Source organism: Muntiacus reevesi, chromosome 20 (genome assembly GCF_963930625.1).
Source record: "Muntiacus reevesi chromosome 20, mMunRee1.1, whole genome shotgun sequence".
NCBI lineage: Eukaryota > Metazoa > Chordata > Mammalia > Artiodactyla > Cervidae > Muntiacus > Muntiacus reevesi.
In genome coordinates, this window is record NC_089268.1 from 2,589,698 (window position 1) to 2,646,316 (window position 56,619).

General features: G+C 47.6%; 1 long non-coding RNA gene across 3 annotated transcripts; it reads left to right on the forward strand.

Annotated features, from left to right (window-relative positions):
* The first annotated feature begins 4,720 nt into the window (after nucleotides 1–4,720).
* LOC136151776 (uncharacterized) lies at nucleotides 4,721–12,749 on the forward strand. Of its 3 annotated transcripts, none has more exons than XR_010660087.1 (4): nucleotides 4,721–4,903; nucleotides 6,856–6,972; nucleotides 7,778–9,729; nucleotides 11,811–12,749. It is a non-coding gene; the product is annotated as an uncharacterized lncRNA (long non-coding RNA). The 3 variants fall into 3 exon arrangements; XR_010660088.1 differs by having other exon boundaries at nucleotides 7,778–7,820; nucleotides 9,505–12,749; XR_010660086.1 differs by having other exon boundaries at nucleotides 7,778–12,749.
* Nucleotides 12,750–56,619: the final 43,870 nt, after the last annotated feature.

Genomic DNA, 56,619 nt, shown 5'->3' on the forward strand with positions numbered 1-56,619 from the left:
CAACCCAACCAAGATTTCTGCTATCCCAAGGATTCCCTTTTCTCTTTTGTGGCACTGGCTACTTCCCATCTGCAGCCTTAGGTAGCCAAGGATTTTCTATCCCCTACAGATTATATTTGTCTTTATTATTGTATTTCTGGAGTCCACATGCCAGCAATAGCAAACTCCTCTGTACAGGGCCAGTTAGAAGCACACAGTGTGTTCTGTATGTTCTATATGTTAGAAGCATACAGTGTGTTCTCCATTCTGTCTGACTTCTCAGTCTTTAAGATTATCCTTAATGACTATGTTGATTGCGTATTTTGTTGGTAATTCATTCCTTTTCTTTTTTTTTTAATTGTGGTAAATGATACAAAACTAAATGTTGCCATTTCTAACCATTCTTCTGTGTCCACTTCAGTGGCATTAATTATATTTCCATTGTGCAACCATCACCTCTATTTCCAAAGCTTTTCCATAACGCCAAATAAAAACTATGGCTTTTAAGTAGTGACTACCCACTCTTCTACCCCCTCAGCCTGGTAGCCTCTAATCTACTTTGTTTCTATGAGTTTGCCTATTCTAGACATTTCAGATGAGTTGCATCATACAATATTTGTCCTTTTGTGTCTGGCTTATTTCACTAAGCAGTCTTTTCAAAGTTCATGTTGTTGTATCTATCAGCATTTTTTTTTTGACTGAGTAATTTTCCATTGAATAGACATACTTTGTAAGAACATAGGTTTTCAGTTCTCTTGAGTGTATACCTAGAAGAGGAATTGTGGGATAATATGGAAATTCGAAATTTGACTTTTATGTGTACTTACAAGGCTGTTTTCTATAGGGCTGTACCATTTTACATTCCTACCTGCATTGGACAAGGGTTCCAGTTTCTCCCCATCCACTCCAACACTTGTTATTATAGCCATCTTAGTAGGTGTGGAAGGACTATTGGTTTTTCATAAGATACATAAGCATAGACTGTTGCTACAAACTTGGTAGGGGAATTAATGAGTGTAATTGTATATGTTCCAGGAGGATGGACTGAGGCAAGTTCTGGAGGAGATGAAAGCCTTAGACGAGCAAAACCTACCTGATGTGTAAGTTGGTAAGTTGATATTTTAAAACAGTTTGAGAAATATGACATTGATGTCAGATCATCTTAACATTAGTTTTTAGATATGACTCTTTTTTTGTATTTTTTTAATTCTCTGTGAACCTGGTCATACCCTAGCTGTACAGAAGTAGAAGGATTTGTGTTAATGATTGTTATATCTCTAGGGACGAAATAGTGCTTGGCACATGGTAGATGTTCAATAAGTACTTCTTGTTTGACTGGTGTGACTTGAAAGGAATTAGGGTGGATCCAAAAGAGATGATCCAGGAGCAAGTAACAGACCTGATGAGTAAAGTGCATTGTTTCCACTGCTTGTTTTCATCAGGTGAGGCCTTAGTGGGTTTAAAGGGAGACCAGGCAGTTTTGCAAATTCAGCAGGAGTAGCAGAGACTTGTGAAAGCTTGACAATTTGGCTGGGAACTCGTGCTGCAGAACACTACAGCTTGGTAGGCTAGAGGGTTCTGGAGTTGCAGACTGTCTAGAGCCAAGCATGGTAGTTGGCACAGTGGAGAATTTGAGCTGAATGACAGACTTCAGAGGACCTATGATTGGGTGAAGAATAAGGGACAAGACTACTGATTGCTGGAGGGAAAATGAGTTATTGAGAGCTCATCCTGGAGAGAAGTATGTCTGCAACTTGAGATTTCGTCCCTGGCCTTGTTCGGTAGTGTTTTCATCAGTAAGTTGGGCATAGAAATTGGTAGCATGGTGTGTGGAGTACACAGAACAGCAGGGACACTTTGCAGTGACTGTGTTACTGATGATGAGGAACTGATGTGCAAGAGGTCTGCGGTCAATGTAAGGGAAATGGAAAGTCCTGCACTCGGGTTCCCAAGTCCTTCATTTGTTCCTGCAACTCAGCAGTTATGAGCTGATAAAGGGCTCTGGTGTTTCAACTGTAAACAGCAGAATCAAGAGGTTTGCCCCCATGGCCCTCAACAGTGTCATGCAGAAGGCAGGTGTTAAATGCAGGTAAACTGGGTCAGAGTACCTGCTGTGAAGGAAAACACCACACTGGAAGAGAGAGTCATGTGCTGAAAATATTGGTAGGTTGTGAAATCTGGGAAATTCTTTCCAAGAAATAGACTCTTCAGCTGGAGCCTGAAGAAGCAGGTTTTAGCGAGGAAGTAACTGTGGGCAGCGAGCATTCTAGTTGGAGGAAACAGCATGTGCAAAGGCCCTGAGTCTTGAAAGAGGGTGGGATGCCCAGGGACCTGGGCCTTCCCAAAGGCCAGTATGGCTGGAACTTAGTGAGCGGCCTGAGAGCAACACCAGGGGAGATTTCTAAGCATGTGGGGCAGGTGGTGGCATGTTTGTGTTCTAAGGTCATCTAAGGACGACCCTGGCCCCATGTGGATAGGGGATAGTGGGATTGAGAGGGAGGATGGTGGTCATGCAGGTGACAGGAGAGGTGAGCCAGACAAGGGGAAAGGAGAACAGTTTACACACCTGTTTAGGAGGTGACTGAACAGGCCTTGGTACAGTAAGGGAATAATTTTCCTCTATTGGTACCATGGGGAAAATCATGATCTAAAATTCTGTGCCGTATTCTCCTAGTTTGATTCTGGGCAGGACACCACTATTACCAGTTTCTGGTTAAAATTCTTTGTCAGAGAAATATATTCCTGTTTAATTGCTCACATGGAAATGTGAATTTTTTAAGGCAGTTCTTGTGTACTGAATCAAGTACTTTGATGTTAAGTTGGGTGTATTTTATTTGTGCTATTCATTATAATCAAGAGCACATTGTAAGCAGTGGAGAATAAATCTAACATTTCTAGAATGGCAGAAGTGTCTAGAACAGATCTAGAAGACACGGTACATCTGTGTACATGGTACAGATCTAGAAGACACGGGACATATATTTTGCCTCTATTTTCAGGGCCTAGAGCAGGCACATATATTTTGTATGTATCTGTTCCCTTTTCACACTCTAAAGTAGATATTTATTAATTCTGTACATCTGGTTTTGTTTTATTTTCTTTTTTTTTTTTCTTTTCAATTGTGGTTAAGATACACACCAGATAGTTCAGTGGTAAAGAATCTGACCCAACGCAGGAGATGCATTCCCTGGGTCGGGAAAATCCCCTGGAGAAGGAACTGGTGACCCACCCCAGTTCTCTTTCCTGGAAAATTCCAAGGACAGAGTAGCCTGGCAGGATACAGTCCATGGGGTCAGAAAGAGTTGGACACGACTGAGTGACTGAGCACACATACAATTCAGTGTATTCTAAACATTCATAGTATCATTTAGCTATCACCACCACCACCTTCTCCAGAACTCTTCATTTTACAAAACTGAAACACCATACCCAGTAAACAATTGTACATCTGGTTGGAAAGGGTGATGCTTGTCTGCTATCTAAGGAGACACGTATTTTATAGGGTAAAACCAAAATTTTCTCCCTCTCTGTGTAAAGGACCCTAAAGTACAAACATGCCCAGAGTTGAAGATAAAGAACTATTTCTTGGATGAGTTGAGGAGCATTTGACTTTAGAGTTTTTGCTGACTTTATGGGAATGAGGATTTGAAAGTATTGATATCATAGAACGACGACTCCATAGGATGAGAGCATGATGTGAAGCCATAGTCTTATGCACTGTGATATTTGATCTCTTATCCCATCATGTAAAAGGGATTCTAAAAAGTGAGGCAAAGATTGTCTTTTGGAGACAATGGAAATTAATCAGTGTACAGAACCCAATGTGCCACATGGCTAAACAAGAGAATGGGAGTGTGATCCTAGGCAAATTAGTTAGGTATTTATTTAGTTTAAGTTTGTGCACACAGCTTGTAGGATCCTAGTTCCCTGACCAGGGATTGAACCTGTGCCCTCAGCAGTGAAAGTGCAGCGTCTTAAACACTGTACCACCAGGGAATTCCCTGACCCCTTCTATTTTATCCTATTAGCAAAAGTTCTGACGTGGAGGCAGGTAGGTTAACTACTAACACAAATGGCTAACAACCAGTATGAACACAGTTGTTAGCTGGCTTTGAAAATTTGACTTGTTCTCAGTAGACATTCTTTTCCTTAAATGTTTTACCAGGAATAACGCAAAGTCAAGAGGACGAGGTGATTTGGTCCCAGCCATCAAGTTTCCACACTGTTCTTTGCTAAGAATTCAGTGCTGCGCCGGAGCCTGCCTGTGAGCTTCTGTGTTTGCGGGGGTGGCGGGGAGCAGGGGCGGTTCCCGTCCCAGGGAGTGTCAGAAATTCTTGGCGATGTCTCTCTTCTATGAGCATTCTGAATTTTCTCTTTGTTTCCTTTTAAATGTTTTTTATCATGAAAAGTTGCAGTATTCTTAAACTAGGGAGTAATATTACAGCCCCCCGTGGAGTCATCATATAGGTCAAACAGTTCTTAACATTTTGTCGTAATTGCTTCGTCTTGTTTTATGTGCCTAGGCTAAACATTAGGCATTTTACCACTGAATGGTTTTGTGTGCATCTTTAAGAAATAAGGACCTCTGGGGCCTTTTCTCACTGTATAATTGACCTGTGACCACTGTAATTCTCCTGTCTGGAGCAGTGACCATCCCTTCACAGCATCCATCCAGTCTGCTCCTCTTTTCCCTGTTGTCTCAAAGGTGTCCCCTTGCAGTGGTTTGTTTGCCTCTGGAACCAAATCAAATCCACGTGTTACCTTCTGGTGGTTCAGTCCTAAGTCTCTCCTGATCAAGACAACTTCTGATCCAATGCGGTATTAATGTTCTAGGCATGACTGGCTGCTTCGGATTAGAGCCCTCAGGTGGGGTTATGCCAGGGTCTTGCCAAGTACTTTACGATTTCACATGTCTGCTGAAGAGGTAAGTTAGCACTCTTGTTCAAATCTGTAAAGTCGGAAACTGGCTGAGCTTCTGGCTCAGCTTCTATAATAGTATTTATAGTACTTGTCTTTTTGTTTGAACCTTTGATTTTCAGTAGTTTTTGGTCAGTTTGAGAATGGTAGTAGTAATTCTAAATGCTGTATGGAAAACTACTATTAACAAAATAAAGGGTCCTGTTATGTTGGTTGCTAGAGATCCATCAGTAGGGTGCAAAACTGGCATCATTATTTGGAAATTTTTCATAAAATATGTGTGTGTACATACTTTGCTTGGGGCTTCCCAGGTGACACTTGTGGTAAAGAACTTGCCTGCCAATGTAGGAGACGTAAGTGATGCGAGTTCGATCCCTGGGTTGGGAAGACCCCCTGGAGGAGGGCTTGGCAACCCACTCCAGTATTCTTGCCTGGAGAATCCCATGGACGAGGACCCTGGTAGGCTACAGTCCATACAGTCACAGAGAGTCGGACACGACTGAAGAGACTCAGCAGGCACACACATACTTTGCTTATCTTTGTGAATATGTGTGATGAATTCTTGATTTCTTCAGTCACTGAGGCATAATATTTAAGGACACAGGATTGAAGGCAAGCAGACTCGTGTGGAAATATTGGCTCTGCTTCTGTGAGATCCTAGGCAGGAGGCTCCATCTCTCCCTGTGCCTAAATTCCCTCATTTGCAAAGTGAAAGTCATAGCATCTGCTGCAGTGACTTCAGAGACTAACTCCCTAGTTAGACCAAACTTCATAGGTTAAGACTGCCCTCACTTCAGACACCAGCCATGGTTTGGGGGTCCCCAGGGCCACGCTCCCTTCTGACCACCTGGCTGCAAATTCAGAGGTTCCCACTCTCCCCTCAGGTTTGAGGCTTTTAGCCTCTTCACATCATTGCAGAGAGGAGAGGGGAGCCAGAAGTAGGGCTCCGTCACCTGTGATTCAGTCCGTCATAGTTTGATCCATCGATGCAGCCTGTGTCCTGACACTCCAGACTTGTGTGAGCTTCGCTGGTTGACACCACATCATGTGCATTGTTCCACGGCAGGGTGCCGGGAGGGTGGTGTGTCCTGATTCCTCGGGGAGAGGAAATCAAAGCTTCACATCTGGGACCCTCCCAGACCTCACCCTGGGTGTCTCTTCCTTTGGCTGGTTCTCATTTGTATTCCTTTCACTACAGTACAGCAGTGGACATCAGGGCAGTGCTTGCCTGGGTCCTGAGAGTCATTCTGGCAAAGTATCAAACCTGAGGGAGGGGTGTATGTGTGTATGTACGCATGTGCATGCTTTACTAGTGAAGGTTATGAAGATGTTTTTCTGTACAGTCTTCTCGGAGTTATCTTGTTTTATTTTTCACAAAGATATCCATGGTACTGGAATAGATTTTTGTGAATAATGTATGAGCCAAGTTGCATGTCTGTGGTTGGTGGGGAGAGGGGGGGCTTTCTTTTGTCTTAGTCTGTTTGTCCTTGTACCGATTTCATACTGTTTAAATGATTATAATTTTGTAGTACTTCTTAAGTAAGTTTTCCCATTTTGTTTTTCTTTCTCAAGTGTCTTGACTATTTCTGGCTTTTTGCATTTCCATGTAAATTTTAGCCTTATTTGTTAAGTTTGATATTTTAAACAATTGGAGTTTTGATTGAGAATGACTTGGATATGTAGATCAGTTAACAGTATTGTAATACTGAATTGTCCAGTCCTTGAAAGTGGTGTATCATTCTGCATTATTAGGAACCAATGTGCAGAATGATCAATACCTACTGTTCTAAGTTCCAGTGCTTGGTTCATGATACGCAATTGATAATATTTGTAGTTTGAATGAATGGTCATAGAAAAGATGCATGTGGGCATCTGTGCTGTTTTTGAAAGGCTTAGTGTACAGTTTCTGCAAGTTTATTTTCTTACAGCTTTGTCAAATGGCCATCTTTATGTTTCCAGGTGGACTGTTTCAATGGTTACAAAATGTCCCTTGCTACCTACATGAGGTCCTTGGCAGGAGACCAACGTTTGGACATCACACAGGATGTGAAACCTCCAAAAAGCCTATATATAGAAGTAAGTATACCTTTAAAAAAAATGGGTGTTTCTTTAATGTTTAGAGTGTGCTTACTTTTGTCCAAAGGAGGGGGTATATGAATATATGCTAGTGTATATAGGCATATAACTTGGAGACACCATAAGTTTGGTTTCTGACTCACAATAAAGTGAATATTCACTAAAACATGTCACACAAATCTTTTGGTTTCCCTGCGCATGTAAAACATGCTTACACTCATCTATTGAGTATGTCTTAGCATTATATACATATTTTATTGCTAAAAAATGCTGCTCTTTGACAATGCAGGGTTGACACAAATCTTTAGTTTGTAAAAAAAAAAAAAAATCAGTATTAGAGAAGCAGAATAACGCAAAGCACAAACAAGAGAGGAAACACAAACCCAAGCCAGAATGCTCGCCTGTAGTGGGAGTGGGATTGAACAGTTAGAAAGTTCTGGCTGTACCTGTTTTTAAAGTTTTAACTTTAGAACCATGTAAGTATTTTACACATTGTCAAAAGAAAATGAAATCAAAGTGAGAAACCAACCAGAAACTTTCCTTGGCATCTCCTTCAGTTTCCTTGCTGTCCATGCTGACCTATACATATATTCAGAGATTTGGCATTTTTCTTCCTCCCCATCAGAACTGGACAGTTCGAACTGCTAGAATGCCTCAGGAAAGAATGCTAAGCCTAACTACACAGAGAAGACACAGACAGAGCCTAGCGCTTACCTGTAGGTGCATGTACAGTTCCCAGCTACTGAATGGTTACTCCATAATAAAAAATAATGTAGATATTGTAAAACATCACTTTTCTTTTCAGGTGCAGTGTCTAACAGACTACAGAGAATTTGAAGTTGAAGATGGTACTTTAGTGCTATTAAAAAAAAAACATAGCCAGGGATTTACTGTCTTAGGATACTTTAAATTTTTAAGAGTGTCAAATGATGGAAATGTTGGAATCAGTAGTAAACTAAATACCACCTTGCGATGATCATTTGTGTCATAGACATTAAGTTTATCATAAAATATCCTTTTATTCTTTTTCTAAAAACTTGAAGCAGAAAAGGACGATACAGTTGACCCTTGAACATCATGTAGGGATAATGGGTGTAGTCAGACTGCCCGCTTCCCACAGGCTCTAGACACATGGGCTTCCATTGTGGCAGCATACAGACTTGGTAGTTGTGGTGTGTGGGCTCTGTGGCATGTGGATTCTAGAGTTTGTGGGCAGAAGCCTTCCTCTTGATGAGATTTTGTCTCTCAGGATCAATCTGTAAAACTGGGGTAACTTAAAAGCATCATCTACTGTAGTGCACATTATGGAGCTTCTAACATGTTATCTGAAATAAGTTTTCTATAAAATCTGTGTTATAGATCACCCACATCATGTGAAATATTAATAGGGAAACATTTTCCTACCATACAGTCCTTTATTCTTGACTCTATGGGGCATGTTTCTCATTGCCCAGATATGAGAACAAATGTCTTTAGTAGACATTGGAATAACTGTTCAGTGAACAACTCCATCATTTTTATTTTTTTCTTTTTGCATTTCATAGTTGTAAGACTTAAATATTCAGTTATGTTAGACATCAGCCCTTGGCCCACGGGTCTTCATGACTGGTTGGCAAGAGTTTCTTTGGTCATGGGTCCCACGCGAGGCCTTTGAGCTTGTAGAGAAATGTCATGCACACGGTGTTGCTGAAACAGCATCTGCTTCCTTGAGCACTTGCTGTACTCGCTCCTTCAGTTCCTTTCTAGAGTTCTCTACGCTGCACTTTCTAATGCACTGTTTTTCATTTTTACTCAGGTATCTATGTCTGTCTAGTCTTTGAGATTCCTTTGGTCACCTGTGAGCTTGAAAAGTCTTCCTGCCTCACTCCCTGCACCTCCCCGTACCAGAATTTAGTCAATGTGCCCTTGTTTGTTAAGCCTTGCTGTTTGGGAGGGAATGAGAACAGGAGATGCCATTCCAGCTCAGAATGAGAGCAGTGTGCTCTCGGGAGATCCGGAGGATGAGCCTTAGCCGGGCACCACTGTCCTGACACACAGCGTGTGGCCAGCGTTCTTGGGTTACAAAGACTTTTCATCCTTGAAAAATATGGGAGAAGCATTACACTGTTAGAGGAATGACTGTTCAGACATAGGTCCTCGAAGAGGTTTAGTGGAGAATACACTCCTTCCGCTTGCCTTCTTGGTGAACTGTTGCCACAGCCCTTGTGGTCCGTGGCCCAGATCACCTACCTGGCTTTCCTGTGTTTAAATCTTAAAATGCGAACACTGAGGAGAATACCTACTAGAATTCATATGTCTTTAGTTTAAATTTAACTTAAGCAAGGAATGCATTTGTGTATAAAATTCAGATTTTAGTAGAGCTCTAAGTGACATCAATTTCGGTTGATGAAAATAGCAAATATACTTAAGCTTACTTTAACTCCTTCACTGGTGCATTTTGAAATATTCATCATGTATTGCTGCTTTTTAATGACACAACGTGTAATTTAAAACACTTTTCATTCCTCTCTCTTCCTCCCCCTCTCCCCTGAGCACTTTTTACCTCGGTGGAAGTACGAGCAGCTGATTAGACAAGGCGTTCTGGAGCATGTGCTGTCATGACCCCTGGCCAGATGTCTGCTAAGACTCCCTCCCGATGTGAGACTGCGCCAACCAAGGTCACTTCTCCACCTCCCTCTCTACGTCTCCAAGGCCCACTGCTCTTTGGTTCTAAAATGGAAACTTTCTTTATGCAGGAATGCTTTGCAGAAGAGTATGGTTAGTTTGTTTTCTTTTTTTTCTTTTCATTTGGATGTTAATTTCTCTTTTTTTCATTTCTGAATATAATCCCATTGCCTTCCATGGTAAACATTTTTGTGAATCTGTGTTGTATGTTTGTACTTTGAAGTATTGGTTCTCAAAAGAGAGTTTGCACTCTGGCCATACAGAGAATCCACACACATCCACCCTACTGTCCACAGCTCTACAGCAGACTCCAAGGTCAGGGTTTTAGCAGATGCTGTGCTTAAAGAGAATGCTTCCCGGCGCGTAAACTGCCATTTCTCATTCTGTCCTCACAGCGTGCAGGAGGTTTGAGTTTCTATCGTACAGGATTCTCCCCTTTGTGTAGTAAGCTCTCTCTGTAATCACAACGTCCTACAATTCCCAAAATGCTACCCTGTGTTTCAGTTTCATGCCAGTGAACACTTGTTAGATGTTCGTCTCTTTCAAACACTGAGGGAGAGCTTCACCTGGTGTGAAGGGAGGCCTCGTGTCCCTCTGCCTCTTGGATTGTTGCTGGAAGTGTGCTGTGCAGGCCAGGGAGTGTGTTTCTGAAGTTTGTTTCCAAATCACTTGGGCAGGTGGAGCTGATGGTCTCTAAAGGACACAATGGATTTTGCCCATTTCCAGTGGTGGCTGGTCTGGCTCATGCCTGTGTGCAAGCTTGTGTCGCAGGATGTCCATTTTGGAAAAGGAAATTGAGATTGGGGCTAGGAAAGGAATTTTGTGAAATTTCGCCCCAAGAGTCACATTGACCAAAAAGTCACAGGAAGAGCTGATCACCCAAGTGGAGGGCAATTTCTACTGTCCATTGAAATGATAGGCATCAGAGAGGCACAAGGGGGTCCTCCCTGCTGGTCAATACCCTTTCTCCACCAGTCCCCTCCATGACCAGCCCAGTAATCTCAGAGACATTCAAGTTTAAAACCCAGGTAAACCCAGTAACTGGCACTGTCTGTACAATTTATTTCTTAGACGGGAATATTTGAGGCCAAAATTACACTCAAGTAGTCAAGCTACGGAGAGCCTCTACCTAGGGTGTGGATCTGCATAGTTCCACAACACACGTATTAAAACTTAGGTCAGCAGGCTGCCCTTGGCAGATTCTTTTCCAAGCCGTGCGGCTCACAGAATCTGGTCTGCAACCGGGGATTGAACCTGCACCCTGGGCATTGAAAGCACAGAGCCCTAACCATGTACCTCTAGGGAATTCCCTCATTTTTAAAAATTGTTCTTTCCATAGATTCATAGGCAGATCAGATTTTCATCTGAATCTCTGCCAGTAAACAATCAGGAAAATTTCTTTAGTGAATGGGGTGGATGATGTTTTAACTGTAGGCCAGTGGTCACTTCCCTTGCATTCTGCTCTTCCAAGCATGTGGAACGATGTACAGGGGAGCCCAGAGTCCATGTGAGTCAGCTGTGAGGAGGAACCTGCAGTAAAAGTCAATGCCCTGTTGCCAGCCCAGCATCATTCCTGTATATAAACTGTATGATATACTTTTCTGATTCATTCCCAAAATAAAATAATAAGTATAGTTCTTATTTGAAGTAAATGTATAGTGGTTGAAAAGTTAAAATTTTGTAGGTTTTATTGATTTATGTTGGTTGGTTCTATAGAGTTGTGTCTAGAATTTTAAAATATATATATTTTTTAATTTAAAGTAATGCACAATTAAAAAGATAAAAAAAAACATACAATGTAGAAAATCAAAGTAAGTTCCCATTTTACCTACTAAATGCCACCGTCCAGTGTGCCCATTGTTAACTGATTACGGATATAAAATGCAATCCAATTTCAGGTGTTTTTCCAATGGAATACTTTTCAGTTTTTTTCCTGATGTGAATGGAATCTTATTTTCTGTTACATTTTCTAACTGGTTTTGGCTGATAAATATTAAAAAGCAGTAAATGATGATGATTTGGCCACTTTCCTATATTAAATCATCTCTTTTTCACATTGATTTTGTCATCTGGAACTTTGGGGAAAATGTTGACTACTGCTGGTAATAGCTTATCCTTTTCCTCACTCAACCTGAATGACACTGTCTTCATCTCTCTGCCCCATACTTCTCCAGGAAAACTTCCAAGACTTGTGGCCTCCCTCAGTGCAGCCTGAAACTTCAAAATAAATTAAAAACTCTAGTAAAACAGTGGTAATTAACATGTTTTCCAAGTGTACCATTGGAACTTGAGTGATGATCATATATGGTTTCTCCCTTAACTCCCTAAAGTTATGGATTACATATATATATAACTGTTGTACTATCTTACAGTCCATTTGTAGCATTCTTTTGGCCATGGTGTGTTAACCATTCACTGAAGTGCAAGATTTGATTTGCTGTTATTTTATTGTGGAATTTTGCAACATTGAGTGATGCTGTTTTGTAGTGCTTAGCAAGAAGGGATGGATATGTATGTATTTGCATATGTGTCTCTGCTTTGTCAGTGTTTTCAGTCATCTGTTCCTATGAAACAGCCATCTGAACACAATGGCTTTAAACCACAGCATTTGATTGACTTTCCCAGCTCTGCAGGTTGACTGGGCTCTACTGGGAAGTTCTGCAGCTCTTGCTTAGGGTCCCTGTTGCAGGTGCATTCCTCTGGTGGCCTGACTGGGATGGCTTGGCCTCTGTTCTCCATGTGGGCCTCTTGCGAGGTTCTCTCCAGTGAGCTGGTTGGGCTTCTTACCTGGCAGCTTGGGACCCTGCAGGGTTAAGAGGGTGGATGTGGGTGCTGCTAATTTTCTGAACGACTAGGCCTGGTAGTGGACTAGCACCATTTTCTGCCTAAATTCAGTCAACGAATACATCCCCGGTTGCTCAGAGTCAGTGAAGAGGCCACGTGGACCACATAAAGGCAAAACAGCAAGAGGCCCCACAGTCAGATGGGGTGTCAGTGTTCTGAGTCAGTTTTTAGTGATGCAAGTTCCTTTATCTATTTTTCATAGACATGTACCTTTGAAAATGGCATTGATACCTATCTAACTATCTGAATATAAATCTTCTTTGGAGAGAGATACTTGACGATTCTTTCTTTTCTTTAGTTTGTAGTTAAACATTTCTACCTTTTCTTAAGTAAATTTCAGTTAGTCTTTTTTACTAAGCTTTTTAAAATCTATATTTTGAAATGTATTAAGGCAGTTTTTTTTTTTCATTTCACTACATATGATTATCCCAAATATGTGTCTGTCTTTCCTTTCTCGTCTTAGCCCTATAACTGGAAGAAGTATCTCTATTGATACTGTATTAATCCTCTAGGATGTAGAGAAGGGAGGTGCTAATTTCACGTGGTCTATTGCTTTTCACAATTGATGGTGTTTTAGGATGAGTTGAATTTATTCTATTTGTGACATTACAAAAACAATGTTTTCGTATAGAGCAAAATGTAGTAACAAAGAAGGCAGCCATCTGCAAGTCAAAGACAGAGACCTCAAGAAAAACAAACCTGCTAATAAGTTTGATCTCGGATTTCTAGCCTCCAGAATTGTAAGAAAATAAATTACTTTTGTTTCAGTCACCCAGTCTGTAATATTCTGTTTTGGCAACACCTGCAAACTAATAGAGGAGATTTAGTATCTTTTTTTGTTTTTTTAATATATTTACCTAATTGACAGACACTTGAAGAGATTCCATCCTTTTGCTGTTACAGACAAAGCTATATGTGTACCCTTGTAGATATATCATTTTACATATGCACAGCTTTGTGTGTAGGATAATTGTAGTTTTGATGGCTCTTGCTGAAATGTATAGGAATTATAATTTATACTACACCAGGAGTTACGAGAGTCACTCCCCCTAACCTTCTTTGCCAACAGTATGTTATTTCCAGTTGGGGCTGTTACAGAAAAGATGCCAGGAATGTCGATGTGTAAGTCTGTTCTGAGTGTGTATTTCCTTTTCTTTGGCCAAATAAAATTGAGTAAAATGGCTGGGTCTTAATGTAAGTGTGAGTTTAACTTTTGAAGAAACTTCCAAACTCCTCCAAGGTGCTTGTGCGCTTTGCATTCACACCAGCAGTGTATGAGTTCCAGTTTGCATCCACTCCAATACTTGGTATGGTTAGCCTTTTAAATTTTACCCATTCTAATGGGTGTGTAGTGCTATCTCACTGAGATTTTAATTTCTATTTTCCTAATGACTTATAAGAGATGGGAATACCCGGCCACCTGATCTACCTCCTGAGATATCTGTATGCAGGTCAGGAAGCAACACTTAGAACTGGACATGGGACAACAGACTGGTTCCAAGTTGGAAAAGGAGTATGTCAAGGCTGTATATTGCCACCCTGCTTTTTTAACCTATATGCAGAGTACATCATGAGAAATGCTGGGCTGGATGAAGCACAACCTGGAATCAAGATTGCTGGGATGAAATACTAAAATATAGAAATATTGGTATTCCTATCAATAACCTCAGATATGGAGATGACACCAGCCTCAAGGCAGAAAGTGAAGAAGAACAAAAGAGCCTCTTGATGAAAGTGCAAGAGGAGAGTGAAAAAGTTGGCTTAAAACTCAACATTCATAAAACTAAGATCATGGCATCCGGTCCCATCACTTCATGGCAAATAGACGGGGACGCAATGGAAACAGTGACGGTGATTTTCTGGGCTCCAAAATCACTGCAGATGTTGACTGAAGCCATGAAATTAAAAGATACTTGTTCCTTGGAAGAAAAGTTATGACCAACCTAGACAGCACATTGAAAAGCAGAGACATTGTTTTGCCAACAAAGGTCCATCTAGTCAAAGCTATGGTTTTTCAAGTAGTCATGTATGGGTGTGAGGGTTGGGGAATAAAGAGAGCTGAGGGCCGAAGAATTGATGCTTTTGAACTGTGATGTTGAAGAAGACTTGAGAGTCCCTTGGGCTGCAAGGAGATCCAACCAGTCCATCCTAAAGGAAATCAGCCCTGAATATTCATTGGAAGGACTGATGTTGAAGCTGAAACTCCAATACTTTAGCCACCTGATGCAAAGAACTGACTCATTTGAAAAGACCCTGATGCTGGGAAAGATTGAAGGCATCAGGAGAAGGGGACGACAGAGGATAACATGGTTGGATGGCATCACCGACTCAATAGACATGAGTTTGAAAAACCTCCAGGAGTTGGTGATGGACAGGGAAGCCTGGTGTGCTGCAGTCCATGGGAATGGAAAGAGTTGGACACAACTGAGCAACTGAACTGAACTGAACTGATGTTGATATTTTCATAAAATTTGAAGAACAGTGTAGATGCATAAAAATATATTAATAAAATTATGAAACAGAGACTTTGCTTATAGTGTAGAAAAACTTGATACAGTATTAATAGTTTGTCTTAGGGCTCTCCCTTAGCAGTGACTATCTAGTTAGCTTTCACTTTCTGCCAATCTCATGAACCACACTCTATAAAAATTAAGCTTTAGAGACAAATTAATGACCTAACTTTCTTTTCTGTGATTCTGTGTTTTGACTCACTTGTGTAGTTTATCTTCCAATGACTTTCTAACGTTTGGTTTTACTAAGTACAATTTCTTATATTTTTCCAACTCTGCTTTGTTAGAATCTTCCTGCAAGGTTTTCATCTTGGAGAGTTCAGATTCCAAGACTTTAATTCTGAGTTCCATCTGTTGAGATCCTGCTTTTATCTAAAGCAAATTGAAAAAGGTAACATTTTTAAAATAATTATAACCTGGAATATTATATTTGTTCCCTTTAGTGTTGAGTCAGTTTTTCAGAGAGAGATTTTAAAAGTGAAAAAGAAAATAGAAGTTTAAAATAATTATTGACAATGTCAAGTGAATTAAATCTGAATTATAAAATTAAAGTGAAATCATTATTATAGTAGTACTTATATACTGACAGTTCAAAGAATAAGGGGATCAACTTAAAATTTTAAAAATTGAACAAGACAACTTAATAATTCAAGAGGATGGTACTAGCTCTAAACCACAATGTTTTCTTTTATTCCTCATAGTCTTGTTTTATAACAATTGATCTTATAAGTAAAAGGATTCTCTTGTGAGAATCATTCTGATAGGTCAATTTAGTGTAAGTGTGATGAAAACTGAAACATCTATAGGGAGAACAAGTGTCCCCTTCTTTGAAATCTATAAAACAAACTGCTGTAAGGGAAATAGAGGAAACACATAAGCTGTTTACATCTGGAATGTAATCTGCAGTGAAAGTGAATTCAAGCACATGACAGATCAACGAATTAACCTGCAAAAATACTTTGGCTTCTTTTTATTTCTCTACTAGATCCTGTCTCCCTCTTTCCTCAGTCTCCTGTTTATACTGCTCAACTTGACTGTGTTCTATTATATTCTTTTTTCTATATGACTTTTGAGATTCATTACTTCTTGCTCCAACTTCTTTTTCTTCTCTCTAGTTTTTCACATTCCTTTTGCATTCCTTCATAGATAATAACTCCTATTGAACACTTGATTTTTCTGCATCCAGTGCAGACATTTTGAAAATGCAGTTTCCAGCTCTACTGGAATACCATCAGTCTTCAGGAATACAACAATACCAATTGCTAATGAAGACAGTAGACTGAGCACAGCCTAACTCAAACCCAGGATCAAATAAATATCTATATTGTAGAATGTAGGACCAGGAATTACTCAGAGAATCAAGAAAGATGTTCACACCACCAAGAGTCACAAAACATATTCTTCACTGTCATCTTTGTCACACAAGGTTTGTACTTGATTTTACACTCTTTTATTGTTCTACAATATTTTTCTATCTTTCCTCCATAAAATGACTTCAAGTCACCTCTTCGTAGACCGTCTCTTACTCCTTCCCCTCATCTTAATGTCCCAGGGTTTTAAAGAAGTTTGAGGGATGGATACTGTATTCAGTTATCTAGGGCTAAGTTAAGAAATGCCTCCCAAAACGAGACTGTAAGAATAAGACTCTAATTCATAAATCTTATAAATATGGATTCTAATCCCATAAGCCTTTTTCTGAACTACAAAGACTTTTTGCTAATTTGAATGGCATTCCCAGGAGAAATCCCATTTCCTAATAGATTACTGAGATAATCCATACATTTTTCTCAACAGCAACAACAACAAAACACGCCTCATTCTTATAATCCTTTGTTACTGTCCATTTATGCAAGACAAGAGCTGTGCATATGAATAAATATTCCCTGTTCAACCAATGTATACTTAGCCAAGATTCTCCCCCATGGAGGGGAGGGGGGAGACGACAGTTTAAAATTAGGGGCTAAACTGTTCCTCAGAGACTAGATAACAGGGGCTGAAGTGAAAAGGCTCAATGAGAGCTGGACAGTCAAGAAATCGCCATGAAGGAGAGACTCGGTGCCACGTCTCAAATAATGGAGGACTACCCAAGTGGACTTGGATTACTGTGATCTGTGATATTGAATGGTTTCCCTTGGAAATGAACAGAGATCACTCTGTCGTTTTTGAGATTACATCCAAGTACTGCATTTCGGGCTCTTTTGTTGACTATGATGGCTACTCCATTCCTTCTAAAGCATTCTTGCCCACAGTAGTAGATATAATAGTCGAAATTCACCCATTCTGGTCCATTTTAGTTCACTGATTTGTAAAATATCAATGTTCACGCTTGCCATCTCCTGTTTGACCACTTCTAGTTTGCCTTGGTTCATGGACCTGATATTCCAGGTTCCTATGCATTATTGCTCTTTACAGCGTTGGACTTTACTTCCACCACCAGTCACATCCACAACTGGGTGTTGTTTGTGCTTTGTCTCCATCTCTTCATTCTTTCTGGAGTTACTTCTCCACTCTTCTGCAGTAGCATATTGGGCACCTACCAACCCGGGGAGTTCATCTTTCAGTGTCCTATCTTTTTTCCTTTTTGTACTGTTCATGGCGTTCTCAAGGCAAGAATACTGAAATGGTTTGCCTTTCCCTTCTCCAGTGGACCACATTTTCTCCAAATGCTCCACCATGACCCGTCCATCTTAGGTGGCCCTACAAGGAGTGACTCAGTTTCATTGAGTTAGACAAGGCTATGGTCCATGCGATCAGATTGCTTAGTTTTCTGTGACTGTGGTTTTCAGTCTGTCTGCCCTCTGATGGAGAAGGATAGGAGGCTTATGGATGATTCATGATGGGAGAGACTGACTAAGGGAGAAACTGGTTCTTGTTCTGATGGGGGGGGTGCGGGGGAGGGCATGCTCAGTAAATGTTTAATCCAATTTTCTGTCAATAGGCGGGGCTGTGTTCCCTCTCTATTATTTGACCTGAGGCCAAATTATGGTAGAGGTAATGAAGATAATGGTGACCTCCTTCAGAAGATCCCATGGACACACTGCTACACTCAGCACCCCTACCGTGCAGGCCACCGCCGACCCATGACTCCGCTGGAGACTCCTGGACACTCACAGGCCTGTCTGGGTCAGTGTCTTGTGGGGTCACTGCTCCTTTCTCCTTGGTCCTGGTGTGCACAAGGTTCTGTTTGTGCCCTCCAAGAGTCTGTTTCCCCAAGCCTATGTAAATTCTGCAGGTTCTGTGGTGGGCTTAATGGCTACCTCCTCCAGGAGGCTTATGCCATACCCCGGTCTGCTGCACCCAGGGCCCCTGCCCCTGCGGCAGTCCACTGCTGACCCATACCCCCACAGGACACGCTCAGACACAGTTCTGTCTCGGTCCATGCGGGGGTCTCTGGGTCCTGGTGCGTACAAGGTATGTTTGAGCCCAATGAGAGTCTCTGGCAGGCATGGGGTTTGATTCTAAAGGTGATTTTGCCCCTCCTGCCCTCTTGTCGGGGCTTCTTCTTTGCCCTTGGACGCGGGGTGTCTCCTCACAGACGTTCCTGTTCCACAGAGCCATGTAGCGCAACCAGGAACGCTGAAGAGGCTGAAGCAGAACAGTTCTGTGAAGATCTGCAAGACCTTCTAGAACTAACACCCAGAAAGATGTCCTTTTCATTATAGGGGACTGGAATACAAAAGTAGGAAGTCAAGAAACACCTGGAGTAACAGGCAAATTTGGCCTTGGAGTACGGAATGAAGCAGGGCAAAGGCTAATAGAGTTTTGCCAAGAGAATGCACCGGTCATAGCAAACACCTTCTTCCAACAATTAAAGAGAAAACTCAACACATGGACATCACCAGATGGTCAACACCGAAATCAGATTGATTATATTCTTTGCAGCCAAAGATGGAGAAGCTCTATACAGTCAGCAAAAACAAGACCAGGAGCTGACTGTGGCTCAGATCATGAACTCCTTCTTGCCAAATTCAGACTTAAACTGAAGAAAGTAGGGAAAATCACTAGACCATACTGTTATGACCTAAATCAAATCCCTTATGACTATACAGTGGAAGTGAGAAATAGATTTAAGGGGCTAGGTCTGATAGCCTGAAGAACTATGGACAGAGGTTCATGACATTGTACAGGAGACAGGGATCAAGACCATCCCCGTGGAAAACAAATGCAAAAAGGCAAAATGGTTGTCTGAGGAGGCCTTACAAATAGCTGTGTAAAGAAGAGAAGCAAAAAGCAAAGGAGAAAAGGAAAGATATTCCCATTTGAATGTAGAGTTTCAAAGAATAGTCAGGAGAAATAAGAAAGCCTTCCTCAGTGATCAATGCAAAGAAATAGAGGAAAACAACAGAATGGGAAAGACTAGAGATCTCTTCAAGAAAATTAGAGATATCAAGGAAATATTTCAGGCAAAGATGGGTTCAATAAAGGACAGAAATGTTATGGACCTAACAGAAGCAGAAGATATTAAGAAGAGGTGGCAAGAAAACACAGAAGAACTGTAGAAAAAAGATCTTCACGACCCAGATAATCCCAATGGTGTGATCACTCACCTAGAGCCAGACATCCTGGATTGTGAAGTCAATTGGGCCTTAGAAAGCATCACCACGAACAAAGCTAGTGGATGTGATGGAATTCCAGTTGAGCTATTTCACATCCTGAAACATGGTGTTCTGAAAGTGCTGCACTCAATGCCAGCAAATTTGGAAAACTCAGCAGTGGCCACAGGACTGGAAAAGGTCAGTTTTCATTCCAATCCCTAAGAAAGGCAATCCCAAAGAATGCTCAAACTACGGCACAATTGCACTCATCTCACACACTAGTAAAATAATGCTCAAAATTCTCCAAGCCAGGCTTCAGAAATACGTGAACCGAGAACTTCCAGATGTTCAAGCTGGTTTTCGAAAAGGCAGAGGAACCAGAGATCAAATTGCCAATATCCGCTGTATCATTGAAAAAGCTAAAGCGTTTCAGAGAAAAAAAATCTATTTCTGCTTTATTGACAACGCCAAAGCCTGTGACTGTGTGGATCACAATAAACTGTGGAAAATTCTGAAGGAGATGGGAATACCAGACCACCTGACCTGCCTGTTGAGGAACCTGTATGCAGGTCAGAACGGAACAGTTAAAACTTGACATGGAACAACAGACTGGTTCCAAATAGGAATAGGAGTACATCAAGGCTGTATAGTGTCACCCTGCTTATTTAAATTATATGCAGAGTACGTCATAAGAAACGCTGGGCTGGAAGAAGCACAAGCTGGAATCAAGATTGCTGAGAGAAATATCAATAACCTCAGATATGCAGATGGCACCACCCTTATGGCAGAGAGTGAAGAGGAACTGAAAAGCCTCTTGATGAAAGTGAAAAAGGAGAGTTAAAACGTTGACTTAAAGCTTAACATTCAGAAAACTAAGATCATGGCATCTGGTCCCATCAACGCCTGGGAAATAGATAGGGAGACAGTAGAAACAGTGTCAGACTTTGTTTTTGGGGGCTCCAAAATCACTGTGGATGGTGACTGCAACCATGAAATGAAAAGACCCTTACTCCTTGGAAGGAAAATTATGGTCAACGTAGACAGCATATTTAAAAGCACAGACATTTCTTTACCAACAAAGGTCCATCTGGTCAAGGCTATGGTTTTTCCAGTGGTCATGTATGGATGTGAGAGTTGGACTGTGAAGAAAGCTGAGCACTGAAAAATTGATGCTTTTGAACTGTGGTGTTCGAGAAGACTCTTGAGAGTCCCTTGGACTGCAAGGAGATGCAACCAGTCCATCCTGAAGGAGATCAGTCCTGGGTGTTCACTGGAAGGACTGATACTGAAGTTGAAACTCCAATACCTTGGCCACCTCATGCGAAGAGTTGACTCATTGGAAAAGACCCTGATGCTGGGAGGGATTGGGGGCAGGAGGTGAAGGGGACGACAGAGGATGAGATGGCTGGATGGCATCGCCGACTCGATGGGCATGAGTTTGAGTATACTCCGGGAGTTTGTGATGGACAGGGAGGCCTGGCGTGTTGCGATTCATGAGGTGGTAAAGAGTCGGACACAACAGAGAGACTGAACTGAACTGAACTGAGTCCTTTCTTGGGTCTGTGATTTTGTCAATAAATGAATTGTTTTATTGTCGGAGCTCTTAAATTTCCAACATTACATTTTCAGGAAACTTGGGCAATTGGCCAGGGTAGTAACGGTCATCAGTCCGACTAAACTTTATAACGGGTTCCCAAAGAGGCAAGGACTTTATAGACATGGTTTGATCCTCTTAATAAACCTATAACACATGAAATATTACTATCTCCACTTTCAGTTCAGTTCAGTTCATTTCCGTTGCTCAGTTGTGTCCAACTCTTTGCAACCCCATGAATCGCAGCACACCAGGCCTCCCTGTCCATCACCAACTGCCAGAGTTTACCCATACTCATGTCCAGCGAGTCACTGATGCCATCCAACCATCTCATCCTCTGTCGTCCCCTTCTCCTCCTGCCCTCAATCTTTCCCAGCATCAGGGTCTTTTCAAAAGAGTCAGCTCTTCACATCAGGAGACCAAAGTATTGGAGTTTCAACTTCAGCATCATTCCTTCCAATGAACACCCAGGACTGAGCTCCTTTAGTATGGACTGGTTGGATCTGCTTGCAGTCCAAGGGACTCTCAAGAGTCTTCTCCAACACCCCATGAACAATATGAAAAGGCAAATTGATAGGACACTGAAAGATGAACTCCCCAGGTCTGTAGGTGCCCAATATGCTACTGGAGATAAGTGGAGAAATAACTCCAGAAAGATTGAAGGGTTGAAGCCAAAGCAAAAACAACACCCAGTTGTGGATGGGACTGGTGATAGAAGCAAGATTCGAAGATGTAAAGAGCAATATTGCATAGGAACCTGGAATGTTACGTCAGTGTATCAAGGCAAATTGGAAGTGGTCAAACAGGAGATGACAAGAGTGAATATCGACATTCTAGGAATCAATGAACTAAGATGGCCTGGAATGGGTGAATTTAACTCAAATTACCATTATATCTACCACTGTGGGCAGGAATCCCTTAGAAAAAGTGGAGTAGCCATCATAGTCAACAAAAGAGTCCATAATAGAGTACTTGGATGCAGTCTCAAAAACAGCAGAATGATTTCTGTTTGTTTCCAAGGCAAACCATTCAATATCACAGTAATCCAAATCTATACCCCGACCAGTAACAATGAAGAAGCTGAAGTTGAACAGTTCTATGAAGACATACAAGACCTTCTAGATCTAACACCCAAAAAAGATGTCCTTTTCATTGTAGGAGACTAGAATGCAAAAGTAGGAAGTCAAGAAACACCTGAAATAATAGGCACATTTGGCCTTCGAGTACATAATGAAGTAGGGCAAAGTCTAATAGAGTTCTGCCAAGAAAACGCACTGGTCATAGCAAACACCCTCTTCCAACAAGGGCGTGCAAGGGCATGCAAAAGCATGCGAGGAAGTTGGAGGGTATGCAAGGGCTTGTGGGAGTGTAGGTGGGATTGCGAGAATTTGTGAGGCCATGTGAGGGCGTTAGAGGGCATGCGAGTGTGTGTGAGGACATGCAAGGCCATGCGAGAGCAGATGAGCACGTGCAAGGGTGTGCAAGAGTGTGCGAGGCTGTGCGAGAGAGCGTGAGGGCTTGCAGGGATGCGTGAGGGTGTACAAGGATGTGCGAGGACATGCAAGGCCATGGGAGAGTGTGTGAGGGCATGCGGGGACGTGCAAGAATCTGTGAGGGCATGCGAGGACGTGTGAGAGCGTGCCATAATGTGCGAGCATGTATGAGGACATGCGAGGGTGTGTGAGTCTGTGTGAGGGCATGAGGTGGCATATGTGACTTGCGAGAGCATGCATGGAGGTTCGAGTGCATCCGAGGAAGTGTGAGAATGTGTGAGGTCATGCTAGAGGGTTTGCAGGCATGTGAGGGTGTGCAAAGACGTGAGAGCATGTGAGGACATGCGAGAATTTGTGAGTGCAGGCAAAGGCATTCTAGGGTGTGTGTGGGCCTATGAGGGTGTGCAAGAACGTGTGAGAGTGTGTGAGAATCTGTGAGCATGGGCAAAGGCATGCTAGGGAACACACGGGCATGTGAGGATGTGTGAGTGTGTGTAAGTACATGCAAGAGCATATGATGGTGTGCAAGCGTGTGTGAGGATGTACAAAAGTGTACAAGAGAGTGACAACGTGTGAGAGTGGACAAGGGTGTAGGAGAGCTTGTGAGAGCATGTGAGAACGTGCAAGGACTTGCAAGATGGTGCAAAGGTGTGCAAGGGACTGTAAGGTGTGACAGTGTGCAAGGGTGTGTGAGTGCATGGGAGAACATTAAAGAGTGTAGAAGAACATCGAGGGTGTGCAGTGCCATGCAATAGCATGTGAAGTCATACAAGGGTGTGTGAGGATGTGCGAGAGCGTTCGACAATGTGTAAGAGAATGTGAGGGCCTGCAGGGTGTGTGTGTGGGCATTTGAGGATGTACTAGGGCATGGAGAAAGGTGCTAGGGCATGCAAGTGAGTCCAAGGGTATGCAAGGAGTTGTGTGGCTGTGCAAGAGTCTGCGTGTGTGCGTGAAAGCATTCAAGGGCGTATGAGGAAATGTGAGGGTGTGGGAGTGCGTGCAAGGATATGAGAGGGCATGTGAGGGTGTGTGAGGACATGCGAGAGCGTTTGATAATGTGTGAGTGTGCGAGGGCATGAAGGGGTGTGCAAGGGCATTTGAGGACATGTTAGGTCGTGAGGACATGCTAGGGTGTGTGAGTGTGTGCAAGGAGTTATGTAGCTGTGTGAGATACACGTGTGAGTGCAAGAGCTTTCAAGGGCATCTGAGGGTGTGAGAAGATGTGCAAGGCTGCGTGAAGGTGTGGAAGAGTGTGGAAGGGTGTGTGAGAACATGAGAGGACTTTCAAGGGCATGCAAGGGCGTGCAAGGAAGTGCGAGGATGTGCAACCCTGTGCAAGTGCTTATGAGTGTGTGCGAGAATATGCAAGAGAGGGTTAGCACATGTGAGGGCATAAAGAGCATGTGAGTCCATGCGAGTGTGCAGGGGCATGGGAGGCCATGATAGAGTGTGCAATGGTGTGTGATGGTGTGCCAGGGTGTGTGAGGATGTGCAAGTGCATGTGAGGCTGTGTGAGAGTGTGCAAGGGTATACGAGCATGTGCGAGGGCAGACGGGGTCATGCAAGAGCAGGCAAGGGCTTGCGAGGGTGTGAGAGGAAGTGAGAGAGTGTGAAAGGACCAGTGAGGGCATGTGAGGACCTATAAGGCCATGCAAGGGAGTTCGAGAGTGTGCAAGGCCCTGTGAGGGTGTGGGAAGGCATGCGAGTGTTTGCAAGGGTTTGTGTGTGAGGATGTGCGAGGACGTGCGAGACTGCAAGGACGTGCGAGGCTGTGCAAGAGCAGATGAGTGCATGCGAGGGTGTTTGAGAGCTTTCTACGATGTGCGAGAGTGTGTGAGGGTGTTTGAGGTTGTGTGAGAGCATGCGAGGGCATGTGACGGTGTGTGAGGGCATGCTAGTCCATATGAAGGCGTGTGAGGATATGCAAGAATGTGTGAGAGCATGTGAGGACGTGCAAGGGCATGTGAAGACATGCGAGCCCATACAAGGGAGTGTAAGAGTGTGTGAGGACATGCGAGAACATGCAAGAATGTGAGAGGGTATGCAAGAGTGTGTGAGGGCATGAGACAGAAGGTGATGGTGTGCGAGTGCATGCAAAAACATGTGAGGATATGCAAGGACTTGTGAGGGTGTGCAAGGGCAATCGAGGGCATGCGAGAGTGTGTGAGGGCATAAGAGTATGTGGGAAGGTGTGGGAGGGCAATCAAGGGCATGAAAGAGTGTGTGAGGGCTTGTGAGGATGTGCTAGGGTGTTCAGTTACATGCAAGGATGTGCGAGAGCATGAGAAAGTATGTCAGGTAGAGTGAGGGTGTGCCATACCGTCAGGGCGTGCAAGGAGGTGGAAGGTATGTGAGGGTGTGAAAGTCTGGAAGGATGTGTGAGAGCATGCGAGGAGTGCGAGTTCGTGTGAGGCCATACAAGAGTATGCAAGGGCCGAGAAGCCATGTGATGGTATGTGAGAACGGGCAAGGGAGTGCAAGGGTGTGTGAGGTCATGTGAGGATGTGTAAGAGCATGCGAGGACGTGTGAGGGCATTTGAAGACATGGAAGCACATGTGTGGGCATGTGAGGGTGTGTGATTGCATGCGAGGATGTGCCAGACCATGTGAGGGTGTGCAAGAACATGCAAGGGCACATGAGATCATGAAAGGACATGTGAGAACGTGCAAGAACATGTGACTGTGAGAGGACATGCTAGGGAATGCACGAGCATGTGGGGGCTTGTGTGGGCTTTCGAGGTCATGCGAGAGCATATGAGGACGTGAGAGGGCACGCAAGAGCGTGTGAGGTTGTGAGAAGGCGTGTGAAGATGTGCAAGAGCATGTGAGGGCATGTGATGGCTTGCAAGGACATGTGAGAGCATTTGTGGACATACGAAGGTGTGTGAGAATGTGCCAGCATGGGCAAAGTCATGCTAGGGCGTGCAAGGGTGAGTGAGGGCGTGCAAGGGCATGAGAAGGCTTGCAAGTGTATGCGAGTACATGCAAGAAATGTGAGGACTTACAAGAGCGTGCAAGGGCTTGTCAGGTCATGTGATGCTGTGTAATACCTTGTCAGAGCATGCAAGGAGGTGGGAAGGCAAGTGAGGGCGTGAGAGCATGTGATGGCGTGCAAGGGCTTGCACAAGCTTAGGGCATTTGAGAGTGTGCGAGAATGTATGACAGCATGCAAGGGAGTGCAAAGACTTGTGAGAGCGTGCAAGAGCATATAAGGGCATATGAGACCATATGAAGGTGTGTGAGGATGTGAGAGGACATGCAAGAGTGTGGGAGCACGTGCGAGGGTATGTGAGGACATGCAAACCTGAACGAAGGTGTGCGACAGTGTGCGAGGACATGCAAGGGTATGCTAGGGCTTGTGAGGATGTGTGATGATGTGAAGCCATGTGAGAGCATTTGAGGGTGTGCGAGGGCGTTTGAGGGCATGTGAGGATATGCACGGATGTGTGAGGCTGTACGAGAGCATTCGAGAGCATTCGGGGATGTGCAAGGGCATGTGAGTTCATGTGAGGACGTCCGGCAGGGTACGATCCCATGCAAGGACGTGCAAGTGTGTGCAGGGTCATGCAAGAACATGAGGGAGTTTGCAAGGGCATGTGAGGGCGTGCAAAGATGTACAAGGGTGTGGAAGGGCGTACAAGGATGTGCGAGCTCATGCAAGGGCATATGAGGGCGTGGGAGAGCATGAGAGGACTTACAAGAGCATATGAGGGCTTGTGATGGTGTGCGAGGATGTGCGAGGAGGTGTGAGGCCATATGAGAGTGTTCGAGGGCATGCGAGGGTATGCAAGGATGTGTGAGGCTATTTGAGAGGATGAGAGAGTGTGCGAGGACCTGCAAAAGCATGTGAGTTTGTGTGAGAGTATGCAAGGGTGTGCAAGAATGTGTGAGAGTGTGTGGGAGCATGTGAGGTCATATGATTCTGTGAGAGGGTGGTCGAGGACATGCAAGGGTGTAGGTGGGCATGGTAGGATGTGTGAAGGCATACCAAGATGTATGAGAGCATGGCAGGGCATGGGAGAACATGCAAGGGTGTGCGAGGATGTGTGAGGTCATGTGAGGACATGCAAGAGCTTGGGAGGGAATGTGAGAGTGTGCGAGGCTGTGCAAGGCCGAGTGAGGCCATGCAATTGCATTTGAGGACTTGCGAGGACATGCGATGGCATCGAGACCATGCAAGTGCGTGTGAGGAAGTGCAAATGCATGTGAGGGAGTGTGATGTTGTGAGAGAGTTTGCAAGGGCATGCGAGGTTTTACAAAGACGTGCTAGGAGGTGCAAGGGCATGCGAGAGCATCATGGTCATGTGAGGCCTTGTGATGACGTGCAAGGATGTGCAACATCATGCAAGGACATGTGAGTCCATGCGTGAGTGTGCAAGGCCATGCGAGGGAGTGCAAGAGCATGCAATGCCTGATGGCGTGCAAGGACGTGTGAGGGCATGTAAAGTCATGTAAGGTCTTTCAAGAATATATAAGGCCATGCGAGGGCATGGGTGCAAGGATGTGAGAAGTCATGCGAGTGCCTGTGAGTGTGTACAAGGGCATGTGAATTTGTGTGAGGACGTGGGAGGGTGTGTGAGGGCGTTTGAGAGCATGCAAGGCCATGAGAGTCTGCAAAGCTTTACTAGAGCCTGAAGAGCATGTGAGTTGGTGCGAGGACATGTGAGGGTGTTTGAAGTTGTGCCAGGATGTGCAATGGAGTGCAAGTTCCTGCGAGGACATGCCAAGTTGTAGATGGGTGTGCTAGAAAGTACAAAAGCATGCAAGGATATGTGAGAGCATGGGAGGTAAGGAGAGGGCATGCAAGAGCGTGCAAGGCCATCTGAGGGCATCTGAGGGCACGCAAAGGGCATGCAAGGAAGTGTGAGAGTGTGCAAGTGTGTGTGAGGATGGGTGAGACCATGCAAGTGTGTGCAAGGGCGTGAGAAAGCAACTCAAGATGAGCCCCAAGACCCCTTATGCAACTCCAGAGGATTCCCAAGAGGAGCCTCCCCAAACACAATTTGAGAGGAGCGTTCCACCACAACAAGAAAAGAAGCCACATACCACAACTAAAGAGGAGACCCCCTGTCCCGCCACAACTATAGAGGAGTCTACAAACCACAACAAGATATGAGCAGGAAAAAAAAAGTCAGTTGACCCCACTGCAACTAGAGTGGAGCCCCATGCAATAAAAATATAGTAGCCAACCACACATCACAACTAGACAGGAGCCAGCCTGCTAATCTCTACTGCAGAGGAGCTGCCCCATGCCACAACTAAAGAGGAGGAGCCATGCCAAAATTAGAGTAGGCTCGCAATTATCACACCCGGAAAGAGTGTCTGTTCACATCACTACCAGAGAGGAAACCCCCTCAACAATAAAGAGGAACAGTGCACTGCAACACTAGAGGTGCCCCCGACATACCTTAACTAGAGAAAAGCCCCCTTAACAAAACTTGAGAGGAGACTGCACACCACAACTAGAGAGGAGCCCATCAAACATAACTAAGAGTTGACCCCCAACATCAACTAGAGAGTACCCCATGCCCCAGGGAGTTTAGCCACCCACACATCGCAACTAAACAGAAGCCACCCTGCACATTGCTACTAGAGAGGAACCACCCCACCAAAACTCAAGTGGAGGCCTCATCTCAACTTGAGAGGAGCAGCAAGTCCCCCAATGCAACTCAAGAGGAGTCCCGCACCACAGCTAGAGAGGAACCCACAAATTTCAACAAGAGAGGAGCCCACCCACATACTGCATGAAGAAAGGAGGCCCCACACCCTGCCCCTAGAGAGGAGCAATCTCATACACCACATCGAGAGAGGAGGCTCCACACCACTCCTAGAGAGTAGCCCCTCAAACCCCGAATAGAGATGAGCCAGCAAACCGCACCTAGATAAGAGCCACACAACATGATGCAACAAGACAGGAATTCCCATTCCACAAGCAGAGAGGACTTCCCCAGGCACTGCACAGCTAGAGAGGAGCACAACACAACAGGCACAACACAACTTGAGAGAAGCCCAAACGCCAAAACTAGAGAGTTGAATGCATGCCACAACTAGATAGTTGACCCCTGGGCACAAATAGTGAGGAGCACAAGGCTGTAACTAGAGAGGGGCCCAACACCTCCTGTACATCACATCTAGAGTGGAGAACCACTGCCACAACTAGAGTGGACACACCTGCTACAGGGAGATAGGAGCCCGCCCCACACATCATAAGTAGAGAAAAGTGACCGTGCACATGAAAACTAGACTGGAACTCCCACAAAGATCATAACGAAAGAGGAGGCCAACACTGAAACTAGAGAGGAAATCCCTGCTGCAATTAGAGCTAAGCCCCCCGTGAACACAGCCATTAGAGAGGAGCATACCCACACATCACATTTAGACAGAAGCCACCTGCCACGAGTAGAGAGGAGCCCACCATGCTACAACTAGAAAGAACTCCCGCTGCTACGACGAGAGTGTAGCCTCCCGCACATCGCAACTAGAAAAAGTGTCCCTTCTCATCAAATCCAGACAGGAGTCATCCCAATCAAAATTTGAGAACATTCTACTGCAACTTGAGAGGAGCAAAGCTACCACAACAAGGAGCCCCCTGCCAAAACTAGAAAGGAGTCTGCAAACGACAGCTAGAGAGGAATTGACCCACCACAAATAAAGAGTGGACCCTCCCTGCAACTAGAGTGGAGCTCCACGGTACAACTAGAGAGTACCCTCCTGCACATTGCACTTAGACAGGGGCCAGCCAGCACATCACTGCTAGAGATTATCTGCCCCGCTGCAGCTCGAGAGGAGGCTCCACCACAACTCTAAAGGAACTCCGAGTCACCTGCTGCAATTCAAAAGGCACTCCGGGTTCCCGCTGTAATTTGACAGGAGTTCTAGGCTGCAACAAGAAAAGGGGTGACAGGTCAAAATGATGGAGGGGCTCTCTGGCCAAAACTGAAGTGGATTATCCCAGCACAACTAGATAGGAGTCCCCCAGGATATCACACCTAGAGAGATGCCCTTCTGCCACAAATAGAGACAAGCTCCCTAAAGTAAGTCGAGTGGAGTCCCTCACAACTTGACAGAAGCAATCCCATTAATATTAGTGAGGAATCCCTAGTGCCAAAAGTAGAGAGGACATCTCACATGGAGACACTCACACCCCAACTAGAGAGGACACAGCCACACAACTTGAGAGGAGCCCTCCACCACAACTCGAGAGGAGCCGCTGGACATCACACATTAGAGAAGCCCATCTGCTGCTAATAGAGACAAACCTCACACCACAATCAGAGAGGAGCTTGCACACCACCACTAGAGAGAATCAAACCCATCACAACTACAGAGTTGACCCAGACCCTAACTAGAGAAGTCCCATGCCAAAACTAGTGAGTAGCTACCCACACATCGCAACAACACAGGAGCCACCCTGAACATCCCTGTTAGAGAAAAGTCACCCCAATACAACTCCAGAGGAGGCCCCACCACAAGTCAAGAAAAACACTGAGTACCACCCCAACATAAGAGGAATCCCGAGTCCCCTGCCACGGCCCGAAAGAACACTGAGTTCCTGCTGCAAAAACCTGAGAGGAGCTCTGAGTCCACTGTTGCAACTCGAGAGGAACCCCAAGTTTCCCAGCATAACTCTAAGAGGAAACCTGAGTTCCCCACTCACAACTCCAGAGGAGCCCTGACTCCCCAGTTGCAACTCAAGAGGAACCCCAAGGTCCACACTGCAACTTGTTAAGAACCCCGAGTTCCCTGCCTCAACTGAAGAGGAGGCCCGATTCCCTGCAGCAACTTCCGTGGAATCCCGAGTTCCTCATTGCAATTCGAGATGAACCAAAGCCCCCTGATGCAACTTCAGAGGATTCTCAAGAGGAGCCTATCCCACCACAATTCAAGTGGAGAACTCAACCACAACAAGAGAGGAAGACCCATACCACAATTAAATAGGAGCCCCCCCACCTGCTACAACTAGAGAGGAGTCTGCAATCCAAAACTAAGGGGAGCTAAAACAGATACATCAGTTGACCCACCTGCAACAAGAGTGGAGTCCCAAGCCATAACTAAACAGCCCACCACACATCACAACTAGACAGGAGCCACCCTGCTAATCTCTACTAGAGAGGAGCTGCCCCATGCAGCTCGAGAGGAGGTCCCACCAAAACTTTAAAGGAACACTAAATCACCTGTCCCAACTCGAGAGGAACCCCGAGTCCCCGACCACAACTTGACAGGGGCCCTATGCTTTCACAAGGAAAGAGCCCCCGGTGAAAAGCAAAGGAGCCACCCTCCAGAACTGGAGATTCCCCTACCAACACTAGAGAGGTGCCCTCTGGCACATTGCACCTAGAGAGAAGACTCTCTGCCACAAATAGAGACAAGACCCCTGAAGTAACACGAGATGAGACTCTCACAACTAGAGTGGAGGCACGAAAACTAGCAAGGAGACCCAAACGTCACAAATAGAGAGAACATCCTCCCCACAGAAAACCCCCAGAGGAGGTATCAAGGCAACTAAAAAGGAGCCATGAATCCCCTCCTGAACTTGAGAAGAGGCTTATGCCACAACTCAAGAGAAGCTCATGGCCATAACGAGAGAGGAGCCCACCTGACAATACTGGAGAGTGACCCACCAGCAGAGCTGGAGAGGAGATCCTGGACATTGCACCTCAGGAAGGTCCCCTCCACCCCAAATAGAGACGCACCACTGTGCCAGTCCAGTAGATTCCCCTACCACCATCAGAGAAGAGTAACCTCGGCACAACTAGAGAGCAGCCCCTTGAGCATCACCACTTGAGAGGAGCATTCCCATACAACACAGTTACACAGAAGCCTCCTTCCTCAACTAGAGAGGAGGCTCCCATGCCACCGCTAAAGAGGAGGGGCTGTGCCAAAGTTAGAGAGCAGGCTCACAAATATCACACCTGGAAAGAGTGCCTATGCACATCGCTACCAGAGAGGAAACCCCCTCCACAATCTGAGAGGAACACTCCACTGCAACTCTAGAGGTGCCAGTCACACACTGTAACTAGAGAAGAGCCCCGTAAAAAAAAAAAACTCAAGAGGATATTGCACACCACAACTATAGAGGAGTTCATCCAACACAAGTAAGAGTTGACCCCCACACCAACTAGAGAGGAGCACCCTGCCACAGGTTGTTTAGCCACCCACACATTTCAACTAAACAGAAGCCACCCTGCACATGGCTACTAGAGAGGAGCCACGCCATCACACTACCAGAACCAAAAGGAGCCCCCTACCACAACTAGAAAGGAGTCTGCAAGTGACAATTAGAGGGTAGCCATCCCACCGCAAATAAAGGGTGCACCCTCACTGCAACTAGAGTGGAGCCTCATGCCGCAGCTAGAAAGTAGCCTCTGGCACATTGAAGCTAGACAAGGCCCAGCCTACACATCACTACTAGAGAGGATCTGCCCCACTGTAGCTCGAGAGGAGGCTCCACCATAAGTCTAAAGGAACCCCAAGTCACCTGCTATTACTCAAGAGGCAATTTGACAGGACACCTAGGCTGCAAGAATAAAAGGCAACTCCCGGGTCAAAACTGAAGTGGAATCCCCCAGATAAACTAGAGTGGTGTCCCCCAGTATATCACACCTAGACCTTCTGCCTCCAATGGAGATAAGCTCCATGACGTAAGTTGAGTGGAGCCCCTCCCACCTAGAGCAGCAACCCCATTAATATTGGTGAGGAACCCCTAGTACCAAAAGTAGAGAGGACCTCCCCCATGGAGACGGCCGCACCCCAACCAGAGAGGACACAGCCCCAAACCTGGAGAGGAGCCCACCGCCACAACTCAAGAGGAGCCTGCTGGACATGACACATAGCTAGGAGCCCCTCTGCTGCTAAAAGAGAGGAACCTCACACCAGAAGTAGAGAGGAGCTTGGACACCACAACTAGAGAATAGAAACCATCACAACTACAGAGTTGACCCCGACCAGAATGGTAAGAGAAGTAGGATGTCAAAACTAGAGAGTAGCCACCTGACATTGCAGCAAGACAGGAGCCACCCTGCACATCCCTGCTAGAGATGAGTCGTTCCAAAAGAACTCTAGAGGAGGCCCCAACGCAAGTCGAGAGGAACCCTGAGTAATCCCCAAGTCGAGAGGAACCCCGAGTTCAGTGCCATGCTTCTAGTGGAACCCTCCTAAGTCCCACACTGCAACTGAAGAGGAACACTGATTTCTCACTGAAACTCGACAGTATCTCTGAGTCCCTGCTGTGACTCAAGAGAAACCCCGAGTTCCCCCCTGCGCCTTGAGAGGAGGCCCGACTCCCCAGCTGCAACTCGAGAGGAACCCTGAAATCCCTGACGCAACTCAAGAGGAACCCCGAGTTACTCACCTCAACTCAAGAGGAGGCCTGACTCCTCTGTTGCAACTCGAGAGAACCCCAGGTTTCCTGCCGAAACTCAAGAAGTACCCTGACTTCACTGCCTAAACGCGACATGAGGCCCGATTCACCTGCAGTGAATCCCATCACAACACAAGTAGAGACATTACCCCATTGATGCAACTCCAGAGGATTCCCAAGAGGAGCTTACCCCACCACAATTCAAGAGGAGCATTGTACTGCCAGAAGAGAGGAAGCCTCAGACCACAACTAAGCAGGAGGCATGCCCTGCCACAAATAGACAGGAGCTTCCTGCACATCACAACTAGAAAAAGTGTCCCTCCTCATTATAACCATAGAGGAGTCACTCAACTCCCAATTTGAGAAAAGCACTCTACCGCATCTAGAGAGGAACCCAACTACCACAATTAAAGAGGCTTTCCCCTTCCACAACTAGAGAAGTAGCTGCAAATGACAACCAGAGACGAGCCGACACACAGCAAATAAAGAGCAGACCCCCACTGCAATGGGAAAGGAGCCCATGTTGCATCTAGAGAGTAGCCTCCCGCACATTGCACTTAGACAGGGACCAGCCTGCACATCGCTACTAGAGAGGATCTGCTCCACTGCAGCTCCAGAGGAGTCTCCACCACAACTCTAAAGGAACCCCAAATCACATGCTGCAACTCAAGAGCACCCCAAGTTCCCCGATGAAATTTCACAGGATCCCTAGGCTGGAACAAGAAAAGGGGCCACTGGGCCAAATGTCGGAGTGGCTCCCTGGCCAAAACTGAAGAACATTCCCCAGGCACAACTAGAGTTGCGTCCCCCCAGGATATCACACTGAGAGAGAAGACCTTCTGCCTGCAACGGAGACAAGCTCCCTAAAGAAAGTCTAGTTGAGGCCCCCGCAACTAGAGAACAGCAATCCCACTAATATTAGTGAGGAACCTATAGAGCAAAAAGTAGAGAGGACTCCCCTGTGGAGACACACATACCTCAACCGGAGAGGACACAGCCTCACCCCTTGAGGGGAGCCCTCCACCACAACTTGAGAGGAGCCCACTGGACTTCACACGGAGAGAGGAGTCCCTTTTCTGCTAATACAATTGAACCTCAGACCACAAGGAGAGAAGAGCTTGCACACCACCACTGAAGGGAATTGAAGCCCCCACAACTACAGAGTTGACCCGAACCACAGGGAGAGAGTAGTCCCTTGACAAAACTAGTGAGCAGCCACCCATCATTGCAACAAGATAGGAGCCACCCTGTACATCCCTGCTAGAGACGTGTTGCCCCAAGGGAACTCTACAGGAGGCCCCATTGCAAGTCAAAAGGGACCCTGAGCACCAACAAAGCTCGAGAAGAACCACAAGTTTCCCACCATGACTCCAGTGGAATCCTGCATCCCAAACAGGAACTCCAGAAGAACACTGATTTCCTGCTGCAATTGGAGAGGAGCTCTGAGTCCCCTGCCGCAACTCTAGAGGAAACCCTGAGTTTCCAGCAACAACTAGAGAGGAACTCCAAGTTTCTGCTACAACTCGAAAGGAGGTCCGACTCCCTTACTGCAACTCGAGAGGAAGCACAAGTTCCCCACCTCAACTCAAGAGGAGTCCTAACTCCCCTGTTGCCACCTGAGAGGAATTCCAAGATCCCCATCACAACTTGAGAGGAACCCCGTGTTTCCCAGCACAAGTCAAAACAACACTGAGTTCCCCCTTCAACTTGAGATAAGGCCTGATTCCTCTGCAGCAACTCTAATGGAACATGTGACCCCAGGTGCAGGATCTGGGGTGTGGTGTCACCCAGAGACTGTGCAGATGTGACCCCAGGTACAGGGTCTGGAGAGAAGTGTCACCCTAGAAACTGTGGAAATATGACCCCAATTGCAGGGTTGGGAGGGGATCTGGAAATGGTGAATATGTGAACCCAGGTGCATGGTCTGGGAAGGAGTCAAGGTGGAGATTATTGACATGTGACTCCAGGTTTAGGATCTTGGAGGTGGGGTTACCTGGACTGTGGATATGTGATCCTAGTTGCTCAGTTTGGTGGATGGGGGTCACCCTGGAGACTGTGAATGTGTGACCCCACATACAGTGTCTGCAGAGGGGTGTCACCAATAGACACTGTGGAAATGTGACCCAAGGCCCAGGGTTGAAAGGGGGTCACCTTGAATACTGTGGATATTGACCCCTGGGTGTAGGGTCTAGGAGGTGGGCTACCCTAGAGACTTTGGAAGTGTAACTCCAGATACAGGGTTTGTGAGGTGGGGTGTCCCAGGAGACTGTGTACACGTGTCCCCCAGTACAGGTTCTGGTAGGTGTGTTCATTTCCAGGACAGTGAACGTGTGACTTAAAGTGCAGTGTCTGGGGAAATGGCTGACCCTGGAGACTGTGGACTGTGACAACATGTATATGGCCTGGGAGGGAGTAACCCTGGAGGCTATATACATGTGACCACAGAGGTAGGGTCTGGATGGGGGTTCACCTTAAGACTGTGGATGTGAACCCAGGTGCTGGATCTGAGAGCTGGGGTAACCCTGGAGACTGTGGATGTGGGACCTCAGGTACAGGGTCTTGGTGGTGGGGTCACCCTGGGGACTGTGGACATGTGATCCAAAGTGCAATGTCTGGGGAAGAGTCTGACTCTGGAGACTATGGACGTGAGACCCATGTATATGGTCTGGGAGGGGGTCATCGTGGATACTGCAGACATTTAACACCAGGTATAGGGCCTGGGCGGGGGGTCACAATGGAGACTGTGGACATGTGATGTGACCCAAGTACAGGGTCTGGGGAGCGTTGTCATCCTGGGGACGGTGGACATGTGATCCCAGATGCAGCATATGAAGGGGGTCACCCTGAAGATTGTGGACATGTGACACTAGATGCAGGGTCTGGGAGGGGAATCACCCTGGATACTGAGGATGTGTGAACCCAGTACTGGATCTTGGAGGTGGGGTAACCCTGGAGACTATGTATGTGACCACAAGTGCAGGGCCTGGGAGGTGGGATCACCCGGGGGACTGTGGACATGTGATCCAAGGTGAATGATCTGAAAGGAGATCATCAAGGAGACTGTGGACTTGCAACTACAGTAACTGGATCTAGGAGTTGGTGTTACCCTGGAGACGGTGGACGTGTGATCCCAGGTGCAGGGTCTGGTGGGTAGGGTCACCCTGGAGACTGAGGACGTGAGACCCCAGGTACAGGGTCTGGGACGCGGGGTCCCTTGGGACCAGTGGACTTGTGACCCCAAGTGTGGGGTCGAGTGGTGGGGACACCCTGGAGACTATGGATATGTTATCTCAGTGCAGAGTCTGGGAGGGGTTTACCCTGGGCCATGGATGTGAGAACCCAGGTACAGTGTTGGGAGGGTGTCACTCTGGAGACTGCAGATATTTGACCCCAGGTACAAGGTCTGGGAAGGGAGTCACCCTGGAGAATGTGGACTGGTGACCCAGGTACAGGGTCTGGGAAAGGACATCATGATGGAAACTGTGGATGTGTGACCCCCGGTACAATGTCTGGGAGGATGGTCACAGTAGAGACTGTGGACATGTGATCCCAAATACAGTGCCTGGGAGAGGTCACCTTGGAAACTGAAGACCTCAGGTACAGGGTCTGGGAGGCTGTCATCCTGGAAACAGTGGATGTTGACCCCGTGTGTAGTGACTGAGCAGGAAGTTACCCTGGAGGCTGTGGACATGTGAACACAGGTGCTCGGACCAGTGCTGTGGGGTCACTCTGAAACCTATGGACGTGTGACCACAGGTTCAGCATCTTTGGCAGTTTCACCCTGGAAACTATGGACGTGTGACTGAGAGGGTAACAGGCAGGAAGGCCAGGGGTCTCCAAATGGAGGAAATAGGCTGCAACTGTCAGACATTTTTATCTCTCTTAAGGTGCAGGAGGAAACAAACTAGCTATATTTATCTTCCTTCTCTATACAAATTTAAAAGGAGGTTTCTCTTAAAATACTGTGTTGCCATAATGACACCTGGTTTCACCTGAAGCTAACTATTCTCAAACCTTGAGTTAAGCAATGCATTTTTCTTATGGAAATGTTTGTCTTAAACTATGTTAATGTGCTATGCATTTACCCCAGACTCTCTTCAAGTCGGTTCCGCCTAATGGCTCAGAACCTACTTGACAAACCAGTATGTTATACTCAGTTATTGTTCCCATAATCTATGTAAACTAAACTATTTGTATGGTAACCTGCCCTTCTACAAGATTCAAGTCAATTGTTTTATCGCCCGGGATGAATCATCTGTTGCCAAGATTGTCCCAAAATGCATCTTATGGATGAGGGGCCTGGTGCCATTCTGAGTTTTAAGACATTCCTTTCTTTTATTAACAGACTGCTAGTGACTACATAAAATCCAGCTGAAGACTAGCAGGGGGTACTCTTTCTGCCCCCTTCTGATGCCTATGTCAGAAGCTTTCTCTATCTCTTTTATACTTTAATAGAACTTTATTAAACAGAAGCTCTGAGTGATCCAGCCTCGTCTCTGGCCCCGGATTGAATTCGTCTCCTCCGGAGGCCAAGAATCCCGGCGCCTTTTTGTTCAGCAACAACCTTTCATCTTGGGGGCTCACCCAGGATCCTTCAGGACAAGGTAAGGATGCTTATAGGTATAGTTCTTTGTTCTCCTAGCGAGCACGTTTTCTGCTGCACTTTACTAACTCTATGGTGTGGTTGTGTGGATGAATGAAACACCCTGCACAAAGCAAGTGAGGAAATGTGCTCTGCGGTTCCACGGTGATCTCATATGGCTTATGGCAGAACCTGCCAATGCCAAGAGGCACCCAACATTTCCTTTGGGGACCGACCAGAAATGGGCAAAGCGTGTGGACTGAACTCTCCTTTCTCGGTCAAACTTTTTGGTCTCTTTGACCATTTCATAACTCCTTGGGAATTAGAAGTACTAACCTAATCTAACAGATCATAGACTTTCAAGGGACTTGTGATCTATGCTGTTACTGTGTACTGTTACTTAGGTCCCAAACTTGGATTGATAGTCAGGAAGCACCTAGCCTTGCTAGGAATTGAAAGTTCAGAAGCTAGATGGAGCTCTAGCTCCAAAAGCATCTCTGATGTTAAAGGTTACTCGGATTGGAAATGCAATGGGTTTTTTCCCTTTGGTAACACTGGCTCTTAGTGGACCAGAGGAGGCTCTTATACTGGTGTGGTGACGCTTGGAAGGAGCATCTCAGTTTCATGTTTGTATCGGTCTTACTGTGGTCAGGAATATACTCAGGGTCGTGCACAGGCACTCATGTGATGAATGTTTTTCCCCAGTGCTCTTAGCTTGGGAGGCATTCCGGAAGGTTACTCTGATTGCACCCCGGGTGGCATCATAGGCAAGCAAGGTTTTAATGGTGAAGAGCTGGATGTCAGTCTGGGATGACATCAGTTCTACCCCTGGTGCATCCCCACCCCATCTCAGTGGTAAAACCTGGAGGGACAAGTATGATGTCTGTGTCAGTAAGGGACAGACGAAGTCTGAACAGGAAAGAAAAGCTTTTGGTGTAAAGTCTGTCTACATCCCCATCTAGAGCAGGGAGGGACACCTCTGGTAGAAAAATGACGCTGGTCATTTTTTTCTCTCTTACAGATGGGAGCTAAGAATTCCAGCCTCACTCCTTTGAACTGTATCCTGAAAAACTGGGTTATATTTGATCCCCAGGGCTTAAAGAAGAGACACCTGGTCTTCCTATGTGATACTCCATGGCCACAGTGCCCACTGGAGGATGGTGAATGGTGGCCAGTTGGAGGGTCTCTTAAATATAGTACTGTTTTACAATTAGGCCAGTTCTGTAGAGAACAAGTGAAATGTGTAGAAGTAGCATATGTGTTGCCCTTTTTCTCTCTGTGAAATATGCCAGACTTATGTCCTCAGGGTATAGATTTGGGTGTGAAACCTTCAGCTCCCTCCTGTCCTCCTACTTTGCCCCCTCCCTGGGGCTCCAAACTAAGCAAACTGAAAGCCAGAGAATCCCCCCAATAAGGGTTGCCTTTGTCTCAGTGGAAACACAAACAGAGGTTAAAACTGCCTTGCTCTCAGTGGAAACCCAAACTGAGATTCGAACTGCCCACATAGAGGTCCAAACAACTCCTGTCTCAGTATGACCTCAGACTACTCTGGTTTCAGTAGAAATTCAGACCATCGAAGTAAGAGATGAGATGGAGGACAGGAGACAAAGAGATAAAGAAAAGCAGGTTTCTCCAATCTATCCCTGGGATCATATGCGTAGAGCAGCCAGAGAGACTGAGGAACAGCCACACAAGCTGTTGCCTCTTCATGAAGCACCCACCGGGAGAAATAATCAGTCTATGAGATTTAATAAGCCCTTTTCTTATCAAGAAATACAAAGAATCAAGGAGGATCTGGGAGACTATTTAGAGGACCCAGAAAAATATATTAGAGCTTTTAAAGGTGTTACTCTGCTTTATGACCTTACTTGGAAGGACGTGATGTATATCTTGGGACAAACTGACTGACTCCCAACTCAAAAAGTCGAGTTTGGGGAAAAGCGGTTGCTTATGGAGATAAATGGCTTGGTAATGAATCAGTAGGAAAGAGGGAGGATGAGATAACTGCCCTCCCCACTGGGAGGCAGGTGGTCCCAGCTACAGAACCAGACTGGGACTGGAAGACTGCTAAAGGAAAATGGGATCAGAGTCATTTTGTCAGATGTATTCTTGAGAGACTCAGGAAGGCACATGCTAAGCCTTTAAAGTGAAGCGAACTGGCAGACATAGAACAGGAGGAGAAGGAAGCTCCTGGTAAATTCCTAGATAGACTGAGAGAAGCTCTTTGCAGATTCACTGAGATTGATCCTGAAAGTGAAGAGGGAAAAATGATCTTAAAAGATAGATTTCTCACTCAGTTGGCTCCAGATATCTGCCATAAGCTATTAAAATGGGGGTATGGATCAAATCAGTCTTTAGATAATCTGTTACAACTGGCTCAGACAGTCTATTATGGTAGGGAACATGAGGAAAAGAAAGAAAGGCAGAGAAAGACAAAGGAAAAGGCAGAAGCCCTCGCAATGGCTATGAAAACCGTTCTTAAACAGCCTGAGAAAAATGCCCAGAGGAACCCAGTGGAAAAGGGATGGGCTTGCTACTACTGTGGAAAGGAGGTCATCTTAAGCAGGATTGCCCTCAGGATCCAAGCCATCCCTGGCTCCATGTCCAGTCTGCAAAGGACCACACTGGAAGAGAGACTGCCCCCAGAGGCGTCAGACTCTCAAGACGTGCCCGGGGGTCCCCACACAAGCTCCCGTCCTAATTACACCTGAGGAATCCCAAATACAGTGCCTGGGAGGGGTCACCCTGGGAACTGAAGACATGTGACCTCAGGTACAGGGCCTGGGAGTCTGTCATCCTGGAAATGGCGGATGTGTGACCCCATGTGTAGTGACTGAGCGGGAAGTTACCCTGGAGGCTGTGGACACGTGATCCCAGGTGCTCAGACCAGTGTTGTGGGGTCACTCTGAAACCTATGGACATGTGACCACAGGTTCAGCGTCTTTGGTGGTGTCACCCTGGAGACAATGGACATGTGACCAGATGGTCAGAGTCTGGGAATGGTGGTCACCCCGGAGACTATGGACGTGTGACCACAGGTAAAAGTTCTGATGAGGTTGGGTTACCCTAGAGACTGGACATGTGACCCAATGTGTTAGTTCTGGTGAAGTGCAGTCAGCCTGGAGATGTGGATGTGTGACCCCCTGTGCAGGGTTTGGGAGTGAGTTTACCCTTGAAACTGAAAATGTGACCCAAAATAGAGTCTTGGAGGGGAGTCACCAAGGAGACTCTGAACATGTGACCCAGGTGCAGGTATTTCAAAGGGGTCACCCTGGAGCCTGTGGACATATGACACCAGGTGACGGGTCTGGGAGGTGGGGGCACTGAAGCTGTAAACATGTGACCCCAGGTGTAGGGTCTTGGGAGAGGGCTCTCCCTGGATACTGTGGACATGTGACACCAGTTACAGGGTCTAGGGAAAGGGCTCAACCTGGAGACTGTTGATATGTGACCCCAGGTGCAGGGTTTGGTGTGTGGGATCACCGTGGAGACTGTGGAGTTTTGAAACCTGGTACAGGTTTTGGGAGGTGAGTTCACGCTGGAGATGGGACATGTGACCCTATGTTCATAGCTTTGGAAGGGTGTCACCCTGGATATGGTGGACATGTGACCTCAGATACACGGTCTCTGGCTGGGGGGCGAGGTTCACCCTGGAGACTGTGGCCATGTGACCCCAAGTACAGGGTTTGGGCTGGGGTGTCAGCCTGAAGACTCTGGACATGTTACTCCAGGTGCAGGATCTGGAAGGGAACAAATCTAGAGATTCTGGACATGAGATTCCAGGAACAGTGTCTGGGGATGTGTGTCACCCTATAGACAGTAGAAATGTTACCCCAGGTGCAGGTTTTGGAGGGGGTCACCCTGAAGGCTGTGAACATGTGACCCCAGGTGCATGGTCTGCAAGGTGTGGTCTCCCTGGAGACAGTGGACATGTGACCCCAGGTAAAGGGTCTTGGAGACAGGGTCACCCTGGAGAATGTGGACATACTACCTCAGGTGCAGGGTCTGGGAGGGATTTGCCCTGGTGACTGTGGATGTTAGAATACAGGTGCAGAGTCTGGGACTTTTGGTCACCCTAGAGACAGTGTTTGTGATACCCCAGTACAGGCTCAGGGAGGCTGGGTCAGCCTGAAGACTGTGAATGTGTCACTCCAGACAGGATGTGGGGAGGATTATCACCCTGGAGACTGGACATGTAACCCCACATACAGGGTCTGGGAGCATGGTCACAGTAGAGAATGTGGAAATTTGACCCCAGGTGTAGTATCTGTGAGGGAAGGTTACTCTGGAGACTGTGGATGTGTGATCCCAGGTGCTTGAAATGTAGTTGTGGAGTCACACTGAAGCCTGTGAACATGTGACCACAGGTTCAGTGTCCTGGACAGTGTCACCCTTGAGACTGTGGATGTGTGACCCCAGTACAGGGTCTGGGAGGATGGTCACAGTAGAGACTGGAAATGTAGCCCCAGGTGTAGCGTCTGTGATTGGGAAGGTTACCCTGGAGACTGTGGATGTGTGATCCCAGGTGCTCGGACTGTAGTTGCGGGGCCACCCTGAAGTCTGTGAATCTGTGACCCTGGGTTCAGTGTCCTGGGCGGTGTCACACTGGAGACCAGATGTTCACCATCTGGGAGTGGTGGTCACTCTGGAGACTGTGGAAGTGTAACCACAGGTAAAAGTTCTGATGAGGTAGGGTCACCCTAGAGACTGTGGACATGTAACCCAAGTTACAAGTACTGGTGAGGTGCAGTCACCCTGGAGGTTGTGGTGGTGTGACCCCAGGTGCAGGGTCTGGTAGATTTGTCACCTCAGAGACCCTGGAAGTGTGACCTCAGGTGCAGGGTCTGGGAGGGGAGGTTACTGTGGAAACTAGAAATGTGACCCCAGGTCATGGTGGGGTGTCACCAAGGAGACTCTGAACATGTGATCCAGGTGCAGGTATTTCGAAGGGGTCACCCTGGAGCCTGTGGACCTGCGACCCTAGGTGAAGGGTCTGGGAGGTGGGGTCAGCCTGGAGACTGTGGATGTGTGACCCCAGGTTCAGGATCTGGTGAGAAGGTTCTCCCCGGAGACTGACATATGACCCCAGGTGCAGGGTTCGCTGATGTAGGGCACCCTGCTGACTGTGGACCTGTGACCCCAGTTGCGGGGCCAGAGAGGAGGGTTACCCTAGAAACTGTGGGTGTAGAACCCCAGGTATAGTGTCTGGGAAGTGGGATTGTACTGGAGACTGGAGTTTTGAACCCTGGTATAGAGTCTGGGAGGTGGAGTCATGCTAGAGACTGGATATGAGACTCCATGTACATGGTCTGGGAAGAAGGCCACCCTGGAGATGGTGGAGATTTTACCTCAGGTACAGGGACTGTGAGGGGGTTCACCATGGTGACTATGGCCATGTGACCCCAGGTACAGTGTCTAGGGTAGGGTGTCAGCCTGAAGACTCTGGACATGTTACCCCAGGTGCAGGTTCTGGAAGAAGGTCACCCTGGAGATTCTGGACATCTTATTCCAGGTACAGCCTTTGGGTACATGTGTCACCCTACAGACAGTGGAAATGTGACCCCAGGTACAGGTTCAGGAAGTGGTAACCCTGGAGACTGTGAACGTGTGACCCCAGGTGCATGGTCTGAGAGGTGTTGTCTCCCTGGAGACAGTGGACGTGTGACTCCAGGCACAGGATCTGGGAGTTGGGGTCACTTGGGGACTGTAGACATGTGACCCCAAGTACAGGGTCTGGGAGGATGGTCAAAGTAGAGACTGTGGACATGTGACCCCAAATACAGTGCCTGGGAGGGGTCACCCTGGGGACTGAAGACATGAAATTTCAGGTACAGGGTCTGGGAGTGCGTTCCAGGAAACTGTGGACAAGTGAACCCAAATGCAGGGTTTGTTGGGGGGGGGATCACATAGGAGATTTTGGATATGGGAACGTAGGTGCTGTGTTTGGGAGTCCTCATTTTGGACTGTGGATGTGTGATCCCAGGTTCAAGGTCTGGGAGAGGTGTCACCCTGAAAACTGCTCATGTGTGACCCCAGGTGCAGTGTGTTTGGAGGTGGGTCACCTTGGAGACCATCGACGTGTGACTACAGGTACAAGGTCTATAAGGGGTGCTACACCAGAGACTGCAGATATTTAACCCCGAAGCAAAAAGCAAAGGAGAAAAAGAAAGATATCCCCATTTGAATGCAGAGTTCCAAAGAATAGCAAGGAGAAATAAGAAAGCCTTCCTCAGTGATCAATGCAAAGAAATAGAGGAAAACAGCAGAATGGGAAAGACTAGAGATCTCTTCAAGAAAATTAGAGATGCCAAGGGAACATTTCATGCAAAAATGGGCTCAATAAAGGACAGAAATTGTATGGACCTAACAGAAGGAGAAGATATTAAGAAGACGTGGCAAGAATACACAGAAGAACTGTACAAAAAAAGATCTTCACGGCCCAGATAATCACAATGGTGTGATCACTCACCTAGAGCCAGACATACTGGAATGTGAAGTCAGGTGGGTCTTAGAAAGCATCACTACTAACAAAGCTAGTGGATGTGATGGCATTCCAGTTGAGCTATTTCACATCCTGAAAAATGATGCTGTGAAAGTGCTGCACTCAATATGACAGCAAATTTGGAAAACTCAGCAGTGGCCACAGGACTGGAAACGGCCCATTTTCATTCCCATCCCTAAGAAAGGCAATCCCAAAGAATGCTCAAACTACCACACAATTGCACTCATCTCACATGCTAGTAAAGTAATGCTCAAAATTCTCCAAGCCAGGCTTCAGAAATACGTGAACCAAGAACTTCCAGATGTTCAAGCTGGTTTTAGAAAAGGCAGAGGAACGAGAGATCAAATTGCCAATATCTGCTGGATCATCAAAATGTTTCATCAAAACATTCATCAAAATCATCAAAGAGTTTCAGAAAGACATCTATTTCTGCTTTATCGACTATGCTAAAGCCTTCGACTGAGTGGATCACAATAAACTGTGGAAAATTCTGAAGGAGATGGAAATACCAGACCACCTGGCCTGCCTCTTGAGAAATCTGTATGCAGGTCAGGAAACAACAGTTAGAACTGGACATGAAACAACAGACTGGTTCCAAATAGGAAAAGGAGTCTGTCAAGGCTGTATATTTTCACCCTGCTTATTTAACTTATATGCAGAGTACATCATAAGAAATGCTGGGCTGGAAGAAGCACAAGCTGGAATCAAGATTGCTGGGAGAAATATCAAGAACCTCAGATATGCAGATGATACCACCCTTATGGCAGAAAGTGAAGAGGAACTAAAAAGCCTCTTGATTAAAGTGTAAGAGGAGAGTGAAAAAGTTGGCTTAAAGTTCAACATTCAGAAAACTAAGATCATGGCATCCAGTCCCATTACTTCATGTGAAATAGATGGGGAAACAGTGGAAACAGTGTCAGACTTTATTTTATTGAACTCCAAAATCACTGCAGATGGTGACTGCAGCCATGAAATTAAAAGACGCTTACTCCTTGGAAGGAAAGTTATGACCAACCTAGGAAGCATATTAAAAAGCAGAGACATTACTTTGCCAACAAAGGTCCATCTGGTCAAGGCTATGGTTTTTCCAGTGGTCATGTATGGATGTGAGAGTTGGACTGTGAAGAAAGCTGAGTGCCAAAGAATTGATGCTTTTGAACTGTGGTGTTGGAGAAGACTCTTGAGAGTCCTTTGGACTGCAAGGAGATCCAACCTGTCCATCCTGAAGGAGGTAAGTCCTGGGTGTTCATTGGAAGGACTGATGCTGAAGCTGAAACTAGTACTTTAGCCACCTCATGTGAAGAGTCGACTCATTGGAAAAGACCCTGAAGCTGGGAGGGACTGGGGGCAGGAGGAGAAGGGGACGACAGAGGATGAGATGGCTGGATGGCATCACCGACTCAATGGGCATGAGTTTGAGTAGACTCCGGGAGTTCGTGATGGACAGGGAAGCCTGGCATGCTGTGATTCATGGGGTCGCAAAGAGTTGGACATCACTGAGTGATTGAACTTAACTGAACAGAGTCTGGGTGAGGGGTCACACTAGAGACTGTGGAAGTACGATCCCAAGTGCAGCGTCTGGGAGAGAGGTAAAGCTGGAGACTGCGGACATGTGACAGCTGTTGCAGAATTGGGCAAGTGTGTCACAGGGGTGTCACCATAGATATTATGGAAGTGTGACCCAAGGTACAGAGTCTGGGAAAGGGCGTCAGACTAGAGACTGTAGACGTGTTATCCAGGTACAGGGTCTGAAGAGAGTGTCAGCCTGGAGACTGTGGATGTGTGAACCAGGCATAGGGTCTGAGAAAGGGCATCAAGCTGGAGAATTGGATGTGTGAACCAGGTACAAGATCTGGGAAAGGGCATCAGTCTGGCAATTGTGGACATGTGAACCTAATTTCAGTGTCTGGGAGGATAGTCACAGTAGAGACTGGATATGTGACTTCAAGTATCCTGGGAGAGGACATCCTGGAATTTGAAGACATATGATCTCGGGAAAAGTGTCTGGGAGGGTGTCAACCTGGAAACTGGACATGTGACCCCAAGTATAGGTCTGTTAGGAGTGGTTAACCTGGAGATTGTAGAAATGTGATCCCCAGTGCTCAGACTGGTGATGGGGTCACCCTGAAGTCTGTGGACATGTGACCGCAGGTACAGGGCCTGGAGGGTGTTACCCTGGAGACTATGCATGTGTGACCACAGCTAAAAGTTCTGATGAGGTGGGTTCACCCTGGAGCCTGTGGACATGTAATCCCAGGTAAAGGGCCTGGAAGTCAGGGTCACCCTGAAGTCTGTGGACAAGTGACCACAGGTAAAAGGTCTGGAAGCCAGGGTCACCCTGTAGACTGTGGATGTGTGACCTCATGTACAGGGACAGGACAGGGGTCGCAGGAGACCTTGGGATGTGTGAACCCAGATGCATTGATTGGGAGTCCTCACCCTGAAGACAGTGGACATGTGACTGCAGGGACAGTGTCTGGACGTCAGGGTCACCCTGTAGACTGTGGACGTGTGACCTCACGTACAAGGACAGGATAGGGGTCATGTAGGAGACTTTGGGATGTGTGAACCCAGGTGAAGTGATGGGGAGTCCTCACCCTGAAGACAGTGGACATGTGACTGCAGGGACAGTGTCTGGACGTCGGGGTCACCCTGTAGACTGTGGACGTGTGACCTCATGTACAAGGACAGGATAGGGGTCATGTAGGAGACTTTGGGAGGTGTGAACCCAGGTGAAGTGGTGGGGAATCCTCACCCTGAAGACAGTGGACATGTGACCGCAGGGACAGTGTCCAGGCAGTGATGCCACCATAGAGACAGTGTAAGCATGACCCAGGTGCAGGTTCAGGAGATTGCCCTGGAGACTGTGGAAGTGTGACCCCACGTACAGAGTCTGGGAAAGTGGGATCACCCTGGAGACTGGACATGTAATCCCAGGTACAGGGTCTGGGAGGTGAGGTCTCTCAGGAACTGTAGATGTGTGACCCCATGTGCAGAGTCTGGGGAGGGGGCTCATCCGAGAGACTGTGGACATATGTCCCCAGGGACCTGGTCTGGGAGGCGGGGTCACCCTGGAGACTGTGAACATGTTACCTCAGGTGCAGGGTCTGGGAGTGGTTTACCATGGAGACCATGGACCTGAGAACCCAGGTGCTAGGTCTGTGAGGTTTGGTCACTGTGGTCATGATACCGCAGTACAGGGTCAGGGAGGTTGGGTCACCTGGAGAATGTGGACATGTGACCCTGTGTACAAATCTGGGGAGGTCTGTCCATGGTGGACTGTGGACATGTGACCCCGGATCCAGGTTGTGGGAGGGGGTGTCACAATGGAGACTGTGGACGTATGACCCCAGGTATAGGGTCTGGGACGCTGTCACCCTGGAGACTGTGGACTTGTGAATCCAGGTGCATGTTCTGCAGAGGGTTCACAGAGGAGACTTTGGATATATGAACCCCATGCTCTGTTTGGGAGTCCTCTCCCTGAAGACTGTGGATGTGTGACCCCAGGTTCAGGGTCTGGAAGGGGGTGTCACCATGGAAACTGTGGACCTGTAAACCCAGGTATAGGGTCTGGGAGAGGTTCACCCTGGAGACCATGGGCATATGAGCCCAGGTGCAGGGTTTGGGAAGTGGGATCCCTCTTGGGATTGCTGACAGGTTACCCCAGGTGCATGGTGTGGGAAAGAGTCACCTTGTAGACCATGGATGTGCGATCCTAGGTGCTCAATCAGTCACCCTGAAAACTGTGGTCATGTGCCCCTAGGTACAGGGTCTGGAGGTGGGCTTATCCAGGCAACTGTTGATGTGTGACCCCAGGTAAAGTGTCTGGGGTGGTTTGTCACCCTGTAGACTCTGGGCATGTTACCAACGTTCAGGGTCTGGGAGGGGGTCACCATGGAGACTGTGGACGTGTAACCCCAGGTACAGGGTCTGGGAGGGGTAAACCCTGGGGACGGTGGAGAAGTGACTCCAGGTGTAGGGACTCAGAGGTGGGCTCACCTTGAGACTGTGGACATGTGATCCCAGGCACATGACCTGGGAGGAGGTCACCATGGAGACTGAAGACTCCAGGTATATGGCCTGGGAGGTGGGGTTACCCTGGACTGTGGACATGTGATCCCAGTTACTCGGTGTGGGAGGTGGGGTCACACTGGAGACTGTGGATGTGAGTCCAGATACGGTGTTTGTGGAGGGGTATCACACTAGACTCTGTGGAAATGTGACCCCAGGTCCAGGATCTAGAGGGTGTCACATTGAACACTGTAGACATGTGACTCCAGGTGCAGGGTCTGGGAGGTGGGGGTCACCCTGGAGATTCTGAACATGGGACCCCAGGTACTGGGTGTTGGAGGTGGGGTCACACAGTAGCCTGTAGACATGGGACCCCAGGTACAGAGTCTGTGAGGTGGGGTCACCCTGGAGACTGTGGATGTGTGACTAAAAGTGAAGGATTTGGCGAGACAGCTCTCCCCAGAGACTCTGACGTGTGATCCAAGGTGAATGGTTTGGGAGGGGGATCACCATGGAGACTGTGAACTTATGACTCCAGGTATAGGGCCTAGGAGTTGGGGTTATTAAGACTGTGAACATGTGACCCTAGTACAGGGTCTGGAGGTAGGCTCATCCTGGAAACTGGAGGTGTGACCCCATGTTTATGGTCTGGGGAGTTACCCTGGATACTGCAGATATTTGACACCAGGGATAGGATCTGCAAGGGGAGTCACCATGGAGACTATGCACATGTGACCGCAGGTACAGGACCTGGGAGAGGTATCACCCAGGGGACTGTAGAAATGTGACCCCAACTGCAGGATCACACTGGAGACTGTTTAAGTGTGACTGTAGGTACAGGGTTGGAAGGTGGGGTCACCCTTCAGACTGTAGACATGTGACCCTGGTCCAGGGTCTGGGAGGGTGTCACCCTGGAGCTTGTGGACATGTGGCCCAGGTGCAGAGTTGGGAGGGTTTCACCATGGAGATTGTGGACATGTGACTGCAGGTGCAGGATCTGGGAGGTGGGTCACCATAGAGATATTGGACGTGTGACCCCAGGTGCAGTGTGTGTGGAGGGGGGTTACCTTGGAGACTGGAAGTTTGATCCCAGGTATAGGGTCTGGGAAGGGGAGTTACCCAGGAGACTGTGGATGTACCCCAGGGTAGGTTCTGGGAGGGGTTCATCACGGAGACTGTGGACATGTGACCCCAGGTGTAGGTTCTGGGAGGTGGAGTCACTCTGTGGAGTGTGGACATGTGCAGGGACTTGAGAGTGGATGTGTGACCCCAGGTATTGGGTATTGGAGGTGGGGTCACACAGTAGTACCTGTGGACATGTGACCCCAGGAACAGAGTCTGTGAGGTGGGGTCATTGTGGACATGTTACTAAAAGTGCAAAATTTGGTGAGGGGGCTCTCCCTGGAGACTCTGATGTGTGATTCAAGGTGCATGGTCTGGGAGGGGATCACCATGGAGACTGTGGACTTGTGACTTCAGGTATAGGGCCTAGGAGTTGGGGTTACCCTGTAGGTTGTGGACATGTGACGCCCGGTAGAGGGTCTGGAGGTAGGCTCAAGCCAGAAACTATGGAGGTGTGACCCCATGTTTATGGTCTTGGGGGAGTTACACTGGATACTGCAGATATTTGACCCTAGGGACAGGGTCTGGGAGGGGGTTCACCATGGAGACTATGCACATGGGACCCCAGGTACAAGACCTGGGAGAGGTGTCATCCAGGGGACTGTAGAAATGTGACCCCAGGTGCAGGATCAGGGGTGGTCACCCTGGAAACTGCTTAAGTGTGAGCCCGATGCAGGGTCTAGAAGGTGGGGTCACCCTTCAGACTGTAGACTTGTGACCGCAGTCCAGGGTCTGGGAGGATGCCACCATGGAGCTTGTGGATGTGTGACCCAGGTGCAGGGTTGGGAAGGGTTTCATCATGGAGACTGTGGACATATGACCCCAGGTGTAGGGTCTGGGAGGTGGCTTTACTCTGGAAACTGGAAATGCAATGTTAGGTACATGGTCTGGGAGGTGGGTTCACCCTGGAGACTGTGGACAAGTGACACCAGGGTCAGGGTCTTCGAGGTGGGGTCACCCTGGAGACTGTGGACGTTTGAACCCAGGTGTAGTGTCTGGGAGGTGGAGTCACTCTGAGGAGTGTGGAAGTGTAACCCCAGGTGCAGGGACTTGAGAAATTACTCACCCTGGAATCAGTGACATCTGACCCCAGGTACATCATGTGGGAGGTGAGGTCCCCTGGAGATGGTGTGGATGTTACCCTAGGTGCAGGGTCTGTAAGACAGGTCATGCTGAAGACTGTGGATGTGTGTGCCCAGTATCTGGGCAGGGAGTCACCCTGGATTTTGTGGAAGTATGACAACAGATACAAGGTCTGGGAGGGTTGTCACTCTGGAGACTATGGACGTGTGACCCATGTACAGTGTCTGGGAAAGGGCATCACCTTGAAGACTGTGGACATGTGACCCTGGGTACAGTGTATGAGAGGAAAGTCACAGAATAGACTGTGGACCTGTGAACCCAAAGACAGTGCTTGGGAGGGGTCACCTTGGGGACTGAAGACATGTGACCTCAGGTACAGGGTCTGAGAAGTTGTCACCCTGGAAACTGGACATATGACATCAGGTGTAGGGTTTGTGAGGGGAGGTTACCCTGAAGACTGTGGACAGGTGATCCTAGGTGCTCAATCAGGTGTGGTGAGTCACCCTGAAGTCTGTGGACATGTGACCACAGGTACAGGGTCTGGGAGGGGTGGCACCCTGAAGACTGTAGACATGTGATCAGAGCTAAAAGTTCTGATGAGGTGGGGTCACCCTAGAGACTGTGGACATATGACCCAAAGTAAAAATTCTGGTGAGTTGGGGTCACGCTGGAAATTGTGTACGTGTGATCCATCATGTAGGTTCTGGGAGGGGAGGTTACCCTGGAAACTGGAAATGTGATCCCAGGTACAGGGTCTGGGAGGGATGTCATCAAGGAGACTGTGGACATGTGTAGGTACTTCTGAAGGTTCAACCTGGAGACTGTGGATGTGTGACCCCAGGTGAAGGGTCTGGGAAGGGTTTACTCTGGAGACCATGAACATGAGAAGCCAGGTGCAGGGTCTGGGAGGATGGTCATCCTGAAAACTGTGGTTGTGATACCCCATACAGAGTCAGGGAGGTTGGGTCACCCTGGAGAATGCGGATGTGTGACCCCATGTACACAATCTGGGGGGTATTGTCACCCTGGAGACTGTGGTTAGGTGTCCACATGTGCAGGATCTGGTAGGTGAGTGTCACAATGGAGACTGTGGACATATAACCCCAGGAGCAAGATCTGAGAGGGTTGTCCCCCTGGAGAGTGTGCACGTTTGACCCCAGGTGCTGGGTGTATGGAGACGGGTCACCTTGGAGACTGTCGACATGTGACCCCAGGTGCAGGTTCTGGGGAGGGAGCTCACCTGGGAGACTGTTAGACATATGGCCCCAGGTACATGGTCTGGGATGTGGGGTCATCCTGGAGATAGTGGACATGGGACCCCAGGTGTAGGGTCTGGGAGGGGAGGTTCCCTGTAGACTGTGGTTGTAAGACCCCAGTACAGGGACAGGGAGGTTGGGTCACCCTGGAGAATGTGGATGTGACACCATGTACAAAATATGGGGAGTATTGTCACCCTGCAGACTGTGGACATGTAACCCCAGGTACAGGGTCTGGGATGGAAGTCATGCTGGAGACTCTGGACATGTGACACCAGGTTCAGGATCTGGGCAGGGCTGTCACATAGGATACTGTGGAAGTGTGACCCCAGGTACAGGGTCTGGGATGGAAGTCATGCTGGAGACTCTGGACATGTGACATCAGGTTCAGGATCTGGGCAGGGCTGTCACATAGGATACTGTGGAAGTGTGACCCCAGGTACAGGGTCTGGGAGGGGGGCGGTCACTCTAAAGACTGTGGACATGTGTCCCAGGAACAGGGTCTGGGAGGTGGGTTCACACTGGACACTGTGGACATGTGACCCCAGGTGCAGGTTCTGTGAGGTGGTGTCCCCCTGGAGACTGCACATGTGACCCTAGGTACAGGGTCTGGGAGGTGTGGTCCTCCTGAGGATGGTGGGTATGTGATTCAAAGTGCATGGTTTGGGGAGTGGGCTCTCCATGGACACTGTGGACGTGCGACTCCAGGTGTAGGGTCTAGGAAGTGAAGTTACACTGCCGACTGTGGACATGTGACCCCAGGTGCAGGGTCTGGGGGGGGCGGGCATTCACCCTGGAGACTGTGGACATGTGTTCCGATGTGCATGGTCTGTGAGGGGCTTCACCAGGGAGGTTCTGTCCATGTGACACCAGGTAAAGTGTCTGAAGAGCTGTGCCAGTGTGGACACTGTGGATTTGTAACCCCTGGGGCAGGGTCTGGAAGGGGCTCACCCTGGAGACAGTGGATGTGTGATTTCAGGTGCATGGTCTGGGTGCAGCTCACCATGGAGACTATGGATGTGTGAATCCAGGTCCAGGGTCAGGAGGGGTTAATCTGGAGACTCTGGACGTGTGACCCCAGGTGCAGAGTCTGAGAGGTGGGGTCAACCTGGGGACTGTGGACATGTGACTGCAGGTCCAAGGTCAGGGAAGGGGGTACCTAGGAGCTTGTAAATGTGCTAACCCAGGTGCAGAGTCTGGGAAGTGGTGTCTGGATACTGTTGAAGTGTGTCCCACGTACAGGTTCTGGGAGGTGTGGTCACCCTTGAGACTGTGGAGGTGTTACCCCAGGTACAGAGTCTGGGCGGGTGTCTCCCTGGAGAATGTGGACTGTGAACCCAGGTGCTGGGTCTGGTTGTGGTTCACATAGGAAACTGGAAATGTGAACCCAGGTACAAGTTCTGATGAGTTGGGGTCACCCTGGAGACTGTCAGCGTCTGAACCCAGGTTCATGATCTAGGATGGTATCACCAAGGAGAATCCTGACATGTGACTCTAGGTGCAGGTACTTTGAAGGGGTCACCCTGAAGCTTGTGGACATGTGACCCCAGGTACAGGGTCTGGGAGGGGAGTACCCTGGAGACTGTAGACCTATGACCCAAGGCACAGGGTCTAAGGATTGGACGTCACCCTGGATACTTTGTATGTGTGACCCCAGGTACAGTGCCTGGGAGGGGTCACCCTGGGGACTCTAAACATGTGACTCCAGGTACAGGGTCTGGGAGCATGTCACCACGCAGACTGTGGACTTGTGACTCCAATTGCAGGATCTGATGTGTGGGGTCACCGTGAAGATTGTGGATGTGTGACCCCATTTATAGGGTCTGGGTTGTCTCACCCTGGAAACTGTGGACCTGTGACCCCAGGTTCAGTGCTTAGAAGCGATGGGCACCCTTGAGACTTGGACGTATGACCACAGTCAAAAGGTCTGGTGAAATGGGGTAACCTAGAGACTGTGGATATGTGACTCCAGGTACAGTTCTTGTGAAGTGGGGTCACCCTGGACACTGTGGACCTGAGAGACCAGGTCCAGTGTCTGGGAAGGTTGTCACCCTTGAGACTGTGGACATGTGATCCAAGGAGCAGGTGAGCAGGGTTCACCATGGATACTGTGGATGTGTGATGCCAGTTTCAGTTTCTGGTGAGGGGGGAATCCCTGAAGACTTGGATGTTTGACCCCATTTACAGCGTCTGGGGGGTATCACCCTGTAGGTTTTGGACATGTGACCCCAGGTATGGGATCTGGGGAGAGGTGTCTCCCTGGAGACTGTGGACGTGTGAACCCAGGTGCAAGCTCTGGGAAGGGTTCATGCTGGAGCCTGTGGACCTGAGACGCCAGGTGTAGGGTCTGGGAGGCAGGATCACCCTGGAGACTGAATATGTGACCCCAGGTGCAGGTTCAGGAGGGCTTCACCATGGAGACTCTGGACATGTGACCACATGGGCAGTGACTGGGTAGGGGCACCCTGGAGACAGTGTATGTGTGTCCCCCAGTACAGGTTCTAGGAGATGGTGTCACTCTGGAAACTGTGGATGTGTGAAACCAAGTTCAGTGTCCGGGAGGAGGGGTCATCTTGGAGTCTGTGGATGTTTGATCCCAGGTACAGGTTCTAGGAGGGTGTCACTCTGGAGAATGTAGATATTTGACCCCAAGAAGGGTCGGGAGATGGTCACCCTAGGGACTGTGGACATGTGATCCCAGGTGCAGGGTCTGGGAAGTGGGGTCACCCTGGAGACAGTGGACATGTGACCACAGGTGCAGAATTTGGGAAGGGGGTCACCCTAGAGACTGGACAGGTGATGCCAGGAACAGTGCCTGGGAGGGGTCACTCTGGAGACTGCAGACTTTTTCCCCAGGAACAGGGCCTGGGAGGGGGGTCACTATGGAGACTGTGGGCATGTGTTTTCAGGTCTTGGTTCCCCACTGGAGCCTGACACTGTTACTGGGACATGAATCTGGTCCTCACTACGATCTGACTCTGGTCCTCCCTCCAGCCTCATTCTTTGACTTGTTGGGGCCTGACTCTGGTCCTCGAAAGGCCCTGACTATGGTTCTCACTGTTCACTGACTCTGGTCTTCTCTATAGCCTAAATCTGGTCCTACTGGTCCCTGAATCTAGTCCTAAATGGGCACTGATACTGGACCTCACTCTGGCCTGACTCTGGTCTTCACTAGGTCCTGACCTTCGTCCTCACTATAGCCTATTCTTGTCCTTTCTATGGCCTGAATTTTGCCTAAGAGCTTCCTGATTTTTTGCCTCACTATAGACTTACTCTTATCATCACTGGGGCCTGAATCTTTGCCTCACTGGGCCCTGACAACTGTCCTTACTACTGATTGACCCTGGTCCTCACTGGACCCTGAATGTGGTTCTTTCTGTGGCTTGACTCTGGTCCTCTCCATGGCGTGCCTCTCTATAGCCTGAATCTCACTCTCAGTATGGCCTGATTCTGCTCCTCTCTACAGCCTATTTCTTTCCCTCACTTGACCTGGTGCTTTCCTCACTGGGCCCTGCTTTGGGTCCTCACTGGGCTGAGTCACATCCTCTTGACAGTTTGACTCTGGTCTCACTATGGCCTGACCCTGTTCTTCACTACAGCCAGACTCTGGTCCTCCCCAACAGTTGACTCTTTGTCTCACTCTGTCTTGAAGATTTGATCACTGGCCATAACTTGGGTCCTGTCTGTTCCTCACTGGACACTGAAACTGGACCTGTGTGCTTCCTGACTCAGGTCCTCACTACAGCCTGACTCATCCTCAATATGGCCTGACTTTTGTCCTCTCTACAGCCAGACTCTTTGCCTCACAGCAGCCTCACTTTTTACTTCACTGTGACCTGACTATGACCTTACCTCCCTGGGCCCTGTATCTCTTCCTCATTGGGCTTGGACATGAGTCCATACTACGGACTGACTGGTTTTCACTTGTGCCTGACACTGGTCCTCACTAGGGCCTGATTCTTGTCCTCACTTGTGCCTGAATCTCACACTCTCTGTGTCCTGACACTTGTCCTCATTAGATGCTGACTCTTATTATCACTGCACCATGAGTCTGGTCTTCACTAGACTCTGAATTTGGTCCTCACTCTGGCTTGACTCCGGTTGTACTAGGGGCTGACTCTTCCACCTCACTTTGGCCCAACTCTCTTCCCCACCACAGCCTGACTCTTATCCTCACTGGGGCCTGACTTTGTAGACTATGGCCTGACACTGCCTCACTATGGCATGACTCTCATCCTCAATAGAGCCTGAGTCTCGCCTCAGTTCACCCAGACTCTGACCCTCACTAGGCACTGATTCTGTCCTCACTGGGCTCTGAACCTGGTCCTCTCTGTGCCATGGCTGGTACTCTCTACGACCTGGCTTCTTGCCTAACTCTGGCCTGATGCTTTGCCTCACTGACCCTGACTCTGGTCCTCACCACAGCCTGACTCTCATCATAACTATGGCATGAGTCACATGCTCACTAGGGCCTTACTCTCGCCTCTGCATGGCCTCACTCTGGTCCTCACAATATCCTCACTCTGGTCCTCACTCTGGTCCTCACTATGGACTAACTCTGGTCCCTCTTCTTCCTCGTTCTTTCCTCTCTATTACCTTACATGCTTCTCATTCTGCACTGACTCTTCTCCTCAAGTGTACTGACCCTGGTTTCTCACTCTGCTCTGAGTGTGGTCCTCTCTATGGCTTGACTATGAACCTCTCTATGGACTGAATCTGGTCCTGCCTACAGTCTGAATCAGTCCTCACTATGGTCGAACTATGGTCCTCAGTACAGCCCGACTTTTCCTGTCTACAGCCTGAATCTTTGACTCACTATGGCCTGATGCTTTGCCTCAGTGGGCCCTGACTGGGCCCTTACTCTGATCCTTTCTAGAGCCTGGCTCTGGCCCTCAATATGGCCTGACTCTGGTCCTCTCTACAACTTTACTCATTCCTCTCAGGGCCAGAGCAAGTTTTGCACTATGGCATGAGCCTGGTCTTCACTACAGCATGTCTCTGGTCCTCATTCATCCTCATTCTTTTCCTTCCAAGTACCTCAATCTGATTCTTTCTATTCCCTGACACTGTTTTTCACAATATCCTGACTCT